The sequence below is a fragment of the Pseudophryne corroboree genome, chromosome 4 (assembly GCF_028390025.1).
Source record: "Pseudophryne corroboree isolate aPseCor3 chromosome 4, aPseCor3.hap2, whole genome shotgun sequence".
In the NCBI taxonomy this organism is placed as follows: Eukaryota; Metazoa; Chordata; class Amphibia; order Anura; family Myobatrachidae; genus Pseudophryne; species Pseudophryne corroboree.
In genome coordinates, this window is record NC_086447.1 from 324581288 (window position 1) to 324653376 (window position 72089).

Below are 72089 nucleotides of genomic sequence, written 5' to 3' on the forward strand. Positions count from 1 at the left end.
ATGCAGTGGCAAACGCAGGATTTACTTTGGGGGGTCTCCAAATGTAACACTATATATATATATATATATATATATATATATATATATATATATATTGCAGGGGGATGAGGTTGTTACAAGCGACCAAAGGTGTCAAATAAATAATGTAAAAAAACAGGTACTGATAAAAAAAATTAATTTTAATTTTAAAAAGGACGAGCACTAAAAAAAGGTTGGTAATAACTGAAACAATAAAAATAGACCAATGCAGCCTAGTAAAAAACTGTTGTATAAAAAAGAGCAAGAAGCTAGGCTGATAAAATCAAAGCTACATATGCCTAAAATTCATAAAAGGTACACACAGACATGGGAAAAATACAGTATAAAATACACAGGATAAAACATGAAAAAAGCTTATCTTTTAAGAGGTTGAGGTAAAATCAGAGTACTTATGCCCTTTTTTACTGTTTTTACTGTTTATTGTCTATATATGTAACCTGGATGTATGGCAGGAGTGTGTTTATTAAATTGTTACTGTTTTTAACTAATATAGTTTTCTTACCAAAAATTGGAACCAGCACAGTTCCTAAACTGTTTTTTAAACATCTGTGAAAATTTTAAAACAGTACACACAATGTCGAATTTATCTCTCTTTTACATGTCCGGCTTCTAAGAGTCATCTACCAGAAATATCCGCAGCTAAGTTGCTATACTTTGTCTGTTTTACCATCACGTTTATATTCACGAAGAGTGATTCACCAACACTATTAGGCGCTTTTTCTACTTCATTTTTTAATATTTATCTTTATATTGTTTAAGAGCTGCCACTCACTTACTTGTGAGGAGTGTTAGGTCTGGCTAAAGAGTCATTATTTATCCTCTATCCTAAGGGGTCTTATTGAATTTACCTAGGCACTATCCTCTATTGTTTTTTATTTATATATATATATATATATATATATATATATATATATATATATATATATATAGCGCACACACATTCAGACATACATACAGTGCACAAATACATAGACAATCACATACACATACATAAATAAACAAGCAAGCACACACACACACACACAAACATACATACTGCATACACACACTTACATAAGGTACAGTACTACATTTTTACTGTACATACCAGCCCAGGGACTTGCAGCAGACAGGCACCACTAAGTAGAAGGAGGGAGCTGCTGTGGTTGAGCATGCGCAGCCAGCAGCTCCCTCTGGACAAGCCGTTTTTTACAGAGCTGTATACAGTAGCTCTCTGATGTTGCTGCCCCGTGATCGCGATTGCAATCGCGGTCGTGGCTTATGCTGAGACGGAGACAGAGCTGTCTCTGTCTCTAAAACATTAAACTCCGGTCATCAGGGGGGGTTTCCAGGTACTCGGAAACCCCCCTGCGTGCGCCACTGGGATGGGGAGGCAGGGTTGGACTGGCCCACAGGGGTACAGGGGAAACCCCCGGTGGGCCCAACTACCTGTGGGCCCACCCAGGTTCCAGACTGTGCATGTGAATTATACATATGTTTCATTTTACTGCACTGGATTATGGTGCATTTTCTACAGTGCATTGTAGCACTGTATATACACTATATAGATTTATCATGGGACCCAGCCCATGCACTCTAAAAGTTAGGCAAACAATGTAATGGCAGGCCACACCCCCTCTGGAGACTGTCCACACCCCTAAACATGGGTTCCTACCACTGCATTACCCCGGTGGGCCCTTCATACCCCAGTCCAACACTGGGGGGAGGGAATTTGCTGGTACAGTGTCCTAAAAAGGGTTGGAAGTTACACAGGCCCCTGACATTTAGTACACCTGCTACAATATTAGTAAACATAGTAGGAAGGGCAAGTTCATTTATAGAAAAAAAAATTAGATAAGGTACTTTTATATATTAAAGAAAGTGCACACAAGCACAAAAAGACATTCAGAACAGAAGGACTGAAAGTCCACCGGGCATGTTTGAGCAGAATGTATTTAATATACTCTCTCTGCAAATGTTATATCTGTGTCAAAGTCAGAAAAATATCTCTACACACACTGCCATATTTGCACCTCATACTGGTCCGCGCTGCGCATGCGTACGCTCTCCCGTACGTGCACATACTCACAGTCGCGGGCACCCGCAGGCGCACGGTATGCGTATTTACGGTAGAGTTTATGTAATCGTAGCGTGCGACTCATTCGTTACATATTTTCACTAATAATGTATTTTGTAGATCATGGTCCCTTTGATAGATACTGAAAGTTTAGTTAACATAGCATGTTCCTGAACAGAGAGATCCCTCTTTGTATTGTACGAAGGGTCTAACAGGGGTCATACAGTAGTGTTTGGTACCCATCGGAAGAGTATTTAAATAGCAATATTCCGGTGTTGGTTTGGAGCGGATTAATCGCTCGTGCGAATAGTTATGGACATAAGAAGTTTATGTCCATTTACTATTATTTGTTCTTACTTAGTCATGCGGCGGGAAACCCAGTATCCCACCCACCTGGACAGTTGGAAACAGTCACAGCCCACCTGTATGAATCAACCTATGACCTTTTGTTATAATGCGAAGCCGAATTCCTGTGTCCAATGAACAATGAGATTGTAGGGACCATTGAATTGTATTGTGTGTGGGGCATAAATAGGCAGGCCGACCGTATCCAGTACACTCTCTTCAACGGTTCTCATTGCTGATAATCGGGAGCTGGATATCGAGGCGCATGCGATCGTTTCCCCTTGTGCGTAAGTGTTTCTCCGCAATCATATTGTCTTGATGTTATTGTGAGCCATCTCTCTCTCCCCTCTTTCTCCCTTATTTTCCCTTGATTGTATTGTATTGTATTGCATTGTATTTCCTGTGTAGTTATCTGGTTAGTTAGTCTATGTTATATTGTAGTGTATGATTTGTTCTGTGATTCTTTTGCAAGTATAATAGTCATAATACATATAATAGGTTTTGGACCCTAAGCCCAGGTATCTGTGTATTTCTTATAGTGTTAAGTATTCCCTGAGCGTCGGTGACGCCCAAGCAGCTTTGTAGTTAATCAGGTTACACCAGGTTGCATTTACACTCTAACACCACACTAAGATTTACTGTATATTTAGCTGTTAATGGTATAGATATAAAGGTTTAACGTTGTAAGCGTCTGCACCGCTGGTGATCTCCTCGTGGTCCCGAGCGTCCGCTACGCTATAGCGAATCATTACGTTAGTCGGCAGCCACTAGCGTGCCTGCCTGTGATCTCTGGGCCGCAAGCGAACGTGACGCTTGAGCGTCTCGACTACGGTTGAACGATCGTTACGCAACTTGCGTACCCTTACGGTACTTCTTACGTAGATAGCGTACAGTGTTCTTAGACCTCTTAAAGTGTTTTATATACGATAAATATTTAGCTTTATCAATTGGGGGCCGTCCAGTCCTTCACATATCTGCACTAGGTAATATCAGCAGACATTATCCATCAGCAAAGGGCGGGAGGTTGTATCCCTCGTAGTGCTGACGGGATAAGCGTCTGCTTCGCTTAGGTAAAGGGTGCTGAAGGAATCCGGGAACCGGAGGTAAGAGCAAAACGCTAGTGTCTTTTAAAACTGTTTATTTTTCTGTCTTGCGTACACACGCACGCACACATATATATCTGCATTTCTTTTTCATTTATGTATTTTCGTATATCACTCTCCTGTCTGCCAGTTTTATAGTTGATAAAAGTGCTAAAAGAGATTTGCCGTTATTTCATAGTTTAAGAATAGAGGTAATATAGTTAAAGTATAGACAAACACACAGTTTTTGCCTGGGAGATAAGGCGAAGTCAGTGTGTTGTGTGGTAGATGATCAAGGATCAATCTACATTGATAAAAGTATAAATTGTGTTACGGTGGATCTTTGCTTTGCGTACACGTGTCTCTAACAAAGACTTGCGTACACAATCCAAAGGCCGACGCACGCAGCGTATATTACGCAACGGAGCGTCTGTGTACGCCCACGTAACTCAAACCACAAGTTGATTTTAACAGGCGATAAATAGCGCAACGCGATAAATAGCGCAACGCGGTAAATAGCGCAAGGCGATAAATAGCACAAATTGATTTCAGTTTTCCAAAACTTAGTTTAAATACCTTACTTTACTGTAATACCTCTGGGGAGAGCTATCAGACTACGGGAAATGATTTTTTCTGATCAGAAAACTATAAGAATGATAGTGGGTTGAAAACGGTATGAGTGTATTGAATCCCGCTTTGTGGACTTTGTGGTCTATGTGATAAAACGGTATTAAATCCCGCTTTGTGGACTTTGTGATCTGTGTGATCTATGAGCACGGCCTGAAGTGAAAACGTGCAACAGAGTGTGATAAAGTTTTCGTTGTGTTACGCTCTGGCTGTTTTGGAGCACAGTAGGGAGACTCCAATGATCCTACCATTTATGGGCAACAAGTGTCTATAAGTGGTACGATTGGACCGCACGGTTGTATGTGTGACCAATAACGCAACGTGATATGAGGTCTTGCCCTCATACGTGTTGTAGGGAGCACATGCAAGCGTGATTTGTGTAAAGAAAAAGGAAGGGAATTTTCTCAGGAAAATCTCTAAAGATAGGGCCTGCAACGGCTACACGTGTCTGCTAGAAGGCGGACCGGAGATACCCGGAGCAGAAGAAGTTCAGTGGAAGAGCTTTAAGGATTTCCAACGTAGATTTCTGTGTTTGGTGCATTTTAGGAAGTTTTTCTGTGTTAAAAAGGTCCACAATGGAAACCAAGTGCACGACACAGAGACAGTCGGCAGTCAGGATTCAGACTCCAGAGGCTTGCAGACCCCGAGGGTCTGCTCGGTTAGTAATGTGGGGGAAATATGGTCCCCACACTGAGACCTTTTGTGATGAATGGACACGAATGACTGCGGGGGATAAGGCACCATTTCCCGGGATAGGTAGTTTTGACTCAGAGGTGTTGCATAATTTAAGGAGAAGGATATGTCTCATTAAATCAGCAAAGAGACGAATCAAGCATTATGATTGTTTACAGTTATGGCAACAGGAGGGTGAAATGCAAAGAAATGTAACTCACATACCTAACTTTCATCTTGAGAGGAGAGACATGGCAATGGAGGGGATTGTGGTTGCGGAGAAAAGCACAAGGGTGAACAATAAAAACGCTCTTAGCAACTGTAGTATAGATGATAAGAATAAGTGTAATAAATGTAACAAAGATAATTGTAATACTGTTGAATGTACAACTATTAACCCATGCAAGTCGCACCCCATGTTAAACTTTCCTCAGGAACACCAACAAGAAAGTGTACCCAGAACGATGTCGGCACCTCTTCCAGAAGCCATCACACAAGACATCCAGGTGGACGCGACCCAATCGGTAAAGACTGTAAACAAACCCCCTAATGGAGGGTCAGGTGAGGTCGTGTCCACAGGTACGTATGGTATTATACATTACGCACAAACAAATGTACCTCATATTGTAGAATCAATTCAGAATGACGTTACTGGACTTAATCCTGTCAGGGTAATTGCAGTACCAAATGGGAAAACTGACTCTTCAGGAGTCACCCCCGTCAGGAACATCGCCATGTACTGCCCCTTTTCCCGAACAGAATTAAGAACAATTCTGTCTGAATTTCCTGATCCCAGGAAAGACTTAGTTGCTTGTCAAAGATACATTAGAGTGCTAGGACACACTGCAGAGCCAAATAACAAAGATTGGAGGACAGTTTTGAGGGCATGTTTACCCCCCGATGTTGATTCATTGAAATTTATCGCTGATTGTAAGCTAGATGAGGAAGTGCCACTAACAAACGAGTATAACCAAGATAATGTAAAAAGAATCAATCTACAGTTGAAAGAATATTTTCCTACAGTAGTAAAATGGAATAAAATCTTTACAATAAAACAAAAAGAAGGTGAATCCGCATCAGAGTATTTTCACCGGGCTCTGCAGGATATGGCTAGGTACACTGGTATAGATGACATTGAAACTAATGTACACCACAGAGAGGTAGCTGTGTCCGTATTAATGAACAACTTAAAAGACACACTAAAAATTAGGGTACAAACTTCCATACCACATTGGAGAGGTATCTCGGTGGCGGCATTAAGAGAGTCCGCTATCGAGCATGACCGAAATATCCAAAGAACCAGGGAAGCGCAGGGAGAGCGGTTGATGGCACTGAACATCCAAGCACTAGAGGATGCATCAAGTCGACCGGAATCCCAGGCCCCTAGCACATGGAGAAAGCCAAGGATTTGTTATCATTGTAGAAGAGAAGGGCATTATGCCAGCAACTGTAATAACCCACATAAAGTCAGACCCCCTAGACCAAGAAATGAGCAAAATTATAACACACACGATTATAATCAGGGATCACATAGGAAGAATTTTGGGCCACACCCATGATATGTAGTCAGGAAAAGGTGATCATTAGGACTGACGGTAAGCCTGAGGTAACGGTTAATAAATTGGGAGGTCATTCACTAAAGACACAGGAATGACCGGGTGAAAAGTTGTAAATGTATCTGTGAAATGTTTCTTTTTCTATCCCCATCTCTGACGATTATTGGTAAGAATTCAAACATTGCATATCCGCTTGGTCCTTGCAGAAGTCTACCAAACCCCAGCATGACCTATCCGCCACAATGTATTCTGGCCAGATACAGACAGTGGAGTAATGCAGGTGCTGGTGGGGAGGGACTGCTCAAGGAAACCATTTGACACGTAGATATGACATCCTGATAATCTGACAATGTTTTCTTAATGCTGACAATGTTTTAAAAATGCTTTGTTTCTCTTTTCCTATTGATGGTTATTGTCGAGTTATGTAAAATATATATGCATATGAATTGTTCTCTATCTCTTTTGTTTTTTTTTTCGTTTTCTCTCTCTTCTCACTCATGTTTTCATGGTTTAAAGATGGTATGTCACCCCTCAGTTGGACCAATGGTAATGCCAGATTTTTGCTCCTTACAGAAAGATCGCTGATTAGGAAGGAATATTGCATCACCAGAATGTTCATTTGGAAGACTGAAGAGACAGCACCTTTTTGAGAGGACAGCAGAACAAGAAGAACAACAAGACGAGAGAACTTATTATCGTAACAAGTTCTCTCCCCCACAAACTGTTTTCTTATACCCCCTTTACAAATTTCTTCTTTTCTCCTCCTGTAAGATGGACTTGCCCCAAGAGACTGTGATATGGATTTTCATGTTGACCCTGATGTTGACCAGAGCAGTCTGTTTCGGTGAGAGTACCAGTGAGGTCGAGAAAGGATCCAGAAAGGTTCTGATGACTGAGACGGAGGTGTAAATTTCCAATAGCAACCCAATCACCAAGCAAAGGCGAGTACCGGACACGATCTAACAACCTTGTTATTTGTAAACATTTTGAAGGATTGTTAGTTTAAGAAGAAAACTGTATCTGTAGGCTCTGTAACAATGTAATTGAGGATGGGTGCATTAAGAAATGCCAATCCAGTTTTAATATCCATATGGACCAGCATCCATTGAGTGACTATCACTCCCTAGTGGGTAGTGTGTTAAACAAAACAGATTGTTGGGTATGTTCTCAAGTGCCTCAGGGTCATAGCAAATCAGGGCTAGTACCATTTCCTTTAACGATAGGGGAGGTACTTGAGTTAAATGGTGGGAGACCGGTGGACCGGAGGTTTAATATCTCCAGCCCTCCTAGTTTGAAGCTCCACCAATACCATGTGGATAGGTCCCTATTATGTTTCAACATCTCCAATCCCCGAAAACCGGGAAATTGGGAAGTGTCATGGAGTAACCACACCATGACCTTTTCGCATAGAGCAGATAGAATGCCTACAGATACAGAGCTTGTACGCCACATAGCCAGTAGAGGAAAATCTTTCCGGTATAGGTATACCTTAGGAAATAGGATTACTAAAGTTGGAGAGGTATCACCAGGATACTGTGCACATATCGTACAACCTGATACGTGTACTAAGCAGATGGAAGAATTAGGGTCAGGAGATTTCACATGGAAGGTGTGTAATATGGTTATGTCCTACTCCGTCCCATATGTTCTCCCCGATGATGCATATTTCATATGCGGGAGAAAGGCGTACAAGTGGCTTGCCCCAAACTCTGAAGGATTGTGTTATATTGGAAAAGTATTGCCTGAAGTAATGACTGTGTCACATGACAAAATGAAAGACATACACCGTGGTGCCCAAGCTCCTTATACTCACACCCATTACGAGCACGTTGTTAAAAGGCACCTGATAGAGAAGACAGAGCATCCGGCCTCTGATCTGATAAGTGAATCCACCGGGATTCAATTCTTAATCGCGTTAGATTTTACCCGCACCGCTAGAGGAGTGCTGAATTATAAATACATATCGGCGCTCGCAAATTTGTTAGATAATATCACTGAAATGTATGATGACACGTTTAGATATACTGGAAGGGAACTTCAAGCTTATAAAACAGAACTGGTGCAGCATAGAATGGTTCTTAATTACCTCACAGCAGTGACAGGCGGATATTGTGTTACATTGGCAACACAGTATGGCGTGAAGTGTTGCACGTATATCACGAATAGCACCGAGGATCCGGTCGAGGTCATAGACCAAAAGATGGACGATATTCTCCAATTGAAGTGGGAATTTCGCCGAAAACACAATCTCACTCTTGCTGCTGTAGGTAATGAGCTGACTGGTTGGGTGTCATGGTTGAACCCGCGAAATTGGTTCTCCGGTTTAGGAGACTGGACTCAAGGAGTCATAATGGATGTTGGGAAGTTTCTCCTATGTATCTTAGGTGTTGTCATATCAATTGGCTTGATATTTAGATGCGGTCAGGCTTTAATGAAGTGCAAACAAAGTACAAGAGTAATGAGTTTGAGGAGTGAGGAAACTGTAATTAACCTGGATTTGATTTATGACCCAACAATAGAAACAATGATGTAATGAAAATGCGATTATACGGTCCGTTTCTTTCACCTGTTTTTCCGTTTTTCTCCAAGATAAAAAGACCCACTTGGACGAGGAAGTTGACGAGACGCTATACAGACAACGGATTGACCAAAGAAGAAGTTTTGACCACTGTAGATACGGACATTTGATGAACTTTGCCATGGATCCCCAGTTTCCCTAGAATTCTTAAACTTACGCTAGCCCAACATTTTTTTTTTGTAAATCTAATGGCATTGACAAAGCTTTTTGCCCGCACCTAATGGGCAAAACAGCGCAAAGAAGACGACTTTCAACTGATACCGAACAAAACTTCAACCGACAGATGTACATTAACCTGACATAGAATACCACTGCATTTACCATAAGTGTTCTTTATCTTCATTTCTACAACCCTCAGGTAATAACACACATAGTCGATAGGGAATACAGGCACAGATATCAGCAACCACATACCTCCCCTATTCATGTATCATCAACTAAAATGTGGTCCCCCATTTTGTTACAACCAAAGCCGAAAAGAGCTCGGTAAAGTTTGACAGCCCATCCACAGACCCGTACCACGGGATAAGAAGGAATTCAAATGTATACTTCGCAATACCTCGAAGCTTGATTTACAACACGTACGGCACAATGATACATGACCCCCCAAACATGGACTCATACACACATGCTTCTGCTATCTCATTAGGTCATACCCTCTTCCCACCTACTCCTCTCTCCTCCCTTACCCAACCATGGAAATGAATTAACCCCTGACATATATTTTTCTCCTTTTGAAATGTTTTAGAAGGTGGCAGTTATTATTGACTGCCAAAGGGTGGACTGTCAAAGTCAGAAAAATATCTCTACACACACTGCCATATTTGCACCTCATACTGGTCCGCGCTGCGCATGCGTACGCTCTCCCGTACGTGCACATACTCACAGTCGCGGGCACCCGCAGGCGCACGGTATGCGTATTTACGGTAGAGTTTATGTAATCGTAGCGTGCGACTCATTCGTTACATATTTTCACTAATAATGTATTTTGTAGATCATGGTCCCTTTGATAGATACTGAAAGTTTAGTTAACATAGCATGTTCCTGTCACGATCCGGGTATCTGGACGCCATTTCTTACCCATCAGATGCCTCCTAAGGCTGGCTCAGCGCTCCAGGACCGGATCCCATCTGTTATCCTGATGTGTACATTCCTGTATCCTCTCCTGTCACTCTGGGACGCTGTCACAGTAAACGCCATATTACACCTGGCATGGCGTCTCCCGCGGCCTCCGCCGCCGTCCCTGAACTTCTGCATGCAGAGTGTCTGAGTGGCGATTACGTCAGCCGCGGCCTCCGCTGTGTCCGCGTGGTTGGATGTGCATCTGTCAGCCTGGCGCCTCCTGTCTCCGGTGGCCGGCGCCGCCATTACTGTTTTCATTACCACATGGATTACAAACCAAACTTCCCTCCAAGTGTCTGCATGGGCGCAGCCATCTTGGATTCTGTCAGTTGATCATTTCCACCAATCTGTTCTCAGTATTGATAATCTGCATAATTGCCTAGCCAATCCCTTCCTTGCTGCAGGTATAAATACACTGTGCCTGAGCAAGGAAGGCGTCAGTGCTTTGGTTGTCAAACCTAGTTCCTGTTTGTCTCTCTCCTGTGATTGTCTTCCAGGTTCCAGCTCCTGTCTCAAGACTTCCACCATAGAGACCCGCACCAGCATTCCACCTGCGGTGTAGCCTGACTCTCCAATCCATTGTGGATTCATCTGTTTCCAGCTACAACATTACCTGCTTCCAGCTCAGCTTCCAGCAGAGTACAGCTTCCCTTAAAGGGCCGGTGTCCTTTCTACACTTTACCACTCTCCACCGGTATTATTATTTCTCCGCTCTCAAGTTCTACATTTCAGTTCATATTTCATCGCTCCCAAGTTCATTTATTATTTAACTGGTTCCAGCCAGTATCCACTCCGTGCTAACAACAGTCTGGTTCCAGCCAGTATCCACAGCAGCTGTTTTATCTTCAGCAACCCAGCTTTTCCTGGAACACCAGCTGGCACAATCCTGGGTTATCTCCATTGCTACAGTCGGGCCTGGTAAGGACTTTCCATCTAGAAGATCATAAGAACTATCTCACACTACCAGTGCCCTGTGGCTCCTGCCATCCTGTAGTACCCAGGAACTGTATTTATTCTTTGCTGACTTTTACGTTTTCTTTTACTGCTGCTGTGTTGCGGAGTTGTCATAATAAACATCATTGACTTTTATCCAAGTTGTCGTGGTCACGCCTTCGGGCAGTTATTATTCATGTTACTTACATGTCCAGGGGTCTGATACAACCTCCCAGGTTCCGGTACATCTCAGCCCCTACAACTGAGGCTGCCTCCCGTCAGCTCAGGCCCTCAGTTGTGACAGTTCCTGAACAGAGAGATCCCTCTTTGTATTGTACGAAGGGTCTAACAGGGGTCATACAGTAGTGTTTGGTACCCATCGGAAGAGTATTTAAATAGCAATATTCCGGTGTTGGTTTGGAGCGGATTAATCGCTCGTGCGAATAGTTATGGACATAAGAAGTTTATGTCCATTTACTATTATTTGTTCTTACTTAGTCATGCGGCGGGAAACCCAGTATCCCACCCACCTGGACAGTTGGAAACAGTCACAGCCCACCTGTATGAATCAACCTATGACCTTTTGTTATAATGCGAAGCCGAATTCATGTGTCCAATGAACAATGAGATTGTAGGGACCATTGAATTGTATTGTGTGTGGGGCATAAATAGGCAGGCCGACCGTATCCAGTACACTCTCTTCAACGGTTCTCATTGCTGATAATCGGGAGCTGGATATCGAGGCGCATGCGATCGTTTCCCCTTGTGCGTAAGTGTTTCTCCGCAATCATATTGTCTTGATGTTATTGTGAGCCATCTCTCTCTCCCCTCTTTCTCCCTTATTTTCCCTTGATTGTATTGTATTGTATTGCATTGTATTTCCTTTGTAGTTATCTGGTTAGTTAGTCTATGTTATATTGTAGTGTATGATTTGTTCTGCGATTCTTTTGCAAGTATAATAGTCATAATACATATAATAGGTTTTGGACCCTAAGCCCAGGTATCTGTGTATTTCTTATAGTGTTAAGTATTCCCTGAGCGTCGGTGACGCCCAAGCAGCTTTGTAGTTAATCAGGTTACACCAGGTTGCATTTACACTCTAACACCACACTAAGATTTACTGTATATTTCGCTGTTAATGGTATAGATATAAAGGTTTAACGTTGTAAGCGTCTGCACCGCTGGTGATCTCCTCGTGGTCCCGAGCGTCCGCTACGCTATAGCGAATCATTACGTTAGTCGGCAGCCACTAGCGTGCCTGCCTGTGATCTCTGGGCCGCAAGCGAACGTGACGCTTGAGCGTCTCGACTACGGTTGAACGATCGTTACGCAACTTGCGTACCCTTACGGTACTTCTTACGTAGATAGCGTACAGTGTTCTTAGACCTCTTAAAGTGTTTTATATACGATAAATATTTAGCTTTATCATCTGCCACACCTGCAGTGCAAACGGTTTTGTCCAACTGCTAACAAATTTGCTGCTGCGATCAACTCAGAATTACCCCCTATATCTTTATTTAATATTGATATCAAGATTTATGCAAAAATCTTGGCCTTGCGTTTAAATGCTGTATTGCCTCAACTTGTACATAACAACCAGGTGAGGCAGACAGACACGGGACAATATAAGGTATATCAGTAACCTAATTCACTCTATAAACTCACTAGATACTCCTGCTCTTTTGCTTTCTCTAAACGCAGAGAAAGCATTTGATAGGATTAGTTAGCCCTTTATGTTTGAGGGGTGTGGATCATTAGATCAACAGTGTCTAGGTCGACAATGTTTAGGTCGACCACTATAAGTCGACAGTCACTAGGTCGACAGGGTTGGAAGGTCGACAGGGTTTCTAGGTCAACATGTTCTAGGTCGACAGGTCAAAAGGTCGACATGAGTTTTTGTGTGGGGGGGGGTTGTGTCGTTTTCTTCGTAGAGTGACCGGGAACCCCAATTAGTGCACCGTGTCCCCTCGCATGCTTCGGGCAAGGTGCCTTGCTCTGCTACCGCTTTGCTCGGCACAGATTGCCGTTCCAATCGTAGTCCGCGTGGATCGTTAAATATGAAAAAGTTCAAAAAAAGAAAAAAAAATGTGAAAAACTCATGTCGACCTTTTGACCTGTCCACCTAGCACATGTCGACCTTCCAACCTTGTCGACCTATAGTGGTCGACCTAAACATTGTCGACCTAGAAAGTGTCGATCTTCAGACTGGATACCATGTTTGAGACCCTTAAGCATTTTGGGATTGGAGGTAGCTTTCTCATTGGAGTTCGGGCCTTGTACTCAGACCCATCAGCTAGGGTTTCTGTAAATGGACTAGATTCTCTAACTTTGCTTTCTTGCTGCTGTTTATTTTTCAATGAATAATTAAAAGTTATATTTTAGCTATTTTTTTATTTTATTATTAAGAGGGCCCCCCAAAGGGTTTTTCTTTCTTTTGCCTCTTTCACAAAATACAGACAGTATAAGTGTGCTTGTTCCTCCAATCGATGTAAATTTCTTATAAGATTATCCTGGTGTTTTACCGGCAGCCGGGATCCCGGCGGTCAGGATCCTGACGTCGGGATCCCGGCCGCAGAATGCGGCGAGGGGTGCAAGTGCAAGAAGCCCCACTACGAGTGGGAATAGTCCCTGTTGGTCGGCATGCCGACCGTCAGGATTTTGAAGGGGCAGGATGTAGGGGGAGGTAATGTGACCGCCAGTCACATAAATACATCCCGATTATCCAAGTCTCTGAATAGTACTACAATATTTAAAGTATACTGTTTACTTGATGAATCTCTGGCATGTCTTTTTTACTGTAACTTATGTAATATTAAGCACATTATAGTTGGATGTCAGTGATGACATATTTGGGATCTAAATGTCCTTTAATTATTATTCTATATGTTTTGCACTTGTCACTGTGACATGACCAGGGTCACCATCAGGGGGGACTGCTGGAGCTGAACTGGATTCTCAGGCCTGGAGAGAGGGGGACACCCCTATTCTCCCCTCTGCCAGGCCACCTCATACTGCCTGCCAGATGGGCCAGCTCACCCTGCCTGCCGTGCTGATTCATAGGTCTGCTGGGCCAGCTGCCACGCTTCCAGAATATGCATTCTACTGTAGAACTGAAACCATAAACTGTCAGATGCTTCGGCTAGCGGGCACTTCTGGGTGCCATTAGTTGGGAGTAGCAGCGGACTATTGGCACGCTGCTGCCCCCTTATTTTTAGCAACATGCTGATCCTGCAGCCACTCATATAACTTAATACAGCTACGAACCAAGGGGGTAATTCCAAGTAGATCGCAGCAGGAATTTTTTAGCAGTTGGGCAAAACCATGTGCACTGCAGGGGAGGCAGATATAACATTTGCAGAGAGTTACATTTGGGTGGGTTATTTTATTTCTGTGCAGGGTAAATACTGGCTGCTTTATTTTTACACTGCAAATTAGATTGCAGATTGAACACACCACACCCAAATCTAACTCTCTCTGCACATGTTAAATCTGCCTCCCCTGCAGTGCACATGGTTTTGCCCAACTGCTAACAAAATTCCTGCTGCGATAAACTTGGAATTATCCCCCAATTGCCTATGAGCCCTGAGTAAGCAAGTGTTATCATCGTCGTCGTCATCATCATCAAATAGCTAGTGTGCTAATATGGTTTTTGCATGACAGTGCCTTTTTTCCATTGGAAGTAAACTTGGCCCTGGTCCCAGGAACATACACTCCCCACCATACTCCTGATCCCCTAGACACAGTACCCTCTCCCCCCAACCCAAGAACATACACCAGGCATTCCCAACCGCGGTCCTCAAGGCACACCAACAGTGCAGGTTTTAGTGATATCCAGGCTGCAGCACAGATGGTTAAATCAAAATAACTGAGCTAATAATTAAGTCACCTGTGCTGAAGCCTGGATTTCACTAAAACATGCACTGTTGGTGTGCCTTGAGGACCGTGGTTGGGAATGCCTGACATACACCCTACCACCCCCACCCTCCCCAGGGCCCAGGGACATATACTACTTGTCTTACCCCCCCGAACCCAGAGATATACACTACCCACCCTACTCGCACCCCAGCCCAAGGGACATAAATGGCACTGCCCGTTTTGTCAGTTCTGAACCCACAATTTATAATGGCAGTCCTGTATGTAACTTGTACTGCACAAAAATGCATCATTCAATACAAATAATTTAATAAGTGTTTTCTTTCTTTATTAATAGTGGACAAAAAACATTATTACATTCACATTTTTAATACACTTATATTGACTACAGTTTCTAGAGTGTACAAAAATATTATTTTATCAAGCAGAACTTGAAGCTACTGTATGCCTACTTTGGGATTCGGGTTGGCTCTTGTGGTATTTCTAAAATGGGAAGGTCTTCTATAACTGGAAAATTCTTGGCTAGACCAGGGCACTGGGCAGATGCTGAGGCATTGTCAGGGAAAGGCAGAATAAAGGATTTAGAAGGTTTTCCCTTTTTGTCTGGTTTTGATCCTTTTCTCTTGTTATCTTGTCCTTTAGGAACCGCTGACGGTGCTACATCAGAAACGAGGTAGGTAATAGTTCCAACAGTTTTGGGAATATCTGATGAAGGACCGTGTGCCTTTTGGGGAGGGGAGTGATGATGTTCATAGTTGTGTAAATGCTCATGGTCATGCTCGTGCTCCTGGCTTTCACTGTGATCATGGTCATGTTTTTGGCCTTGTTTGTGATCATGCTTGTGTTCATGTCCATGGCCCTTTTTGTGCCCATGTTTCTTCCCTTTTCCTCGGTCACCTTTCTTTCCATGGTGATCTTTTTTGTCACTATCAGGTTTATCAGCAGCATGGCCATCCTTATGGTTCTGCTCTTCCTTTATAGCAGCCTAAACATACAAAGTGATGTTATCAATATAGTCACTGAAGTCTAATGGAGACCTGGTATTTAAATCATTTTGGGAGATGTGATGCTATGTAAATAATATTTCTATTTACCACTGTCAAACTTTATTATATTCAGTCGAGTCACATTATTATGACCACCAGCTAATAGCCAGAGTAACAGCCGTGTGCAGCACGGACAGCAGCTAGACAGGATGAACTGTTATTTTAGTCACACGTCTGGTAGCCCCCAGGTGCATTTTGATGGTGAGCTGTTCCACTGTAGTGTGTTGGTCGGCCCTCACGTTCCTTCATAGCTGACATTCACCTCTCACATCTATGGCACATGGTGCCAAGCAGCACCTCTCACATCTATGGCACATGGTGCCAAGCAGCACCTCTCACATCTATGGCACATGGTGCCAAGCAGCACCTCTCACATCTATGGCACATGGTGCCAAGCAAAGGTGCCATTTGTTCAGTCACGTTACACCTTCACCACAGCGAACAGTTCACAAACTGAACTGTTACAGAAGTACTGCCCCCCTTGTGATAATCATTCCTTTTTACAACTCAGATAAATCACTAAATTTACCCATTGTGTGTCACCATTCAGCCGCACAAAACTCCACCCCATAGAGACTGGATCTACATTCTGTGCTTTAAGGGGCTTAGCTTGTACATGGGATAAGTCTATTGACCTTTTTATTCTTTATCATGTTTTGTTTGTAATGGTTTTATGTCTAATACACCTCACTGCTCTCTTGTTCTGCAGTTATTGTTTACTCCCATAGACTTTACTGCGGTCATAAGTCATTGATGCAATGCAATCATACATGTACTGTAACACTTTTCTAGCATTATCTATCAATTACTTCTGTCTGGCCAAAACAGATCGAAGCCTTCCTACAATACTATCATAGTCCAAAGACATTTCCATCCCCCTGGAACAGGTAGATCTCTAAACTCATGGCTAGTCCATCCTTGCAGAATTGGTAAAATACATGATATTTATCTGGTATACAGTGCGTTAGTTCTACAGTAATACACTCTCATTTCATACCTCTGGTTCAAATATATCGCAGGAGACACTTTGCACTTTCTTCTCATCAGGTGTGCTCCAGTGTGCTACAGCCTTGGTCTTGCAGTAGCCTGTGTGCTGGGGGAAATACAATTTCATTAACATGCATTTATATGACTAATAATAATAATATTGCCAGCCCTTTATATCAACTTATTTTGCATCCATTTTTGTCTATAAAACAATGCATAGCTTAGTAAGAGTCCTAACTAAAAGCTAAATATCATATGTTCTAATATGGAAATACAAATAGAGACTGGGGAAGTAGAATGGGTGTAAAAGAGTATTTCCAACCACATGCATTGCTGTATGCATCTATACAGCTCTTCATACAGTTAGAGTGTACACGACTGCCTTACTAGAAGTCCTCATCTGTCCTGCTATCCAGTAGATCAGGTGCATGCCACACTGAAATAGTATATTGAGAGAAAGTATCTATTGGTGGTGAACTAAAAGTTGTTGGCAATGGATCTGCTATGTAATACCGGCTGACGGGGTACCAGCTGTCAGTATCCTGATAGCGGCATCCCATCTTCCGGAATACCCGCAGCGAGTCCCCTCGCAGGCTCGCCGAGCTCGCCATGTATCGAACCTGGTTGCGAGCTTTGCTCACCACAGGTTCTATTCCCGCTCGGTTGGTGACGTGGACCCACCAACCAAGTGGGAATTAGGGTCGGATGTCTGTATTCTGGCCGCCAGGATCCTGACAACCGCCATTTTGACTGCATCCCGTTGGCAACAGCCTGTAAAGAATAATATTAACTATTTAGTTAATATTAACCCTGCACCTGCCTTCCAGTGGTGCAGGTTATAGCCCTGGGCTTTCAGCCGAGAGCTGGTTGTCCATCAATTTTTGGGGTCCTGACTTTGAGGGATTCCAGCCCTAGGCTAATCAGATAACATTATGGCAGGAGAAGTCCATACTGTGCATCTTCCTGCTATAAAGTTATCCCCCTGGCTGTTTCAACCTGGTGCTGGTTATTGGAAAAAAAGGAAAGCTTCACAACCATTTTTCCCCTGATTTTCCATTGCCAGCTCAGTCTCAAAGGTTCAGGGCTGGTTTTAGGTTTATGGGGAGCCCCATGCTTTTTATTTAAAAATGTGACAATTTTGCTGCTCCTAGCAGTTTCTAAGCGTGGGGCTTTCACAAACAACTGAGATGCTTTTAACAGCGTCTGAGCCACCCACCAGCTTTTAGCAACTGACAGCTATTAACAGCGATTATGGGGGTCATTCAGACCTCATCGCTCACTAGTGTTTTTTGCAGCGCTGCGATCAGGTCAGAACTGGGCATGCGTATGCACCGCAATGCGCAGGCGCGTCGCACGGGTGCAAAGCGGATCATTGCTGTGCGATGGGTTTTGCGAAGACTCCGTTCGCACAGCCGATCGCAAGGAGATTGACAGGAAGAAGGCATTTGTGGGTGGCAACTGACCGTTATCATGGGAGTGGTTGGAAAAATGCAGGCGTGTCCAAACGTTTGCAGGGCGGGTGCCTGACGTCAATTACGGCCCCGGACAGGCTGAAGTGATCGCAGCGGCTGAGTTAGTCTGACAACTCAGAAACTGCAGAAAGATTTTTTGTACCGCATGCGATCGCACACTTGCACAGCTAAAATACACTCCCCGGTGGGCGGCGACTATCTGATCGCAGGACTGCAAAAAAGAGCTAGCGAGCGATCAGGTCTGAATTACCCCCTATGTTATTTTATTATTATTATTGTAGATGTTTTGACCCTGTTAACATTTTGCTGTTTTTAAATGTCTACATTTTAACTACATTTTAACATTAAGATCCTGTCAACATTTCAAACTGTCTATATATTAATTATCTACATTATGTCACCGTCTATATTATGTCCCTGTCAACATTTTGACTGTCGACATATTGTCCATGTCAACATTTTGTTTATCTAAATATTGTACATGTCGACATTATGGTGTCTATATTTTGAATGTCTACATTTTGCCTGTCTAATGCTAGGTACACATTTAAAAGACAAAGCTGTCAACTGGCCGTTGTGCCAACAGAGAGGGCGATTAGGTAAACTATACACATTTACAAATAAGCAGCTCGATATATCAGGCCAGACATCACAACTTGGCAAGCATTTCAATTTGTCCTCCCTTTTGTGGTGTCACAGGGCGGTTCATGCAAACAGTATACAAGTGGCCATTGGGTCACTTGTACATATATGCAGATGCACTGACTTATCTTTCAGATATATTTGCTGTGCAGCTGGGCTGATCTGCTACTGTATGTCTGTGAATGACGTCCTCACAGAAATATTGGGTGTACACACCTACTGATCCACTGCCAATATCTATTGTTCATCGCTCGAACAATCAATGTATCATGCAAGTGTATACCCAACATAGCTAACATTCCCAACCCGCCTAGGTAGGAGGCTTATAAATATGTACTTACTGCAAATTCACAGTCCAAGAGTGTACACTGGGACTTGTTTTCAGTCTTATTACAGGTAGATTCATGAATTGTGAACTCCACATGGTAGGCTTGTCCTGCAACCACCTTTGAAACAATTTCCACAAAAACAGAAAAAAAGTTATACTGAATAAGTAGTGCTGCTATAATGGAAGTACTGTACTCTGCATTATTTGACATTCTGGGGCACTTTAATAAGCCTGTTCCAATAACAAGGGCATGTGTGTCAGGGGTGGGTAACAAAGACATCTATCAACAGGTTTATATCTAAACATTTGAGATGGCAAAATTTTGTGTCAGCTCTATATGACAACCAATGTGAAAAAACAACATTTAAATAAATAGTGCTTTAAAAGGACAGGTTACATAGAAACACGGAATTTGATTGCAAATAAGAACCACTTGGCCCATCTAGTCTGCCACTTTTTTCTCCTTTACGTAAACTCAACCCTTTTTGAACCTTAGTTGTATGTAAGGATATTCATATGCCTATCCCAAGCACGTGTACATTGCTCTACTGTCTAACCCACAGCTTTGATGCAGCTTCACAACCTTGTACTAAATAGCACTGGGGCACATCCCAGACTCCCGAGGCTGTGGGTTCTGGCATCGGGATGCGTCAAGATCCCGCCGGATGGAATCCCGGCGGTCGGAATTCCGACATATTCTCCCTCTGCAGGTGTCCACGACACCCATAGAGGGAGAATAAATGTGTGCCGAGCGTAGCTAGGCACCGTGCCCGCAGCGTGGCGGGCGCAGCGAGCCTGCAAAGGGCTGCGTTGCGCTCGCCCCCTGTCGGGATTGTGTGGTGTCGGGATTCCGACTGCCGGGATTTCATACTGATCCCCTGGCATCATGTGTTAAAGTTTGAAAACATTAAATAGTTTTGTGGAACGAAGAATCACAGCGAGCTGTAACAGCAGTTACCTACCTGAGCATGCTGGCACCATTGTGTATTGTCTTGTCTACTGTCTTGTAGTAATGCACAGATAATTCAAAAGTAATCCAGTAGAGGAAAACATTTATAGGACTCTGAGGGGTATATTTACTAAGATGTGAGGGTTTTTTTTAGAAGTGGAGATGTTACCCACTGTCCCATAGCAACCAATCAGATTCCACTTAACATTTATCTAGCTGCTTCTAGAAGATAATAGCTAGAAACTGATTGGTTGTTATGAACAAGATCTCCACTTCTAAAAAAGTTCATGCCTTAGTAAATATGCCCCTCAGTGAGAACCTTCTCCTAGCAGATCTGAGACATGTATGATTTAAAAGGGTCCGATATATGAATAACTAATCAGAACAGATTGTCTCTTTTAGGCTGGAGAATGAAACATTACATAATTTTATTTCTTTTCATTTTATACATAATTCAATATATGACACCTTTATTAAAAGAAATAAATGATTTATCTAATGTACTTTTTTCTTTCACAAGACAAATGTATCATTTATTCGGCATCCAGTCTCTGGGTCGACAAGACATAGGTCGACAGTGTCTAGGTCGACCACTATTGGTCGAAAGTATTAGGTTGACAGGATTTCTAGGACGACAGGGTCTCTAGGTTGACAGGTCAAAAGGTCGACATTACTGTTTCATTTTTTTTTTAACTTTTTCATACTTTACGATCCAAGAGGACTACAATTAGGAATGGTAACCTTGCCCGAAGCATGGCGAGCGAAAGGAGCCATGTGAGGGGACATGGTGCACTAATTGGGGTTCCCGGTCACTGTACGGCGAAAATGACACCAAAGAAGATTAAAAAACTCATGTCGACCATTTGACCTGTTGACCTAGACCATGTCGACCTAGAGACCCTGTCGACATAGTTACTGTCGAACAATCGTGGTCGACCTAGACACTGTCGACCTAAGTGTGGTCGACTTTCAATACCACAGCCCTTTTATTCAACCATTTCTTTTTTTACCTTTGTTAAATATCTCAATAATTTAAAGATTGCCAATTAAATATTGTATTAAAAAGGATATCATAACAGTTTTCAGTTCATCTCTACCTGTGTAGATCCTTTTGTGATGTTTCCAATTACAAAATATTTGTCATAGTTACTCTCTGTGTTAAACTTCTCCAAACTCTTCTTTGCAACCTCCTGAAAGTTAGAATCATTCAGTGGTTTGGAAAAAAGGCAACCAGGACAGCCAAAATCTCCTCGATCAGCTGGAGTGATTGATAAATAAATACAATTATCATTGTACACTGGACATTTATAAAATGCAGTACTCTTACGGTAACTTGGTACTAAGGATAAACAGTGATCAGATATCCAGTCATAACAAAAAAAAAATTGCGATCATATATGGTTGTTTCATTGAAACTAAGAAAAGTTTTTAGGGAATGTTAAATTAGTGGAGTTTAGAGGAGTCTGGTGGAAAGTAGGATAGGTGCATCACAGGAAGTCTTCCCAGTGAGGGAACTAATAAGAAGCAGGGCAAGGTCTCTGCACCCTAGGCAAAGCTTCAGCCTAGCGCCCCATAACCTGCAATCCCCTGCAACATTTTGTTACTTTGTCACAATATACTTTCACTTTAAAAGTCCTTGAGTGCCATCTATTCTTTATATACTGTATAATACCGTATATAGGGTTTGATGGGGATAATTGAGGTTGAGTACTGGATGCCACCAGTAAGAATACCTAATTTTGACAAGAAAGAAAGACCCTGTGTTGGCGCACTCATTAGTTGAAAAGACAGTATTATAAAACTTAGCTTTTAATTAAACCATTAAAATGTATTTATTTTGTCAAAAAAACTTATCCACTCTACCAACATATACCTTATAAGTGAATATATATATATAAAAAAAAAACTTTTTTTTATGTATATAAAGATATTTTAATTTCTAAGGCAAGAGAAAGCCTATAATATGATAATTCCTAAAGAAAAGATTTTTTTCTGGCAGAACAGAGCCTGAAATTATAGTAATTTCTAAGACCAAAATGACCTAATATGCAGCAGGATACCGAATTACCCTATCCTGCTGCATATTAGGCCATTTTGGCCTTAGAAATTTTATAATAGTGTCTTTTCAACTAATGAGTGCGCCAACACAGGGTCTTTCTTTCTTGTTCTCAAAATTGTGAATACCAGTAAGTTTCTACTGTACCCTGGTGCACCGCCAACCCATTATAATTGTCAACTAGCATTTTGAATATTCAGAGTTGGTTTTATTAAAATTTACATATATACATCTTTCTGGGTAACTATTGGTGCGGAAACATACTAGTATGTCAAGACCAGTAAGAATACCACCAGCAGCATCTGACCAACATAATACCGACATTTTGAATGAAATAAATTAATCTTACCCCTACCCTAACCCTCCGTCCCCGCAGCCTAAATCTCCCGAGAATACTAACATTCAGGATGCCGGCTGTCGGGAATCCAGTGTCAGCATTCTGAACACTGGGATGCCAACTACATCCCTTCAATTGTACACACACAGACATACATATATTTGTATGCTCCTTATTGTGTTCTATCCCCCATCTAGGGTTACCACCTCATCCCTTTAATTCAGGACACATATTGATTACACAGGTTCTGTGGCTGGCTGACTTCATGACTCCATTTCACCTGGTTTTAATCAGCCACAGAACCTGTGTAATTAATATGTGCCCAGAATTAAAGGGATGAGGTGGTAACCCTACCCCCATCTGTAAGTTCATTACTGACTCGCATACAGAGACATCCTTCAGTTTTTTTCTGGATGAATTCAGTGGTGCCCTCCAGTGGTCGGCATCCCTAGGCAGCCGCCTAAAGCTGCCTAATAATAAAGCCGGCCCTGATAAGAAGAAATGTATACAGCCATTTAGCAGAGAAGGATTTGGTTCCAGGACCGTATTAACCCATGGCCCGGCCTTTAGGCTTTCAGGTATTTTTTCCCCCTCCGGCACTTCCATGTTTCACCCCACTACAGCTGAGGTTTGGGAAGCAGAGCTTTTGCCATCATTTACACTATCAATATTCGCACGGACACTGATACACGGTTGAAATAAAGTCTGCTGACCTCTTTTGTCTTTTGAAACAGCACTTGCCTAGTGCGCTATTAGTCCGCTGTCTCTACCATCTGCCCCCATAGTCTCAACACATACCTCAACTAACTGAATGCGTATTGCTACGGTGCACAATGCAAAGTGCCTTTAACCACTGAAGCCCTAGGGCGCAGGTAACAGTGCCTCGGCAAAAAAAATTGATGGGCCCCTAGGCTTCAGCCTAGTCAGCCTTATGGATAATCTGACCTGTTTGGTTCCCACTGTTAAATGTATGTAGTTGTGGATAGAGACAGATACTGTATCATTTGTATTTCCTACTCCATGACTCACCACCTACAAAACATTGTTAGCGGCCAGTCATAAACAGAGGGATAATTAATATTCCCTGGTAGTAATACATTTTCACATATATAAAATAATCTTCTGTGATGATAACTACAGTCTATATAATAAATGTAAATTAAGTTTTCTCTATATATACAGAAAAGAGATAAGTGATACCACTAAATATTTCAGTGAAATACATTTTATCATGGACAACAAATAGGTGAGCATGACATATCATTACCTGGTCTCAAATCGCAGTCATAATTGTGGAGATGAGCAATTCGCTTGGGTTTATTCAATTGGAATGTCAGCTTGCACTGTCCAATAACCTTTAACAACAGAACATGAATTATAATGAAAAATGTAGACTCATAAATCCAAGCCAACTCAACTTATTACTATAAAATGTTTATTTTAATTGAAAGCAAAAACAGGATTGAGGAGAACATATTGTCCCAAATATTTAATATTTGGCATACAAAAGTTAATTTTATAGACTAGAAATAAAACACCTATTTGTTGAAGAAAACATAAAAAAAGAAAAATATAGAAGACTGAGGTGTAGTTACAGGGCAAAATTACAGTATGGCAAAATGGAAACAGTTATAAGACAAAGGGATCTATTCATGAAGCAGTGAAAAGAGTGGAGAAGTGAGACAGTGGAGAAGTTGCCCATGACAACCAGTCAGCTGCTCTGTATAATTTTATAGTATGCATATTATAAATGTTACTTCGATGCTGATTGGTTCTTCCCCACTGGCTCAATTCTCCACAGTTTTCACTGCTTCATGAATAGACCCCAAAGTGCTAGATGCATCATCGCTTGGAAAGTGATAAATTGGAGAAAACAAAAGCGCCAGCCAATCAGGTCCTAAATACCATGTCATAAACTGTGTTTGAAAAATGGCAGTTAGGAGCTGATTGGCTGGTACTTTTTCACTCTCCATTTTATCACTTTTCAAGCAATGATGCATCTGGCCCAAACAGTGACAGGGCCTTAAGGCCGATTCCAACCAGGGAACTAAAGCTAGGTACACACTGTCAGATTTTTTTTGGATGATTTTTCGTGAAATTGTAGGCACCAATATCTGAGCTACACACTAAAAGATTTTTTTTAAAGTTAGCAATTTTCTACCACATCAACACTGCATTTACGTATGTCTGCCCACAAGGAGGATGACATAGTGACAGGAAAACATAGGAAATATGGGCAGATTATTGAGAATGAGACACACTGCTCGATATTGGGATATTGTGGCCAAGATTTGTGGTGTGGGACAATAGATCGCAAAATCGATCGCTCGTGTGTGTGAGCAAGATTTTTCAGAATTATCTATGAAACGCCGTAACGATCGCTTGTATACAAGATGTGATAAATCAGGCCGATGTCTCAATTATTGGCAAATCGGCCCAATAATTGTATAGTGTGTACTTAGCTTTACCCCGTGTTGTGCATTTCCTCTGTGCTTACATGGGTTCCAGCCAGGTGCACTGGTTTATCCCCATAGATTGATTAACTTCTTACAAAATTAACCATAGTGTGTATACAGATGGGAAAATGTAGCTTCAATTGGGGTAGAGATCATTAGTAAAGATTCTCTATAAATGACACTTAATATGTAAGTTCCATAGAAATATAGAAATATAAGATAAGAAATAAATGGGACATTGTGTTAAATGTAAGTGAAGAAAAACTTTTAATGAATTTTACACTACATTTACACCAATGTTTAAGCAGCACCATTTTATCAGAGGAGAGGTACCGTGTGTGGGCCTGCCACCTCACACTGCAGCTCCCCCCCTGAAATCCACCACTGCAGTAAGCTAGTTGCAGTCCGTGACTGCACTGGCTACACTGACTGCCAGTGACTTCCTATTGGGAGGTGTTTCCTCCCTCTGGGACTGCCAGACCGGACTGCAATTAGCAGAGAGCATGCTTCCAATAGGAAGCCCCTTCCTGCCTGATCGTCAGCCCTAGCCGGCTTTTATGGACTACAGCTGATGCAGTCCGTAGAAACTGGGGGTTTGAGCATGCATATTCAAGCCGCTGCTTGTGCACATGCACCAGTCCTGACATCTGTCTGCTCCACTGTGCAGGTGTTGGGACCTGGTCGGGTGCAGGAGCTCTCGCTCCTCTACTCCTCCTCCGGACCAGGCAGCATGGCCAGCAGCAGCCCCTCTCCTCCACAGGTAAGAGCCACCGCTGGTCACATGCACTGAGAAGGCTCTGGCACTGTATGATGCATCTCGTCATATCACTGGGAAAATTGTGACAGTGCCATTTTGAGGTGATTTCTTCAGTGTTGGACAAAAGTCTAAGTTTAGTCATTGGGTGTGAGGTACGGGTCGCATACTCTGCACCCATTATAGATAAGCCACTGTGTTTTAGGAATATTAGTATACAGTTATATCAACTTGATTAATGTTTATGGTTGCTAGCTGAACTAACTGATTAGGGCCTCTCTCCTATAACTAAAAGACTGAGCAAAATGTATGTAGATTAACACCGCCAACTTACACAGCACTTGACAAAGAACATATGTCATTCTTATTAGTCCCTGTCCCAATGGATCTTAATGTCTAAGGGGGTTGTTCAGGCAGGACCGGCTCTACCATTAGGCAGTTTTAGGTGGCTGCCTCAGGGCGCCGGCCACTGGAGGGCGCCACTGAATTCATCTAGCAAAAAACTGAAGTGTGTATGCGGGTTAGTAATGAATTTACAGATGGAGGCATGGAACACAATAAGGAGCATACAAATATATAACGCCGGCATCCTGACAGTTGACATCCTGAATTTTAGCATGCCGGGGAGGGTTAGGCTGCTGAGAGGGAGGGTTATGGTAAAGGGTAAGGTTAATTAATTGAATTCAAGATGTTGGCATTATAATGGTCGGCATGCTGCTGTTTGTATTCTGACCAGCGGCATCGCGTACCCAACCCCAATTAAATATCCCCACCAGACCGCATATACAGTATTATACAGTATATAAAGAATAGATGGTACTATAGCAATATTAAAGTGAACAAAAAACAAAAATGGGAAACCTTGTGCTTCAATACAATGATCACTAGGGTGGTCACCAACACCCTCAAAGAGTCCAAGAAATTCAACATAAATTTAGAAACTGTGCGCACCACTGGGGTCAGGCATCAATATTCATATATGCAATCTCAATCCTTGATGATGGATTTAGAAAGACTTGAGTCCAACCAATATCGTCATACAGTTCTTTCTTATTCTATACCTGGGTTCAGATAGCTGAGGGGTACCAGATTTTTTTAAATCGGCCCTGGGCAACCGGAGATATCCCACTTCAAAGCAGTGGTCCCCATCCGAGCCTGCCAATTGCTCTTCCCAGACATATATCTTGGGTTCTGTCTGACTTAGAGTATTTCTAAGGGTATAGTCTAAGAACTGGGACTATCCCCTTTCAGTGGGCACTGGCAGCTTGTTTATACTATGCCCAGAACCAGAGATATCAGCCTTCCAGCAGCTGGTCCCTGCTCCAGCTCCAAATGCCTGGTATGTAGTTTTATATATTTGTTGGTGGATCGCTAGGACTCCTGAACTCTGATCCATAAGTCCCCAGTACCCCCTGAAAGGTGGGATTCTCTAGTTTTTTTTTTATCCCATTCAAAGCTAATAAATCTATTTTCAGGAACTGGAGAAATCTGCAGTCAAGCAAGCTGCGCTCCCACCAGAAAATGATTAATATTAAGCCCACTCCACTATCCACCCCTCCCCTGCATATTAAACACCCCATACCACCCTGGAAGTCATGTACCCCTTTCATTCAGCCCAATGCCCCCTTCTACAGTTTAATGTTCTCCCTCCCACCCCATCTCCCACCATCTATGCTGTAAAGGAGTAATTAGCAGAAATTACTGCTCCAGGTCCTACACTCTGAGTGGAAGATAGAACACCCGCTACCACCCGTGGGGCATCAAAGCTGCTGCTGATACTACCCCCACCCCTACCGCTGGAGGATGGGTAAGGGCCCAGTGCATTGCTTTTCCCACGGTCCTACACTGTTATTAAGACAGCTTTCCCTCCAGTAGTGCCAACTACACATTATATGCCCCCAGCAGTGCCAGATACACATATGCCCCCAGCAGTGCAGTGCCAGATACACATTATATGCCCCCACAGTGCCAGATACACATTATATGCCCCCACAGTGCCAGATACACATTATATGTTCCCAGTAGTGCAGTGCCAGATAGACATATGCCCCCAGTAGTGCAGTGCCAGATACATATTATATGCCTCACAGTGCCAGATACACATGATATGCCCCGAGCAGTGCCAGATACACATGATATGCCCACAGCAGTGTCAGATACACATGATATGCCCCCACAGTGCCAGATACACATTATATGTCACCACAGTGCCAGATACACATTATATGCCACCACAGTGCCAGATACACATGATATGCCCCCACAGTGTCAGATGCACACTATATGCCCCCACAGTGCCAGATGCACATTATATGCCCCACAGTGCCAGATACACATTATATGCCCCCACAGTGCCAGATACACATTATATGCCCCCACAGTGCCAGATACACATTATCCGCTAGAAGAGTGCACCATATGAGAAAAATAAACGACCCTTCAGGCAGGGCTTACTTCGAGTGCGTGCTCAGGAGGATCCAATTGCTTCTAGATGCACCGCACCCTCGCAGTAGCCAGCAGAGGAAGAACTGGTCTGCTCTGGTGTGTGCGGGAAGGGACAGCAGCAGCGTCCATCCTGCGACCCGCCTCCTAGCAGTGGCTGAGTGTCAACAAGAGGGAGTGCTGTGGGCGGACCAAGGATAAACTATGTGCGCGCTGTGCGGTGCCAGTGTCTGACATCAGATGCCCGTTTCGCACAGGGCGCACATAGTTTAGCTTTGGCCTGCCCACAGTACTCCCCCTCGTCGTCAAACAGCCACTGCTATGAGACCAGGAGGCGGGCCGTGGGATGGATGCTGCTTCTGTAGGGACCTGGCTCCAATATAGCGGTAAGAGCTAGCGGAACCCATAAAGTGTGGTACCCTGTTTTGGCCGCTCTATTGGAACGTGCCTGGAGGCGGTCCTGAGCCAGCATCCCATCTGCCGGTAAAACATATCCATCCCAGCAAAATGATCTATTCTATTATGTTCTTGTACACTTACAGCTTCATGATGGGGTTTGGCTTCACAATCTTTCCACAGTTTTCGGCTCAGAACATGGCACTGGGTTTCTACCACATCCAGTGTTATGTAAAACACAGATCCATTTTCCTCCTACAAAATAAAATCATAGTCACTTTAACATCACCGTGCTTCCTGCTACATACAATACGCTCAGTACTACAGAAAGAATTCCTGTTTGATTGAGTTTCATTTTGAACACACTAAAATGTTAGGTGCTTTGCATTCCCATAACTGGTCTGCACTAGGAAAGCCACAGGCACATAGAAATGCTGGCATCAATAAGCCATTCTTGCCTGTGTCATCATAACCTCCCACTGGCCCTCATTCAGATGTGGTTGGAGTAGCTATCACTTCTGCTTACTGTACATGGAAGCAGCAGCGACAGCTCTAATATGGTAATGCAGCAGGGTAGCTGGACAATAGGTCGACAATGTCTAGATAGACAGTCAATAGTCAACACCATATGGTCGACATATATTAGGTCGACAGGTGCAAATGTTTGACATAGTCAAAAGGTCAGCAGGTAAAAGGTAGACAGTGCTTAAGGTCAACAGGTTCAAATGGTTGTCATGACAACGGGCGACATGTTTTTTGGGGCGTTTCATGTTTTTTTCAACTTTTGTTTCATTGACTATCCGTGTCACAAATCATAACCTTTAGTAACCTTGTGGTAAGCAAAGCAGACACCATGCCCAAAGCATGGCGAACACAGCGAGGCCACAGGGGATGCGTTTCTAAAATGGTGGTCACAGATAAGAACAGAGTCACAATGTACCACCCCAAAAATAGGGTGTCAATCATTTGTGTGTCAAACATTGTCATGTCTACCTTTTACATGACAACATTTGTTACTGTTGACCATGTGCATGTTGACCAATTGGTGTCGGCCTAATGACTATCAAACATTTTACTGTAGATCCATTGATCCATAACCATGCAGCATTAGGCACCATGCATTAATGATCTGGACTGCGTCCTAGGATACAGTATCGAAATCATATCCATCACCTTTGACTGGTTATGTGACCCATGGTGTTGTGCAAGCTGGTCACCGCAGCTGCTACCTAGAGGCCAGGAATTCTCAGCTCTCTGATGAAGATCCTGTCTTCTTCTCTTTCCTGCAACAGCCGTGACACACTTACGTTTTGGAGAAACTAACACTGGTCGCAGTCCCCTCCACACCCCCAAGCAGCATCAGACTGTCAATCACTGACAGTCTGATGCCGCCTTCCTTCCATCAACACAGGACCCATTCGTGCATGCACAGAATTGATCCTGCAAATGCTCAAAGTACTAATAATCAGTACTTTGCTGTATTCAATTCTACTCCAACTACACCTGAATCAGTGTCCCTGATCTGAATTACCCCACTGTCTGATGCAGATTGCACAACCATGGCGTTAAACTTGCCACTTGGACTTTACCTTCATGATCTCCCAGGGAAAAGGTTCCAAAAATAGGCAATTACCCCAAAAAATTAAACAATGGATAAAGCCTAATCTCATCCCCACATCCCCATGCAAGGTTCTCAACTGGCAATTCGCCCCATTCATTTGCACTTCCTTGAAAAAATATATTTGGGAGATGCACTTTGGGGCTTATTCAGATGTGGTTGGAGTGGCTAACACTGCAGCAGCGACAGCTCTGTATGCAAACGCAGCAGGAAGCACCTATTACAAGAAGGTCCCTCCTGCTGCAGTAGTGATCTGATCTGTGTCCACTTTGGATAACTGCAAAACCACTGGGCGGCTTGTGACATACATGGTGATGCACAAGCTGCATGTCGCAGAGGCCAGGATATCTCCAGGCAACGATGGAGATCCCTGGCCTCTTCCCTCCCTCTAAATGGTGGCAACACGCACAGACAGAATGGGTCCTGCACATGTGCAAAGTGCGAAACATCTGTACTTTAAGCATCAAGACGCAGATCCTTTGGGATCTGAATTAGCCCTGTTGCCGTTTTATAACATTATTATAAATAAGTTCAAACACAAGAGTACCAAAAGTATCACATGTTGGAGGCAGTCTTAATTATTCCTTACCAGTGCCATAAGGAGAGCTGTGTGGGCAGTGCAGCCACACTGGGCGGGTCAGTCTAAGGGCGGGTTTAGCTGTACCTGGCCACGGCTGCATGCCACCCCCTTCTCTGGCTCACTGCTCCGACACTGTGTGGGGAGAGAAGCTGTGTCTTTTCCCTTAGTGTTGTGGGAGTAGTACTGCTGCTTGGAACGTCTGTAAGATGCTCTGAGCAGCAGCTAGTTAGTCGAGCTTATAGATCTACCTGCCCACCCCCTGGGTCAATTAGTAATGATGGAGTCAGTGCAGTCCAGGGGGCAGGTAAAGCACAGGGAGGGTGCGTTGGCGCCCTGTTACAGTACTGCTCCTTTGTGTCTAGACAAACCATGTTGCAATGCAGATGCATTTATTAGTTTTGCATGCAGGTGATTACTGGCTGCTTCTGCATATAGCCCACATATGCAGGACAGCTTTATTTTTACACTGCAGTTTAGATTATAGTTTGGACACACCCCACCCAAATCTAAAACTCTCTGGGGCTAATTCAGACCTGATTGCTAGGCTGCGTTTTCGTACAGCGGGCAATCAGGTGTAAACTGCACATGCGTATGCACTGCAATGCACAGGCACATCACACAGGTACAAAGCGGATCGTCACTCAGTAATGGCTTTGTGCGAAGGATCTATTTGCATGGGCGTTCGCAAGGAGATTGACAGGAAGAAGGTGTTTGTGGGTGGTAATTGACTTTTTTCTGGGAGTGTTTGGAAAAACGCAGGCGTGTCCAAGTGTTTGCAGGGTGGGTTCCTGATGTCAGTTTCAGGCTGAAGTGATCGCAGCGGCTGAGTAAGTCCTGGGCTGCTCAGAGACTGCACAAGATCTGTTTGTACAGCTCTGCTACACATGCGTTCGCACACTTGCAAAGCGAACATACACTCCCCTATGGGCGGCAGCTGTGCGAACACAGGACTGCAAAAATTCCTAGCGAGCGAACAGGTCTGAATTAGGCCCTCTGCTCACTACATCTGCCCCACCTGCAGTGCAACATGGGGGTAAATTTACTAAGGTGGGAGATTTTTAGAACTGGTGATGTTGCCCATAGCAACCAATCAGATTATATCTATTATCTGCTAGAAGCAGCTACATAAATGGTAAGTGGAATCTGATTGGTTGCCATGAGCAACATCACCAGTTCTAAAAATCTCCCACCTTAGTAAATTTACCCCATGGTTTTACCAAAGTGCAAAGTTACTCGCTCTTTCTTTATTTCCAAAGCAGAATCAGCCTCACTGGGTGAGATTAATTATGACTCAAACCAGCAAATTGGAAGGCGGCACCAATTTGCCAGAATAAGTTATACATGTGCATACCTCCCAACATCACCCTCTCCAGGAGGGGCACAATGCTCTGCTCCTGGACTTCCCTCTTAATTTATGATTGCCATCACCTGTGCTGAAACACCTTTCTTATCTATTAACCTGTTCAAAACAGGTGCCGGCAATCATAAATTAAGAGGAAAATCCAGGAGCAGAGCATTTTGTCCCTCCTGGAAAGGATCATGGTGGGATATATGCAAGTGTACCCGCCAGTACCATAGCAGCTGCTACACCCACTTATTCATGGTTACACCCATGATACAAGACAGTAAGTGTAAGTAAAATACTTAATTTGCCGTAAATCACCTAATATGTTACAGCTAACCTAAGCTCAGTAGACTGACCTATCCAGACAAAGTATGATGGACGCATAAGATAGTTGGAAGACCACAACATAATCACAATAAGTATACAGTAGGAGCACCTGAGCTTACAGTACATTCATGTTGCTTATGTCATACTTACATCAAATTGTTCTTGCACATTGGTAATCCTCCTGAGCCCAAGCACAAACCCCTCTTTACGGTTGGCACTAAGCTGGCGTAGAGACAAATCTGCAGCACCTTCTACTCCAGGGTCACTGCAAGAAACTGTAGTTAATGTTGGTTCTTTTGCACCCTTTACTCGCCCTGCTTTAGCACAGAACAGCTGGGCACATAACATGAGTACTATAACGCCCTTCATTCTTCTCAGAATGAGAACGAATGAGACTCAGTTGGTTACAGATCAATTGTCACAGCTCACAGCATAGAAGTCATATTTACAACTTGCTTATATACATTGTAAGCATTTGAAGTGGTACGCATATCACCTGTTACCCTTTGTAACGGTCAGCAAACAAGAGAGTCAATGATTAGGCAAATGTCCAACACTATGTTGCATAGTCAGGCTGAAACCTAAAGTGCAGAAATCTCTTATTTGATTTTGGGTTAGTCCAGTAACCTTGACACGATGCACCAAGTTTTGTAACTTCTTTATGATGAACAGGAAAATACAAATGTTACAATTTAAAGTATACTATTTTTTTTTTAAAAACAGGGAGGAAACGTGCTTGCTTAGATTTTACGGTTTTCCATTTCAAAAATTACAAATATCCAGTTTGGAGCTGTTAGGTAATTCAGCCAATTGCATCTACGTTGGTGTGCTGTGAAAGTAGCACTATAAACTCCAAATCGTTTTTCCTATTCTGAAACTGGTTTATGTATTGCTGTAATCCAGAGAAGTAACTAGAGTTTTGGTGCCCTGTGCCAGAGAGAGAACTGGCGCACACCCCTCCCCATTTTTTCAATAGGAAAATAAGGTGCATGCCTCATAGGGAAGGGGCATGACAAGATTGATCCCAGAGAAAGTCCATGCTATGATGCCCCTTCCAACATACACACACATATATATATATATATATATATATATATATATATATATGTAGAAGAAATAAAGGTGGCACTCACGCAGATTTTTGCAAAGGTAAAACGGTCAGTTTTAATTTACCGACATGTTTCGGGGACTCGCCCCGTCCTCAGGGCCCTGAGGACGGGGCGAGTCCCCGAAACATGTCGGTAAATTAAAACTGACCGTTTTACCTTAGCAAAAATCTGCGTGAGTGCCACCTTTATTTCTTCTACAAGTACATGAGGTAATTCCTCTGGGAGGGCACCGCAGTGACATCATCTCTACAGAAGAGTGCCGGGATTATTTGTCCATATATATATATATTTTTGCTAGTAGTGGTGGTAAATGGCGCTGAGTCCTTCTTATAACGACCTATCCTTTCCGCAGTGATAAATTTCCAGTGTCTAGAGTACACTCCCCCAATATTCTATTTCGTGGGGTGGCAGCCCTTTTCTCCAGTGGTTAGCTGTTCAAGCCAACCAGTTGTAAGTCTGGAAAATAAAAAGTGAGAATAGGTGCCTCCTAGTGTAGTATTAAATATATGATATGACCATCACCCTTAGTCTCACCCTGTAAAGTGGAACTATACCGTATATGGTGGAATTCCAACCACCTTTAAAATAGCATAGGGTCACAATCTGAGCGACGTCATCAGTGATGTTCTGTTAGTGTTCCTCCTTGTTGTTACTCACATGGTCAAAATAAAAGTAGAAAAAAGGACCGATAGTGTAATACTTTTTACACAACAATATACATTTATTTGGAACTAGTCCGACAGTAAAAACATTGCCCGTACCATATAATAAATTAAAAACAGCTTATCTGTATTTTAAGTCGTCCATACGTGTAAACACTGTGTACACGTATGGACGACTTAAAATACAGATAAGCTGTTTTTAATTTATTATATGGTACGGCCAATGTTTTTACTGTCGGACTAGTTCCAAATAAATGTATATTGTTGTGTAAAAAGTATTACACTATCGGTCCTTTTTTCTACTTTTATTTTGACCATGTGAGTAACAACAAGGAGGAACACTAACAGAACATCACTGATGACGTCGCTCAGATTGTGACCCTATGCTATTTTAAAGGTGGTTGGAATTCCACCATATACGGTATAGTTCCACTTTACAGGGTGAGACTAAGGGTGATGGTCATATCATATATTTAATACTACACTAGGAGGCGCCTATTCTCACTTTTTATTATTATATATATATATATATATATATATATATATATATATATATATATATATGGCAAAGGAGAATGGATGGCACTCCAGAAAACAAATGAATACTCAGGAAACCAGGTTGATAGCCAACGTTTCGGAGCTGTGCCCCTTTATCAAGACTTGATAAAGGAGCACAGCTCCGAAACGTTGGCTATCACCCTGGTTTCCTGAGTATTCATTTGTTTTCTGGAGTGCCATCCATTCTCCTTTGCCCTGCATTACTTCAGGAAGGGCACCCAGACAAGTTGACTTTTATGTTTTTGGAGTGCCGGACATTTCCTCTGTGTATATATCATTCCTCAGAATTATATATATATATATATATATATATATATATATATATATATATATATATATATATATATATATATATATATATATATATATATATATATATTATACACACATTTATAGACCACTGCAAGAAAATAGATTTGGATACAAATCCTCTTGATACAACATTCCTGCACTTAACTTGAGCTCGTTGTTATTCAGTTATAATTCCCTTTATTAAATAACACATTTCAAAATATTGCCATACCCAGGATTCAAACCTATAACCAGTTGAATTCTAATCAAACACCCTACTCATTGAGCTTTTTGATCCTGCTTAAAAATGTGAACACTATATGAAACAACTGGTACAGTACCTTGTAAAAATAATAATTAGCATTGCATTTGAGCAGATCTATGTAGTGTGCAGCCACACATCCAATCACTTGCAGCTACACACTACATAGATCTGCTCAGCTGCAATGCTGATCATCTTTTCACAAAGTACAAGGTACTGTAAGCTTCAAATAGTTAGTATTCTCTAGCTTAGAATTATCTACTTTTCTATGCAAGGGCAGATAGCTCAATGAATAGAGTTTCTGACTGCAATGCCACAAGCAATGGGTTCAAATCCCGGGTATGTCAGCATTTTGAAATGTAATAAAGGACAGTGTGACTGAATAACAGCGGATTCTCAAATTGAGTTCATGAATGTTGTTTAGGTATTATCGACAGGAGGGATCAAGGTAGGAGACAGCGGCGGTCAGGAGATGCTGGGCTTCAAAAAGGGAGGAAGCATCAAATGAGAGTAATTAAAACAGATAATTGACAAGTGCCACCAACAGTGCCCCTTACCCTGCAGTGCCATGTGCGGTATCCCCTCCGCACACACCTAGTTATTACACTGCTGTAATCTACAGTCCTATGTATTAATAATCACAGCATTGACGCAATTATTGACATTCCATTTTGCTGTGGATATATTATTTGTTAATTAATATATCCTCGCTGTATACTTAAGGAAACCCTCAGAGACAGTCTTACAGATCCCTGCAAGTTTTATCCCCAGCATATTGGAGGAGTTTATACCGGGGGAATCTGACAATGCAGATGCGCACAGTGTCAGTTTTTCGTAATCAGAGCCAGCTCCGGATGAAGGCTGCAGGTGGGGGATCGAAAAGATCTCTCTCCTGCTACCATGTTTTCATAGACTTAAAGCTGTTTACAGCAGCTGAAGATGGCGTAAACTAATGTTGCCAAACTCTGAAAAGCTTTGCTTTTCAGGGTTTAGTACATAAGGGTCAGATTGTAGTCCCCATTGATAATATTGAGGACTGTGATTTGTTGCCCTAATTATCATTCCTCAAATTTCAGTGAAATCTCCTTAATTATGGTATTAGTACATAGCCACAAACCATAAAATTATACAGAAACTGCAGTTTCTACGCAATTTTATGTAAAAAGAAAAAGTAAAAAGAACTTGATATATATATGCCCCCTAGTCTTAGATGAACACTGTAATCAAGACATGAATCCCTATCCACCATTAATCAACCATCTACCAGCTGTTGGGAACTCTAACGATCTCCATTGTACAGGCTATTTATCTAGCAATCAGATAATAAAGAAAAAGCATACAAAAGTGATCTTATGCACTCTATAAACGGGCCAATGCGGGAGAGATGTGTGCTGAGCGAACCGCTCAGCACACATCTCTCCCGCCGCTCAGCACAGCGCGATCTGTGCTGAGCGTGCGGGGGGAGACGGGGCACCAGCCAATCTAGCACCAGCGATAGCGATGCGCGGGGCTGCGCATCGCTATCGCTGTTAGGGCTACACACGGAGCGATCTTGCTGAAAATCTAAGCAATCTAGTCAGATTGCTTAGATTATCGCTCCGTGTGTACCCCCCTTTACTGCTCTGTGTATCTTTACAATACATTAAAAGGAGCAGATTTATACAATGTACAGTACTGCAGTGTATGCACTTAGGGGCCTATTTATTAACATTATTTTTACAAAAATAATGTGAAAAAGGGTGTTTTCCACCCTTTTCAGTTTATTTTTGTATTACCAGGACTGCCAAGAGAAATCCTGGGCCCCGGTACAACAACTTCCTGGGTCCCCCTTGTAGGGGTTGTGACCACAGCATGCTGGAGCCAAGGCCACACCTTTTTGGTGGCATGTCCAGCACATAAGAAGCACTCATTCACAGGAGCATGGCATGCCTCCCAGGCAGGGCAGTAGAGAGCCTCCCTGTACCCAGGTACTTTGCAGGGGGCATGGTCTTATCACAGGAGGACCTCCCACTGGGCCCCTCCATCAGACCTGGGCCCAGGTAATATATACCCTCTTCTCCCCTCTCTCGGCATCACTGAGTATCACTCCAATGTATTAAAGGGCATTTGGAGTAGTTTTCATGAAAAACTGCTCCAAACCCTTTAATTGTAATTTTTTTAGTAACCCACATCGCATTCCCCAAACTTATAATGGGAATTGCGATGTGGTCAAATTTACTAAAAAAATGTAAAAAAAAACACTGCAGTGTGCCCTGTGATACTTTCCCCAGATCAGACTGGCAAATTCACAGGGCAGCACTGCAATGTACAGCCTTTTGCCCAGTTTTCTCTGCCCCTGGCAGTGTGATCAGCTATGTGTGTCTGATAGACACACAAGCTGATCACAGAGTAAAAAAAAAAAGTAAAAAGAAACCCCAAAACATACTTACTAGTCCAGGGAGCTGGTGATCGGTACTCCGGTGAGCGCTGCCGGGCGCTGGATCCTCTATGTCCTGCTCTGTGACCCCAGTGCAGTAAAGTGATGCTGCAAAATGGCAGCTCACTCACAGCGCAGCAGAAGGACCCAGCAGCCCGGCAGCCTCCTGGAGCAGCTGACAGCAGCTCCTGCGACTGGCAAGTATAAAATCCAGGGGGGGGGGGCTTTTTGTGGCGTGGGGTTATTAGTGATGGGGGGAAACCTGGCGGCGGTAGCGACAGGAGGCAGCACATGCGCAGAGGACATTGGGGTATTTTTTATGAAAAATACCCAGATAATGCTACGGAGAGGCATCGTAGGGAAAGAGCTTACGATAATTGATACATCCATGCGATGTACTCAATTATCACAGTGCGAGTTTGGTCTAGTTTATCACCTGTCATCTGCATCATCAGATGCAGATGGTAATAAATAGAACTCTTAGGGGTCTATTTACTAAGCCTTGTATGGAGATAAAGTCGCTGGAGATAAAGTACCAGCCAATCGTCTCCTAACTGTCATTTTTCAAACCTAGCCTGTGACGTGGGGGGGAACTACTTTTGCTCTGTGAATGCTCTGGAAGGAGGCGTATACAAGTACTGTATGAGGGCTTCCATAGCCTTTCGCTTGTGACTGAGGAGGTGTAAATGGGTTGTACCTATATAACCTCATGTAGGCAAAGTATAGTGAAGTGAAGGCACGTCACCAGAACAGCACAGTTGTGCAAAAGTGTAAATATGCCTGTGTCCACTGTCCAGGTATATAATTTGCAGAAAGTATAGCCTGGTGTAAGTGCGTGATGATGATGATGATGATGATGATGATGATGATGAGTAGAAAACCAATGCAGCATACGGGCAAGATCTGCATTTATTTCCTTACACAGTGTGGGAGGATTTATGGCTGATTTGCGTTCAATTCTTCATATTCAGAGAATACATATTCAAATCTTCCTTTAGGACACGGCTTTGCAAACTGCCATTTACAATCCAGGTTTTAAGCATATTATTGCTTGAGTGCAGGTGACTTAGGGCCTGAATCAGAAATGGGATGCGGTTATCTTATCGGCTGTATAATACCCAGATTGCTGGGTTGTAAAAACAGACCTTGATTTATACAAAAAAATTCACTACAGAGACTGATTATGTCTTTTTATTGTTTATTGGGGGTGACGAGCATTGATTAATGACTTTTCATAAGTCATATTGGGTACACATACTTTTTTTGACCCTACCCCATTTTTCTTAAGTAAAAATATTAAAAGTTATGTTTTAATAACAGTAATCATATCAAATCAATAAGTGAACTGTATGATAAAAAAAGTGCTAAAAAAAAAAAAAAAGCAATCTACTTTTTTCAGCAACTGCCAATAGACAAATATAAGAATGTGAGGTTTGTTGATATTTTTTTTTATAAAAAAAAGTGTATCATTAAAGGTTATATTTTAACTATATTTTGTAAAAATGTGCACCCAATAAGAATCCAATGTTTCCCTCTTTCTCTAAATGTATTTAACATGTCAGAGATGCCTCAGTAGAAGAGATGCCTACTGCATGTAGCTGCGATCCAAGCACTGTGACCGATGTCACACGCTGGGATCCAACATCGTAACCATCAGTTGTGACGTTTCACGCAGACGGCCAGCTGAGTAAATTTCAGCTTGCACAGCTGGCCAATGGAGCTGCGAGGCCAGGAAGTCTGTGTGGTGGCACGCAGACCCTTAGCTCCCAGAAAATGGAGGTGACATGCCCCCGTTTCTGGGAATGCAGGCCTACCCCCACTCCCTCCCCATCCCCATCCCCTCAATGCCGCTGCTGGTCAATCACGCAGCAACAGAGTAAAACTCCACACAAAAACTCAAGCCCGATTAGTGCATGTGCAGAATGGACCTTGCACAGCGACAGTCAGATTCCCGATAATCGGGAATCTGAATGGGACACAATACCTGCGTATTGAGAACCTGTGCCCTAGAGAATAGTTTTCCATACTCTGCCATTACAATCCAGGTTTTAAGGATATCCATGTTTAAGTCCAGATGGTTAAAGCAAATTGACTGAGGTACTAATTAAGGTCCACGACCCCCCTCGAGGGAGAATAAAATGCACGCCACCGTGCCCGTAGCGTGGCGAGCGCAGCGAGCCTGCAAGGGGTTCATTTGCGCTCGCCACGCTGTCGGGAAGCCGGAGGTCGGGCTCCCGGCGCCGGTATGCTGGTCGCCGGGAGCCCGACCGCCGGCATACCATACTGAACCCGCCCAGATTACAGCTACCATAGACTTCTATGGAGACTGTATTTACACTCAAAAATGGGAAATCTACTGCGGTACCCGCTTAATATATTTGGGTGGCACCTAATTAATGATGAAATCCTCAGAAAACGGCAGTTCTGTGGATTTTCTGCAAAAAGTGCTTGATAAATAGGCACCTTATGAGTTCACTACGCAACAGACTTGAATTGCTTCATCTGAATTCATACTGTACATCTTGCATAAATCATAGCTAAAAATAGCTTTGAAGGCAGTGGATATTGTGTCACTCCCCCCATTCATGGCAACAACAGAAACTACAGTGAGTCACATATTATTGGTTTGGCATTGTTATTCACGCTATCTTTGCTTAATCATTGCTATTAAATATATAAATTGAAAGCTGTGAACCAGAAGTGTAAGTTTAAGTACAAGCAGTGGCAACTATAAATAGGATTTTGGTTACCTACCGGTAAATCCTTTTCTCGTAGTCCGTAGAGGATGCTGGGGTCCACATTAGTAGCATAGGGGTATAGACGGGTCCACAAGGAGCCATTGGCACTTTAAGAGTTTGACAGTGTGGGCTGGCTCCTCCCTCTATGCCCCTCCTACCAGACTCAGTCTAGAAACTGTGCACGAGGAGACGGACATCTTCGAGATAAGGATTATACACAGATAGTGGCGAGAGTCATACCAGCTCACACATACAAGGCACATCAAGCTAACCTAGCTTGAACTCTCAGCAACCACTGAAACAGTACTTACCAAGTAACAATGCAGTAATCAACTAAAACAAAGTTTTACTGATCCAAATAACGATTGCAGGAAAACGAAGCGCTGGGTGGGCGCCCAGCATCCTCTACAGCAGCGGTGGCCAACCTGTGGCTCTTGAGCCGCATGTGGCTCTTTCTTTATTCAAATGTGGCTCCCAAAACTCAAAATCATGTGACCACAACAGATACAGAAACCGCTGCACTCCAGCCAGACACGCAGCAGCACTACAGGGACTGAAAACTGAAGGAGCCAGATACTAGAGGTGAGACACCCACAAGCAAACAGAGAACACATTAGGGACTGCTGCAATGGCATGAGTTGATGGGGGGACTCTGTAGTGATACATGAGGGTGTGCTAGAGTGACGCATGGCAGAGCTGGCTGGAGAGACACAGGAGGGTCCTAGCAGGAGTGACGCGGGAGGGTGCTGGAAGTAGTGACACATGGGAGAGCTGGCTGGAGTGACATAGGAGGGTGGTAGCAGGAGTGACACATGGAAGAGCTGGCTGGAGTGACATAGGAGGGTGGTAGCAGGAGTGACACATGGAAGAGCTGGCTGGAGTGACAGGAGGTTGTTGGCAGGAGTGACACATGGGAGAGCTGGCTGGAGTGACACAGCAGGGTGCTAGCAGGAGTGACACATGGGGGAGCTGGCTGGAGTGACACATGCGAGACCTGGCTGGAGTGACACAGCAGGGTCTTAGCAGTAGTGACACATGGGAGAGCTGGCTGGAGTGACACGGGGGAGCTGGCTGGAGAGACACAGGAGGGTCCTAGCAGGAGTGACGCGGGAGGGTGCTGGAAGTAGTGACACATGGGAGAGCTGGCTGGAGTGACATAGGAGGGTGGTAGCAGGAGTGACACATGGGAAAGCTGGCTGGAGTGACATAGGAGGGTGGTAGCAGGAGTGACACATGGAAGAGCTGGCTGGAGTGACAGGAGGTTGTTGGCAGGAGTGACACATGGGAGAGCTGGCTGGAGTGACATAGGAGGGTGGTAGCAGGAGTGACACATGGAAGAGCTGGCTGGAGTGACAGGAGGTTGTTGGCACGAGTGACACATGGGAGAGCTGGCTGGAGTGACACGGGGGAGCTGGCTGGAGTGACATAGGAGGGTGCTAGCAGGAGTGACACATGGGGGAGCTGGCTGGAGTGACATACTGTAGGAGGCTGGTAGCAGGAGTGACACATGGAGCTGACTGGAGTGATGAAGGAGGGTGCTGGAAGTAGTGACACATGGGAAAGCTGGCTGGAGTGACATAGGAGGGTGGTAGCAGGACTGACACATGGGAAAGCTGGCTGGAGTGACATACCGTAGGAGGGTGGTAGCAGGAGTGACACATGGAAGAGCTGGCTTGAGTGACAGAAGGTTGTTGGCAGGAGTGACACATGTGAGCTGGCTGGAGTGACATAGGAGGGTGGTAGCAGGAGTGACACATGGAAGAGCTGGCTGGAGTGACAGGAGGTTATTGGCACGAGTGACACATGGGATAGATGGCTGGAGTGACACGGGGGACCTGACTGGAGTGACATAGGAGGGTGCTGGGACTTGGAACTTATACCCTGTGCTCACTGCTGCCTGGATTAGTGGCTCACATGACGAGGAAGTGTTTCCAGATTGGGCCTTGGACGATCAGCTGACCAGGAACTATCATGGCTCTGTCCATGAAGAACTTTGGCGGGAACACTGGTGTGTTACAGCCAAGGAGGTTTGCTATGGCCGTCGGATCCATCGGCGTTGACAGGGAAGCCACAGTATAGCAGAAGACCCCGTAGGAAACACCAGGAGATTGCACAGATGACGGACCGCACCAGGGTTTGCGGCAGAGGTAAGACAGAGCGTGGCTGAGTAGCGCTGAATGCCCCAGTTTTGTGACAGACAGTATTCTTCAGTGTTCTTCATCCCCGACTCTTCAACATTCATTCTTTGGCAGTATTCTCCAGTGTTCTTCAGCCCCGACTCTTCAGCATTCATTCTTCAAGAGTATTCTTCAGTGTTCTTCAGCCACAACTCTTCAGCATTCATTCTTCAACAGTATTCTCCAGTGCTCTTCAGCCATAATTCTTCAGCATTCATTCTTCAACAGTGTTCTTCAGCCAAGACTCTTCAGCATTTATTCTTTAACAGTATTATTAAGTGTTCTTCAGCCACGACTCTTCAGCAATTATTCTTCAACAGTATTCTTTAGTGTTCTTCAGCCACAACTCTTCAGTATTCATTCTTCAAAAGTATTCTTCAGTGTTCTTCAGCCACAACTCTTCAGCATTCATTCTTCAACAGTATTCTTCAGCCAAGACTCCTCAATATACATTCTTAGCAGTACTCTTCAGTGTCCTTCAGCCAAGACTCTTCAGTATTCATACTCTAGCAGCATTCTTCAGTATTCTTCAATCACGATAACTTTGCAAAAACATTCCTCGGGCTTAATTTTGCAACGACAGCCAGTTCTCATTCCACTAATTAACTATTACACTGGCTCCTACTTGAATCTCAGGTTATTTTAGCAGTTTCTGTAAATTTTTTAACAAAATACAGATCCAAAACATGAGCAAAATCAAAACAAAGTTAATACAGATCCAAAACCAAAATACGGGGGTTGGCACACATCGATTATATAATATATATATATATATATATATATATATATACACATACATACACACACACACACACTTTAACAAACCAATCATTTCAGCGACAGGGTCTGCCACACGACGGTGGCTGAAATGACTGGTTTGTTTGGGCCCCCACCAAAAAAAGAAGCAATCAATCTCTCCTTGCACAAACTGGCTCTAAGAGGCAAGATGTCGACCTCATCCTCCGATTCCTCACCCCTTTCACTGTGTACATCCCCCTCCTCACAGAGTATCAATTCGTCCCCACTGGAATCCACCATCACAGGTCCCTGTGTACTTTCCGGTGACAATTGCTGGTCAAGGTCTTCCTAGAGGAATTTATATTTCATTTTTATGACCATCATCTTCTCCACATTTTGTGGAAGTAACCTCCTACGCTGAGCGCTGACAAGGTTACCGGCTGCACTAAACACTCTTTCGGAGTACACACTGGAGGGGGGGAAACTTAGGTAAAATAGAGCCAGTTTGTGCAAGGGCATCCAAATTGCCTCTTTTTCCTGCCAGTATACGTACGGACTGTCTGACATGCATACTTGGTTGCTGTCACTCATATAATACTCCACCATTCTTTCAATTGTGACAGAATCATTTGCAGTGACAGTAGACATGTCAGTAATTGTTTGCAGGTCCTTCAGTCTGGACCAGATGTCAGCACTCGCACCTGACTGCCCTGCATCAGCGCCAGTGGGTGGGCTAGGAAATCTTATCCTTTTCCTTGCAGCCCCAGATGCAGGAGAAAAAGAAGGAGGAGCTGTTGACGGCTCACGTTCCACTTGAGTTGACTATTTACTAGTGATGTGCACCGGAAATTTTTCGGGTTTTGTGTTTTGGTTTTGGGTTCGGTTCCGCGGCCGTGTTTTGGGTTCGAACGCGTTTTGGCAAAACCTCACCGAATTTTTTTTGTCGGATTCGGGTGTGTTTTGGATTCGGGTGTTTTTTTCAAAAAACCCTAAAAAACAGCTTAAATCATAGAATTTGGGGGTCATTTTGATCCCATAGTATTATTAACCTCAATTACCATAATTTCCACTCATTTCCAGTCTATTCTGAACACCTCACAATATTATTTTTAGTCCTAAAATTTGCACCGAGGTCGCTGGATGGCTAAGCTAAGCGACACAAGTGGCCGACACAAACACCTGGCCCATCTAGGAGTGGCACTGCAGTGTCACGCAGGATGGCCCTTCCAAAAAATACTCCCCAAACAGCACATGACGCAAAGAAAAAAAAGAGGCGCAATGAGGTAGCTGTGTGACGACTAAGCTAAGCGACCCTAGTGGCCGACACAAACACCTGGCCCATCTAGGAGTGGCACTGCAGTGTCACGCAGGATGGCCCTTCCAAAAAATACTCCCCAAACAGCACATGACGCAAAGAAAAATGAAAGAAAAAAAGAGGTGCAAGATGGAATTGTCCTTGGGCCCTCCCACCCACCCTTATGTTGTATAAACAGGACATGCACACTTTAACCAACCCATCATTTCAGCGACAGGGTCTGCCACACGACTGTGACTGAAATGACTGGTTGGTTTGGGCCCCCACCAAAAAAGAAGCAATCAATCTCTCCTTGCATAAACTGGCTCTACGGAGGCAAGATGTCCACCTCATCATCATCGTCCGATTCATCACCCCTTTCACTGTGTACATCCCCCTCCTCACAGATTATTAGTTCGTCCCCACTGGAATCCACCATCTCAGATCCCCGTGTACTTTCTGGAGGCAATTGCTGCTGGTAAATGTCTCCATGGAGGAATTGATTATAATTCATTTTAACGAACATCATCTTCTCCACATTTTCTGGAAGTAACCTCGTACGCCGATTGCTGACAAGGTGAGCGGCGGCACTAAACACTTTCGAAGTACACACTGGAGGGAGGGCAATTTAGGTAGAATAAAGCCAGTTTGTGCAAGGGCCTCCAAATTGCCTCTTTTTCCTGCAAGTATACGTACGGACTGTCTGACGTGCCTACTTGGATGCGGTCACTCATATAATCCTCCACCATTCTTTCAATGGTGAGAGAATCATATGCAGTGACAGTAGACGACATGGCAGTAATCGTTGCCAGGTCCTTCAGTCCGGACCAGATGTCAGCAGCAGCAGTCGCTCCAGACTGCCCTGCATCACCGCCAGCGGGTGGGCTCGGAATTCGTAGCCTTTTCCTCGCACCCCCAGTTGCGGGAGAATGTGAAGGAGGAGCTGTTGACGGGTCGCGTTCCGCTTGACTTGACAATTTTCTCACCAGCAGTTCTTTGAACCCCTACAGACTTGTGTCTGCCGGAAAGAGATCCAACGTAGGTTTTAAATCTAGGATCGAGCACGGTGGCCAAAATGTAGTGCTCTGATTTCAACAGATTGACCACACGTGAATCCTGGTTAAGCGAATGAAGGGCTCCATCCACAAGTCCCACATGCCTAGCGGAATCGCTCTGTTTTAGCTCCTCCTTCAATGCCTCCAGCTTCTTCTGCAAAAGCCTGATGAGTGGAATGACCTGACTCAGGCTGGCAGTGTCTGAACTGACTTCACGTGTGGCAAGTTCAAAGGGTTGCAGAACCTTGCACAACGTTGAAATAATTCTCCACTGCGCTTGAGACAGGTGCATTCCACCTCCTTTGCCTATATCGTGGGCAGATGTATAGGCTTGAATGGCCTTTTGCTGCTCCTCCATCCTCTGAAGCATATAGAGGGTTGAATTCCACCTCGTTACCACCTCTTGCTTCAGATGATGGCAGGGCAAGTTCAGGGTTTTTTGGTGGTGCTCCAGTCTTCTGTACGCGGTGCCTGTACGCCGAAAGTGGCCCGCAATTCTTCTGGCCACCGACAGCATCTCTTGCACGCCCCTGTCGTTTTTTAAATAATTCTGCACCACCAAATTCAAGGTATGTGCAAAACATGGGACGTGCTGGAATTTGCCCAGATGTAATGCACGCACAATGGCCCTCATTCCGAGTTGTTCGCTCGCAAGGCGATTTTAGCAGTATTGCACACGCTAAGCCGCCGCCTACTGGGAGTGAATCTTAGCTTCTTAAAATTGCAAACGAAAGATTCGCAATATTGCGATTACACATCTCGTAGCAGTTTCAGAGTAGCTTCAGACTTACTCGGCATCTGCGATCAGTTCAGTGCTTATCGTTCCTGGTTTGACGTCACAAACACACCCAGCGTTCGCCCAGACACTCCTCCGTTTCTCCAGCCACTCCCGCGTTTTTTCCGGAAACGGTAGCGTTTTTTCCCACACGCCCATAAAACGGCCTGTTTCCGCCCAGTAACACCCATTTCCTGTCAATCACACTACGATCGCCTGAGCGAAGAAAAAGCAGTGAGTAAAAATCCAAACTTCATAGCAAATTTACTTGGCGCAGTCGCAGTGCGGACATTGCGCATGCGCACTAAGCGGAAAAACGCTGCGATGCGAAGAAATTTTCCGAGCGAACGACTCGGAATGACCTCCAATATTGCTGGCGTTGTCCGATGTCACAAATCCCCAGTAGAGTCCAATTGGGGTAAGCCATTCTGCGATGATCTTCCTCAGTTGCCGTAAGAGGTTGTCAGCTGTGTGCCTCTTCTGGAAAGCGGTGATACAAAGCGTAGCCTGCCTAGGAACGAGTTGGCGTTTGCAAGATGCTGCTACTGGTGCCGCCGCTGCTGTTCTTGCAGCGGGAGGCAATACATCTACCCAGTGGGCTGTGACAGTCATGTAGTCCTGAGTCTGCCCTGCTCCACTTGTCCACATGTCCGTGGTTAAGTGGACATTGGGTACAACTGCATTTTTTAGGACACTGGTGAGTCTTTTTCTGACGTCCGTGTACATTCTCGGTATCGCCTGCCTAGAGAAGTGGAACCTAGATGGTATTTGGTAACGGGGGCACACTACCTCAAGAAATTGTCTAGTTCCCTGTGAACTAACGGCGGATACTGGACGCACGTCTAACACCAACATAGTTGTCAAGGCCTCAGTTATCCGCTTTGCAACAGGATGACTGCTGTGATATTTCATCTTCCTCGCAAAGGACTGTTGGACAGTCAATTGCTTACTGGAAGTAGTACAAGTGGTCTTCCGACTTCCCCTCTGGGATGACGATCGACTCCCAGCAGCAACAACAGCCGCGCCAGCAGCAGTAGGCGTTACACTCAAGGATGCATCGGAGGAATCCCAGGCAGGAGAGGACTCGTCAGACTTGCCAGTGACATGGCCTGCAGGACTATTGGTTTTCCTGGGTAAGGAGGAAATTTACACTGAGGGAGTTGGTGGTGTGGTTTGCGCGAGCTTGGTTACAAGAGGAAGGTATTTACTGGTCAGTGGACTGCTTCCGCTGTCGCCCAAAGTTTTTGAACTGGTCACTGACTTATTATGAATGCGCTGCAGGTGACGTATAAGGGAGGATGTTCCGAGGTGGTTAACGTCCTTACCCCTACTTATTACAGCTTGACAAAGACAACACACGGCTTGACACCAGTTGTCCGCATTTCTGTTGAAATACTTCCACACTGAAGAGCTGATTTTTTTGGTATTTTCAACAGGCATGTCAATGGCCATATTCCTCCCACGGACAACAGGTGTCTCCCCGGGTGCCTGACTTAAACAAACCACCTCACCATCAGAATCCTCCTTGTCAATTTCCTCCCCAGCGCCAGCAACACCCATATCCTCATCCTGGTGTACTTCAACACTGACATCTTCAATTTCACTATCAGGAACTGGACTGCGGGTGCTCCTTTCAACACGTGCAGGGGGCGTGCAAATGGTGTAAGGCGCAAGCTCTTCCCGTCCAGTGTTGGGAAGGTCGGGCATCGCAACCGACACAATTGGACTCTCCTTTGGGATTTGGGATTTCGAAAAACGCACAGTTCTTTGCTGTGCTTTTGCCGCAAGTCTTTTCTTTTTTCTAGCGAGAGGATGAGTGCTTCCATCCTCATGTGAAGCTGAACCACTAGCCATGAACATAGGCCAGGGCCTCAGCCGTTCCTTGCCACTCCGTGTCGTAAATGGCATATTGGCAAGTTTACGCTTCTCCTCAGACGCTTTTAATTTTGATTTTTGGGTCATTTTTTTACTGATCTTTTGTGTTTTGGATTTTACATGCTCTGTACTATGACATTGGGCATCGGCCTTGGCAGACGACGTTGATGGCATTTCATCGTCTCGGCCATGACTAGTGGCAGCAGCTTCAGCACGAGGTGGAAGTGGATCTTGATCTTTCCCTATTTTTTTAACCTCCACATTTTTGTTCTCCATATTTTGCGCACAACTAAAATCCACCACAGGTATACAATGTAGATGGGTGGATAGTATACTATTATTACTTATACTTATGGATGACGAGTGACGACACAGAGGTAGGTACAGCCGTGGCCTACCGTACTGCTATATATATATATAATACATACAGAATAATAACGGACCTGGTGGACACTGTCAGCAGACTGCTAAACTAGTATGAAGAAAAAAAGCCACCACAGGTATACAATGTAGATGGATGGATAGTATACTATTATTACTTATACTTATGGACGACGAGTGACGACACAGAGGTAGGTACAGCCGTGGCCTACCGTACTGCATATTATATATATATATATATATATATATATATATATATATATATTATACTGTATATAACGGACCTGGTGGACACTGTCAGCAGACTGCTAAACTAGTATGAAGAAAAAAAAACCACCACAAGTATACAATGTAGATGGATGGATAGTATAGTATTATATTACTTATGGACGACGAGTGCACTGACGACACAGAGGTAGGTACAGCTGGGGCCTACCGTACTGCTTATATATATATAATATACTGTATAACGGACCTGGTGGACACTGTCAGCAGACTGCTAAACTAGTATGAAGAAAAAAAAAAAACAACAACAACAACAACAACAACAACAACAACAACACAGGAGTGTTTTTCAGGCAGACAAACGTATACTGGACTGGTGGTCACTGTCAGCAAAACTGTGCACTGTACTCCTGCTATAACTGCTCCCCAGTCCCCACAATTAGGCAGTGTGAGCAGAGCAGTGCACTCAGCACAGATATATCATGCAGCACACTGAGCACAGATATGGAGGAGCGTTTTTTTCAGGCAGAGAAACAAAGGATTAAACTCACTGGTGGTAAACCCTGCACTGTACTCCCTAGCAGCTGCTCCCTGTCCCCAATCCTCCCCACAATAACTAAGTCACTCAGTTTACTCTTTTCTTTTCTAATATAACGGAGAGGACGCCAGCCACGTCCTCTCCCTATCAATCTCAATGCACGTGTGAAAATGGCGGCGACGCGCGGCTCCTTATATAGAATCCGAATCTCGTGAGAATCCGACAGCGGGATGATGATGTTCGGGCGCGCTCGGGTTAACCGAGCAAGGCGGGAGGATCCGAGTCGCTCGGACCAGTGTAAAAAAATGTGAAGTTCGGGCGGGTTCGGATCCAGAGGATCCGAACCCGCTCATCACTACTATTTACTCACCAGCAGGTCTTTGCACCTCTGCACACTTGTGTCTGCCGGAAAGAGAGATACCACGTAGGCTTTAAACCTAGGATCGAGCACGGTGGCCAAAATGTAGTGCTCTGATTTCAACAGATTGACCAACCTTGAATCCTGGCAAAGCGAATGAAGGGCTCCATCCACAAGTCCCACATACTTAGCGGAATTGCTCCATCTTAGCTCCTATAATTTCTCCAGCTGCTTCTGCAAAAGTCTGATGAGGGGAAGTCAGAGGCATTCAAGCATGTCGGAGGGCATTCAAGGGACAGTGTGCATTCTATTTGACAAATTTAAACTGCAGTGTATACAAGTACTTATTGAATACATTTATAAAGTAACAAATAGTTTGCAGACTGTCCCTCCCAGCATGAGATACTGCAGGGACATGCTTGGATGCCCCTAGACATGCTTGAATGCCCTAGGCAAATGCCTAGCCTGCCTATAGCTAAGGCCTGCTCTGCCAATGGCTGGGATACTGTGTAATGCTCAGCCAATCCCTGGTATCTTCCTCAAAAGGGGAGCTCAGTCTTTAATGTTGCCAGTGCTTTAAGTTACTGCCTAGTGCAGAAGCTCCAGCTCGGAGCTCCCTCAGGAATTTCCTGTGGCTATTTCTCCGTGCTCTATCAGTCTCTTGCTCCACTCTCCCAGTTTCCTGCAGTCTTCCGCAGAACCATAGCCGGTGGACCCTCAGCTCCATGACCCGCAGTTGTCCGCCTGCCGTGCAACTTTCACTGGTGCCTCAAATCCGTAGAGGGGCTTCCTGGTCATCTGCAGTGCTCTTCAGCTCCGACTCTTCAGCATTCATTCCTCAATAGTATTCTTCAGTGTTCTTCAGCCCTGACTCTTCAGCATTGATTCTTTGACAGTGTCACAGCTGTGGGTATTTGTGAAACCGGATTAGGTTGGATTACTGGGCCTGCGCTTGAGAGCTATGGACAGAATTGTGCAGGCTTTAAGTATGATTTCCTCATGCAGATGTGGCAGTTGGCTGAGGAGCGTAGGAGTGGAGGTGACCAACTATACGGGTACTGATACACTGGTGGAGTGGACCACCAGTGCAAAGGGTAGTGGGAATGTCACCAGGAGTGGAAAGACTTAATGTAGACTAGTAGTTGGGATGCTGGGTAGAACCGGCAATGCAGGTTTACAAGGAATACTGGTTGAGGACAGCAATGCAGGTTTTCTGTGAATGCTGAATGGAGTCAGCAATGTAGGTTTTCCGGAGTGCTGGACGGAACCAACAGAGCAGGTTTTCTGAAAATGCTGAATGACGTCAGCAATGCAGGTTTTCCAGAGTGCTGGGCAGAACCAGAAGCACAGGTTTTCTGTGAATGCTGAATGGAGTCAGCAATGCGGGTTTTCCGGAATGCTGGACGGAACCAGCAAGGCATGCAGTGGAATGCCGAACAGTCTCTGGGTGCACTGGGATGGCACACCAGTGCACCTGTATATGCGGCTATGTAATTATCGGTATGGACCTTTAATATCAGCCAGGGAGTCAGGTAGTGCAGTCATGGTTGTAGCACTTTGTCTAATACAGCTAGAGATGCAGGAGCTCACTACAGACTGAGAGACAACAAAGCACTGACAGATTGCCAGTGCTGGGACTTGGAACTTACAGCATACCTTGTGATCACTGCTGACTAGATGAGAGGCTCACATGACAAGGAAGTGATTCCAGGTTGGGCCTTGGATGATCAGCTGACCAGGAATTGTCATGGCGCTGTCCATGGAGAACTTTGGCGGGAACACTGGCGTGGTGCGGCCTAGGAGGTTTGCTATGGCCGTCAGATCCATCGGCGCTGACAGGGAAGTCACAGCATAGTGGAACACTACGCAGTACACCAGGAGATTGCACAGATGATGGACCGTGCCAGGGTTTGCAGCGCAGGTAAGACAGAGTGTGACTGGGTAGCACTGTAAGCCTCCATTTTGTGGCAGTATGCCCCCCTTTGGGAGCGGCCTCTGGACGCTTTCTTGGCTTTTGAGGTAACCTGGAATGGAATCTTCATACCAGAAGAGGAGCGTGAACAGCCTCAGTGAAGATCCAAGATTTCTCCTCAGGACCATAACCTCGCCAATCGATCAAGTACTGTAAGCGTCCATACCGGAAATGGGAGTCGAGAATTTTCTCATTTTCAAATTCCACTCCTCGCTGAGTTCAGACTTTAGGGCCAGAGGGAGGTGATGACTGGAACTGACTGAGAATCAGAGTCTTGAGTAAAGATACATGAAAAGAGTTTGGAATGCGGAGATACGGGGGAAGCTTCAACTGATAGGCGACTGGGTTGATTACCTTCTGGATAATGAATGGCCCAATATACTGAGGGGCAAACTTCATAGTTGGCACTCTGCGATGAAGGTTACGTGTAGACAGCCACACTTTGTCACCAGCTTGAAGAAGAGAAACAGCTTTTCCGGTCCGCAAATATCTTGTAACGCTTAAAAGACTTCTTTAATGCAGAATGTACTTTCTTCCAAATAGAAAGGAAATCTTTGAGCATATTTACAGCGTCAGGAACATCCAACAGTGAAAGGCACCCAAAGATGCTGTCCACAAACTGTATAGAATTGTGGGGTTTCAGAAGAAGAATGATACGTATTATTGTGAGAGAATTTGGCCCAAGGAAGAAGATCCACCCAGTTGTCTTGGGAAGAGAGAAACGTGTAGAACAGTCTCTAAATCTTGGTTGACTTGCTCAGTTTGAGCATTGCTCAGAGGATGATAGGTGGTGGAGAATTTCAGTTGGACTTGAAGAGACGAACAAAGACACAAAATTTTGCCACAAATTGAACACCCCTATCTGTAATTATTTCCTTGGAGACAGAAGACTTCAGAGATAGACAGCTTGGCGAGTTGAGGAGCAGAGGGTAGGCCAGACAATTATAGAAAGTGTGCCATCTTAGACAAGTGGTCCACAATGACCAAAATAGTGTTCTTACCTTGAGATGCAGGTAGATCTGTAATAAAGTCCATTGATAAGTGAGTCCATGGATGAACTGGAATGAAATGAAGGATGGAGTTGACCCACTGGAACCTGACGTGGAGATTTGTGCTGGGTGCACTTAACACAGGAGGCTTTATTGTCCTGTCGCACGGAAGACCACCAATATGATCTGCTCAAAAATTCTAAAGTTTTCTGAACTCACACATGTCCTGAAAAGAGAAGAATGGGTCCATTGTAGAAGTTGCTTATGAAGATTTAAAGCAACAAACGATCTTCTGGTAGGAGGAGTAGGGTTAGTCTTGTCTGAAGCAAACAGCGTAGGATTCAGAATTGGACATTGGTCCTCAGAAGACAGATCCTCCTCTTGAGAAAGGGAGCGGGAAAGAGTGTCCGCTTTCCCATTTTGAGATTCAGGCCGATAGGTGATCTTGAAATTGAACCCGGGAGAGGAACGGATACCATATTGCTTGACGAGGAGAGCAACATTGCCAATTCTTTAGATACAGAAAATTCCGATGAACCATATAGACGGTAATTGGAAATTAAGCGCCTTCTAAAAGATAACGCCATTCTTCGAAGGCTAACTTAATCGCAAGTAACTCTTTCTCCCAATGGGGTAGTTCTTCTCCGCAGGAGAACATTTTTGGGAAAAATAGGCACAAGGATGTCGTTTTCATCAGAAAAGCGTTGAGAGAGAACTGCTCCCACTCCAACTGAAGAGGCATCTAAAAAGAATGTCCGGTTGTTGAAGCACTGGAGCAGAAGTAAACGCTTCCTTCAATAACTGAAAAGCTTGCTTAACTTCAAGAGACCAGGATCTGGGACTGGCACCCTTACAGGTGAGAGCAGAGATGGGAGCAACCAAAGTGGAGAAGCCATGGATAAATTTCCAGTAGTAGTTAGCGAACCCTAGAAAGCGTTGAGTAGACTTGAGAGATGAAGGTTCATTCCAAGTAAAAATAGCCTTAACCTTCTCAGGGTCCATAGGAAGACTGGATCCGGAATTATATATCCCAGGAATGCAATTGTTGGGATCTCAAAGATGCATTTTTCGAGCTTGCAGAAAAGTTGATGACTCCTAAGGTGATGAAGCACTTTCTGGACTTGCTGCCGGTGAGACTGTAGATCCAGAGAGAAAATCAAGATGTCGTCTAGGTACACAACAGACTGATATCGCAAGTCCCGAAATATTTCATTAACAAAATGCTGGAACACAGCAGGTGCATTACTAAGTCCAAAGGGCATCACTAAGTATTCATAATGTCCATCTCGGTTGTTGAAGGTGGTTTTCCATTCGTCGCCTGCTCGAATGTGGATGAGGTTGTATGCACCTCTCAAATCTAATTTAGTGAAAATGGTTGCTCCTTTCACCCAGTCAAAGAGTTCAGTTATGAGCGGTAACGGTTTTTAATCATAATATAATTTAATCCCTTATAATCAATGCAAGATCGAAGGCCCCCATCTTTTTTCTTGACAAAAAAGAAGCCTGCACCAGCAGGTGAAGATGAAGGTCGGATGAAGCCTTTCCCAAGATTTTCTTTAATGTACTCGCACATAGCAGCAGTCTCTGGAATAGAAAGAGGATATTTCTTCCTCTAGGGGGCGATTTGCCTGGTATGAGATCAATTGGTCAGTCCCATTCCCTGTGTGGAGGAAGTTTACCTGTCCCACCTTTACTAAATACATCAGCAAAAGAATGTAATGATTCCTGCAGAGCCTCAGGAATGGATACATCAGATTTCTGAACATAAATTATTTTCTGCAGGCACTGAGAGTGGCAGTCAGTTTCCCAGGAAAGAAGTTGCATGGTGGTCCAGTCCACCTTTTGATTTTGCTGCTGGAGCCAAGGAAGGCCGATGACAATTGGTTGCAAAGATTTGGGTAATATCATGAAAGAAAGGATTTCAGAATGCAAAGCTCCCACTAAGAGAGCCAGAGGTCAAATCTCTTCAGTGATAGTCCCATGAGGAATCACACTCCCGTCTACTGCTGTGAGATTGATTGCTTGAGAAAGTTTTTTAAATGGGTATCTGGTGAACCTACTTGGTTGGAGAGATTTTAAAAGTTCCTAGCTTCGACCCTCCACCCAAACCTAGGACCGTCCATTTCCCAGACGCTTGGGACAAGTTGTCAGCAAGTGGCCATCCTCCCCACAATACATACGTTGTGATGTAATTATCAGTATGGCCCTTTAATATCAACCAGGGAGTCAGGTAGTGCAATCATGGTTATAGCACTGTGTCTAATACAGCTAGAGATGCAGGAGCTCACTACAGACCGAGAGACAACAAAGCACTGACAGATTGCCAGTGCTGCACTTGGAACTTATATCGTGCTCACTGCTGACTGGATAAGTGGCTCACATGACGAGGAAGTGTTTCCAGATTGGGCCTTGGACGATCAGCTGACCAGGAACTATCATGGCTCTGTCCATGAAGAACTTTGGCGGGAACACTGGTGTGTTATGGTCAAGGAGGTTTGCTATGGGTGTCGGATCCATCAGCGCTGACAGGGAAGCCACAGTATAGCGGAAGACCCCGTAGGACACCAGGAGATTGCACAGATGATGGACCGCACCAGGGTTTGCGGCAGAGGTAAGACAGACCGTGACTGAGTAGCGCTGAATGCCCCAGTTTTGTGACAGACACTATTCTTCAGTGTTCTTCATCCCTGGCTCTTCAACATTCATTCTCTGGCAGTATTCTCCAGTGTTCTTTAGCCACGACTCTTCACTGGAGAATACTATTGAAGAATGAATGCTGAAGAGTCATGGCTGAAGAACACTGGAGAATACTATTGAAGAATGAATGCTGTTCTTCAGCCATGACTCTTCAGCATTCATTCTTCAACAGTATTCTTCAGCCACGGCTCTTCAGCATTCATTCTTCAATAGTATTTTTGTCACTGACCTAGATTGAGGGTGTTGTGAACTCTGGGATTCTTCTGATGGTTGGGAAGAGGAACCACAACTGGGCCGGAACAGGGGTGACCTGATATAGGATTTTCTCATACAGGACTCTGACAGTAAGGTTTGGTGAAATATTGAAGAGCTTTATTGCAGGAAAAAGAACAACTCAAAGTCATATAGCATAAAGGGAACTTATGAGGGAATGTCCAGGCCCATTGAAGGGTTTGTGAGCAATGTTAAAGATACTGGTGACTGAAGAAATTGTGAGCGATGTTTAAAAGACACTGATGATTTGAAGAACTTGTAAACGGTGGTTAAAGACACAGATGACTTAAAGAACTTGAGAACGGAGATTAAGACGCTGGTGATTTGAAGAACTTGTGAACGGTGACTGAGACGCTGATGGTTTGTAGAGCTTAAGTGCAGTGGTTTAAGACGCTGATGATTTGTAGAACTTGAGAACGGTGACTGAGACGCTGTTGATTTGAAGAACTTGATTGCAGAGGTATAAGTCGCTGATGATTTGCAGAACTTGAGAACGGTGATTAGGGCCCGCAGCCCACGCTGATTCCTAGGAGCACTAGTGACTGGACCGCAGAGAGACACACCAGCTGCTGGGAACGCTGGAACCTGTTCAGCGAACTGGCACCTGGAAATGCCGGAGACACTGGAGTACAGCTTCAGAGATTCTCGCCGGGAACAAGAGCGCTGGCATCCACTTCAGGGGAAAGACGATACTCAGGCGCCGAGGCTCTGTCTGGCGTCTGACTTTGAATCTCCCGCCACCGCTGGATTGGCGGAACAGTCTGATGACGTTGCCTGCCCCCCGCCCACGTGATGCCGGGCGTCATGGCAGCACCCTTGCCCTGGAGAACCGCCGGGAGCCGAGCCAGCCAGACGCCGAAGCCCGTGGCCCACCGAAGGCGGAGGCCGCAACACAGACCAGCAGACACGCAGGGGTAAGCGCGGCGAACGCCGCCTCTGGCGTGTGACAATTTTTCAGTGTTCTTCAGCCATGACTCTTCAGCATTCATTCGTCAACATTATTCTTTAGTGTTCTTCATCCCTGACTCTTCAACATTCATTCTTTGACAGTATTCTCTAGTGTTCTTCAGCCATGACTCTTCAGCATTCATTCATCAACAGTATTCTTCAGTGTTCTTCAGCCATGACTCTTCAGCGTTCATTCTTCGATGGTATTCTCCAGTGTTCTTCAGCCACGACTCTTCAACATTCATTCTTTAACAGTATTCTCCAGTGTTCTTCAGCCATGACTCTTCAGCATTCATTCTTCAACAGTATTCTTCAGTCACAACTGTCAGGTTGTCAGGATTCAGATTTAGTCTGTTCCCGGAAGGGGCACTAGTGGGTCAGTGTTGGAATGACATATGAGACGTGAAGGTTGCATAAAGAGTCCTGTGCACATGCGCTGAGGTTTATTAAACATAAAAGTCACAGAGAAATGATATAGCAGTGGATGAAAACTTAGAACCGGCAGTAGCAGATGAAATAATAAGCAGTAACTGAATCCAAGGTAATAATCAAAAGTCTCTGGCAACACAAATATAGAAGATAACTTGATGACTGAATGCAAATGGTTTCAAGCAAAGCAAAGTCTCTGGTAACAAACGTAGAATAATTTGGTAACTGGATGCAAATGGTTTAAAGCAAAATAAAGTCTCTGATAACACAAATGAGGAATGAAGATAACCTGATAACTGAATGCAAACGGGTTTGAAAAATATAAGGTCACTGGTAACTGGTTGATGCAAACAGAACTTTGGTATTTGTAAGAAGCACACAGTCTCTGTAACATAAAAGTTATTTTAGTCAAGCAAGGCCCAGGCAGGAGACAGTCCTAACTCAGCATGTTTGTTAAGTGCTGGATGCAATACACAGAATGGAATGCTGGTAACAAGGTGCATAGATTAGGCAAAGAATAACACCTGAGGAGAGTCTCTTACTGCTGTTGAACTGTGGCTGGAGTCTGGAGCAAGCAGGAGAAATGCAGAATGATGTATGGAATTAAATGATGAGAGGAACCACTGGAGGCTGGAACACGGGGAACCACTGGAGACTTGACACACCAAATGTGACTCATTGTCCAAGGCGATGTGAATGAGCAAGGAACTGGAGTTTATACACCTTGCTCTGTGATGATAGGATGAATCTCTGTGAGAACACACCCTCCAGGATTGGGTGCCCAGATCAGCTGAGAGTTAACTGGAGCTGGTGAGTAACCGGGAGAATAATTCTGTAGACAGTTAATGCAATGCACTGCTGGCTGGGATCAGTAGTGCACTGGGAGTTAATGCTGGTTAACTAGAATCCACTGTGTACTCCAGGCTGCTGGCTGAAACCAGTGATTACCAAAAGATAGAACTGGTTAGGTGGAGCACAGTGAGCTGTGGGCTGCAGGAGACTGAAGACTGGAACTGCTGGGACCTGTAGTTCCACAGGTCCAATTCACAACAGAGGACTGAAGCCAGGAGACGCCTGTTCACTGGAAGTGATGCAATGGAGAATGCGGATTCCTGACAACGACTCTTCAGCATTCATTCTTCAACAGTTTTCTTCAGTGTTCTTCAGCCATGACTCTTCAGCATTCATTCTTCAACAGTATTCTTTAGTTTTCTTCAGCCACGACTCTTCAGTATACATTCCTAACAACATCCTTCAGTGTTCTTCAGCCCCAACTCTTCAGCATTCATTCTTCAAGAGTATTCTTCAGTGTTCTTCAGGCACAACTCCTCAGCATACATTCCTAACAGCATTCTTTAGGGTTCTTCAGCCGCCACTCTTCAGCAGTCATTCTTCAAGAGTATTCTTCAGTGTTCTTCAGCCACAACTCTTCAGCATTCATTTTTCAACAGTATTCTCCAGTGTTCCTCAGCCATGATTCTTTAGCATTCATTCTTCAACAGTGTTCTTCAGCCAAGACTCTTCAGCATTTATTCTTTAACAGTATTCTTAAGTGTTCTTCAGCCACGACTCTTCAGCAATTACTCTTTAACAGTATTCTTTAGTGTTCTTCAGCCACAACTCTTCAGTATTCATTCTTCAAAAGTATTCTTCAGTGTTCTTCAGCCACAACTCTTCAGCATTCATTCTTCGACAGTATTCTTCAGTGTTCTTCAGCCAAGACTCCTCAATATACATTCTTAGCAGTACTCTTCAGTGTCCTTCAGCCAAGACTCTTCAGTATTCATACTCTAGCAGCATTCTTCAGTATTCTTCAATCACGATAACTTTGCAAAAACATTCCTCGGGTCTTTATTTTGCAACGACAGCCAGTTCCGTTCACCCTTCTCATTCCACTAGTTAACTATTACACTGGCTCCTACTTGAATCGCAGGGTATATGAGAAGGAATTACATCTGTCCTGCTCAGTTTCTTCCTGCTGTTGCGACCACTCCTTCAACGAAACCCAGTTTTCGGATCCTCATAATCAGCCCGTTGTGACACATGCATTGTTATTGTGTCGCTGCTTTGTTGCTTTGTTTAACCAGCCAGTCTTGGCCAATATTGGCGAAGAATATTATGAGCTGTGAAGTGGTCAAAATTGAGTGGAAATTAGTTGAAATTTATGTTATTGAGGTTAATAATACAATAGGAGCAAAATGTTATATTAGCAGTTTCTGTAAATTTTTTAACAAGATACAGATCCAAAACCAAAACATGAGCAAAATCAAAACATAAAGTTAATACAGATCCAAAACCAAAATACGGGGGTTGGCTCACATCGATATATATATACATGCACATTTTAACAAACCAATCATTTCAGCGACAGGGTCTGCCACACGACTGTGGCTGAAATGACTGGATTGTTTGGGCCCCCACCAAAAAAGAAGCAATCAATCTCCCCTTGCACAAACTGGCTCTAAGAGGCACGATGTCGACCTCATCCTCCGATTCCTCACCCCTTTCACTGTGTACATCCCCCTCCTCACAGAGTATTAATTCGTCCCCACTGGAATCCACCATCACAGGTCCCTGTGTACTTTCTGGAGGCAATTGCTGGTCAAGGTCTTCCTAGAGGAATTTATAATTAATTTTTATGACCATCATCTTAACCACATTTTGTGGAAGTAACCTCCTACGCCGATCGCTGACAAGGTTACCGGCTGCACTAAACACTCTTTCGGAGTACACACTGGAGGGGGAGGGGGGGGGGGGCAACTTAGGTAAAACAAAGCCAGTTTGTGCAAGGGCCTCCAAATTGCCTCTTTTTCCTGCCAGTATACGTACGGACTGTCTGACATGCATTCTTGGTTGCTGTCACTCTCATATAATACTCCACCATTCTTTCAATTGTGACAGAATCATTTGCAGTGACAGTAGACATGTCAGTAATTGTTTGCAGGTCCTTCAGTCCAGACCAGATGTCAGCACTCGCACCTGACTGCCCTGCATCACCGCCAGTGGGTGGGCTAGGAAATCTTGTGCTTTTCCTTGCAGCCCCAGTTGCAGGAGAAAGTGAAGGAGGAGCTGTTGACGGGTCACGTTCCGCTTGAGTACACTATTTATTCACCAGCAGGTCTTTGCACCTCTGCACACTTGTGTCTGCCAGAAAGAGAGATACCAGGTAGGCTTTAAACCTAGGATCGAGCACGATGGCCAAAATGTAGTGCTCTGATTTCAACAGATTGACCACCCTTGAATCCTGGCAAAGCGAATCAAGGGCTCCATCCACAAGTCCCACATACTTAGCGGAATTGCTCCATCTTAGCTCCTTTAATTTCTCCAGTTGCTTCTGCAAAAGTCTGATGAGGGGAATGACCTGACTCAAGCTGGCAGTGTCTGAACTGACTTCACGTGTGGCAAGTGCAATGGGTTGGAGAACCTTGCACAAGATTGAAATCATTCTCCATTGTGCTTAAGTCAGGTGCATTCCCCCTCCTTTGCCTATATCGAAGGTGGATGTATAGGCTTTAATGGCCTTTTTCTGCTCCTCCATCCTCTGAAGCATATAGAGTGTTGAATTCCACCTCGTTACCACCTCTTGCTTCAGTTGATGACAGGGCAGGTTCAGGAGTGTTTGCTGGCGCTCCAGTCTTCGGCACGCAGTGGCAGAATGTCGAAAGTGGCCCGCAATTTTTCGGCCCACCGACAGCATCTCCTGTACCACCCTGTCATTTAAAAAAAAAAAATCTGCACCACCAAATTAATTGTATGTGCAAAACATGGCACATGCTGGAATTTGCCCAGATGTAATGCACGCACAATATTGATGACGTTGTCCAATATCAAAAATCCCCAGGAGAGTCTAAGTGGGGTAAGTCAATGCGCGATGATGTCCCTCAGTTTCCGTAAGAGGTTGTCATCGGTGTCTCCTATGGAAAGCGGTGATACACAGCGCAGCCTGCCTAGAAACAAGTTTGGATTTGCAAGATGCTGCTACTGGTGCCACTGCTGCTGTTGTTGCTGCGGGAGGCAATACATCTACCCAGTGGGCTGTCACAGTCATATAGTCCTTAGTCTGCCCTGTTCCACTTGTCCACATGTCCGTGGTTAAGTGTACACTGGATACAATCGCATTTTTTAGGACACTGGCGACACTGTTTCTGACGTCTCTGTACATTCTCGGTATCGCCTGCCTAGTGAAGTGGAACCTAGATGGGATTTGGTACCGGGGACACAATACCTCCATCAATTGTCTAAATCGAACTGCACTAATGGCGGATACCGGATGCATGTCTAACACTAACATAAGTGTCAAGGCCTCAGTTATCCGCCTTACAACAGGATGACTGCTGTCATATTTCATCTTCCTCACAAAGGACTGTTGGGAAGTCAATTGCTTAGTTGAAGTAGTACAAGTGGTCTTCCAACTTCCCCTCTGGGATGACGATCGACTTCCAGCAGCAACAACAGCAGCGGCGGCAGCAACAGCAGCAGGCGTACTACTCAAGCATCCTCCAGAGGAATCCCGGTTAGGAGAGGACTCGTCAGTCTTGCCAGGGACATGGCCTGCAGGACTACTGATGTTCATGGCTGAGGAGGAAGTTCATGTTGAGGGAGTTGGTGGTGTGGCTTTCAGGAGCTTGGGTACAAGAGGAAGAAAGGATTTAGGTGTCATTGGACTGCTTACGCTCTTACCCAAAGTTTCACAACTTGACACTGACTTCTGATGAATGCACTGCAGGTGACGTATAAGGGAGGATGTTCCTAGGTGGTTAGCATCCTTACCCCTACTTATTACAGGTTGACAGAGGCAACACACTGCTTGACACCTGTTGTCCGGATTTGTGGAGAAATAATTCCACACCGAAGAGGTGGCATTTTTGGTATTTTGCCCAGGCATCACAATGGGCTTCTTCATCCCACGGACAACAGGTGTCTCCCCCAGTGCCTCATGTAAACAAACCACATCACCATCAGAATCCTCATCATCAACTTCCTCCTCCGCGCAAGCAACACCCATATCCTCATCCTGGTGTACTTCAACAGTGACATCTTCAATTTGAATATCAGAAACTGGACTGTGGGTGCTCCTTCCAGCACTTGCAGGGGGCGTGCAAATGGTGGACGGCGCCACCTCTTCCCGTCCAGTGTTGGGTCAGGCATCGCAACTAGCGACACACTTGGACTCTCCTTGGGGATTTGTGATACCATCTCAGAACGTACAGTTCTTTTCTGTGCTTTTTCCAGTTTAACTCTTTTAATTTTTCTAGCAGGAGGATGAGGGCTTCCATCTTCCTGTGAAGCTGAACCACTAGTCATAGGCCTTAGCCGTTCCTTGCCACTCCGTGTCGTAAATGGCATATTGGCAAGTTTACGTTTCTCCTCAGACCATTTCAATTTCTTTTTTGGGGTCTTTTTACTGAACTTTGGCTTTTTGAATTTTACATGCTTTCTACTATCACATTGGGCATCGGCCTTGGCAGATGACGTTGATGGCATTTCATCATTTATTTCATGACTAGTGGCAGCAGCTTCAGCACTAGGCGGAAGTGGTTCTTGATCTTTCCCTATTTTATCTTCCAAATTTTTGTTCTCCGTTATTTTTCTGGAGTTATTTAACACAATATGCGGCACAGGAGCACTGGACATATGGCAGCAGAGGATACCACTGTGACTGGTCACTGGACTGACTGATGGCTGATGCACAGGACGCTACCACTGGTTGGATGCAGGACAACACAGCAACACTGTAAGGGACTTGTTATTATTATACAGCAGCACTGGACATGGCAGCAGAGGATACCACTGTGACTGGTCACTGGAATGACTGATGGCTGATGCACAGGACACTACCATTGGTCTGATGCAGGACAACACAGCAACACTCTAAGGGACTTGTTATTATTATATAGCAGCACTGGACATATGGCAGCAGAGGATACCACTGTGACTGGTCACTGGAATGACTGATGGCTGATGCACAGGACACTACCACTGGTCTGATGCAGGACAACACAGCAACACTCTAAGGGACTTGTTAATATTATACAGCAGCACTGCACATATGGCAGCAGAGGACACCACCACTGTGACTAGACAGATGCAGCACAATGCACCACCACTGGACTGATGCAGCACAACACAGCACCTTATACAGCAGCACTGGACTTATGGCAGCAAGAGGACATAACCACTGTGACTGAACAGATGCAGCACAAGACAAGGACACTGAGGACACTGAGAGAACAGAGACACGTCCTCTCTTTACACTCTCCAATGCTGGAGTGAAAATGGCGGCGACGCGCGGCGGCTTATATGGAATCCAAACCCCGCGAGAATCCGACAGCGGGGTGATGACATTTTGCCTCGCTCATCTCTAATATATATATATATATATATATATACACATACATATACATATATATATATATATATATATACACATACATATACATGGTCGAATCTCAGGATACAAAAATCCTCTCGAAAGGGTCTAAATAAATGGTCCTGAAATGTTGACATAATCCAGAGTGATGGTGTTTTAATTCTTCGAAGAAGTCATAGCTGAGTGCCGCTACTGCGAACTATCTACTATTTATTCCTTGTGGGATTAGATGGCACCGAGACGCAAGTATTTATGTAACAAAGGAGTGCCGGTATTTTAAACTGTACATGTGTGTGTATGTATATATATATATATATATATATATATATATATGTATGTATATATATATATATATATATATATATATATATGAATCCAAGTATCCGGCACTAGTGTCTCTAATCCAAAAACTGGTGCTCTGGTGCCTTCCAAGGGTGCAAGGACCCAATGTATATGTGCAAAGATGGTGGCACTCAGAGTCTTGAAGGAAGGTGCAAAAAGTGCTTTAATTCGACATTTCGGGCATCAGCCCATCATCAGGAGTAACAAACAGTGTGTGACACAGTAACAGATATTTATACACGTACAAACAGACACATAATTACCTGTTCAGACGCAGCTGAGTGTGCGCTCCTGGGCTCCGACCTCCACGAGTCCCGCCGCGTCATCACAGGCTCGTCCCCACAGTGCCGTCATCCGGGAGCGTCCACTCCCCGCGGCCAATCAGGTGTACACAGCGTCACGTTGCCCCGGCGACCAGATGACAACAATAACATAGCGAACTAACATCTAGTGATAAAAACAATGTAAAAAGGAGATCTTACTGGAAATATTTGCAGATCTATTAGCAATAATGTAAAGATAGGTAGTACTGTGCAACAAATACTTAATACTTAGTACGTAGTTTCCTGGCTAATATAGCAAGTACTAAAATGTGTCAAAGACCCACTATCCCAGGCTGGTGGAACTTACAAGAAACATTGTAAACCCAAGGAATCATTAAGGCCCCCTGGGGACAGTGTCCCTAAGATATAGATCCATTTACTCTCAAGCTGTAATAATTGTTTCTGTTACCACCTCTAATACTAAACGGAACATGATCTATTAACTTAGTTCTGATACTGGCAATGTTATGTCTGGCTACAGCACAGTAGCGAGCCACTGGCTGATCGCTAGTGCCAGATTCTAAGGCAGCTCTAATAGCCGACCTATGACCAGCCACTCTTTCTCTGAACTGTCTTTCTATCTTGCCCACGTAGCACAAGCCACATGGGCAAGACAGAACATAAATTACAAATTTGGTGGTACAGGTAAGGGCATGTCTAATCCTATTTCTCTGACGTCCTAGTGGATGCTGGGGACTCCGTAAGGACCATGGGGAATAGCGGCTCCGCAGGAGACTGGGCACATCTAAGAAAGATTTAGGACTACCTGGTGTGCACTGGCTCCTCCCCCTATGACCCTCCTCCAGACCTCAGTTAGAATCCTGTGCCCGGCTCGAGCTGGATGCACACTAGGGGCTCTCCTGAGCTCCTAGAAAGAAAGTATATTTTAGGTTTTTTATTTTACAGTGAGACCTGCTGGCAACAGGCTCACTGCACCGAGGGACTAAGGGGAGAAGAAGCGAACCTACCTAACTGTGGGTAGTTCGGGCTTCTTAGGCTACTGGACACCATTAGCTCCAGAGGGATCGACCGCATGGAACCGTCCATTGATGTTGGTCCCGGAGCCGCGCCGCCGGCCTCCTTACAGAGCCAGAAGCAAGAAGAGTCCGGAAAATCGGCGGCTGAAGACATCAGTCTTCTCCAAGGTAGCGCACAGCACTGCAGCTTTGCGCCATTGCTTCTCATACACACTTCACACTCCGGTCACTGAGGGTGCAGGGCGCTAGGGGGGGGCGCCCTGAGCAGCAATATATACACCTTGGCTGGCAAAAATATCACAATATATAGCCCCAGAGGCTATATATGTGATAATTACCCCTGCCAGAATACACAAAATAGCGGGAGAAAAGTCCGCCGAAAAGGGGGCGGAGCTATCTCCTTCAGCACACTGGCGCCATTTTTCCCTCACAGCTCCGCTGGAAGGATGCTCCCTGGCTCTCCCCTGCAGACTACGCTATAGAAAGGGTAAAAAAGAGAGGGGGGCACAAATTTAGGCGCAATATAAGTATACAGCAGCTATAAGGGGATATCATTTAGTTAATCCCTGTATTATATAGCGCTCTGGTGTGTGCTGGCATACTCTCCCTCTGTCTCCCCAAAGGGCTTTGTGGGGTCCTGTCTTCTATCAGAGCATTCCCTGTGTGTGTGCGGTGTGTCGGTACGGCTGTGTCGACATGTTTGATGAGGAGGCTGATGTGGAGGAGGAGCAGGTGCCTATAAATGTGATGTCACCCCCTGCGGGGCAGACACCAGAGTGGATGGACTTGTGGAAGGAATTACGCGAAAGAGTCGACTCCTTACATAAAAAATTTGACGACATGCCAAATGTGGGACAGCCGGCTTCTCAGCTCGTGCCTGCCCAGGCGTCTCAAAGGCCATCAGGGGCTCTAAAGCGCCCGCTACCTCAGATGGCAGACACAGATGTCGACACGGATACTGATACCAGTGTCGACGACGATGACGCAAATGTAATGTCCACTAGGGCCACTCGTTATATGATTGAGGCAATGAAGAATGTTTTACACATTTCTGATGTAACCCCAGGTACCACAAAAAAGGGTATTATGTTTGGGGAGAAAAAACTACCAGTAGTTTTTCCCCCTTCTGAAGAATTAAATGATGTGTGTGAGGTAGCATGGGCTTCCCCCGATAGAAAATTGGTGATTTCAAAAAGATTACTAATGGCGTACCCTTTCCTGCCAGAGGATAGGTCACGTTGGGAAACACCACCTAGGGTGGATAAAGCGCTCACACGTTTGTCAAAAAAGGTGGCACTACCGTCTCCGGATTCGGCCGCCCTAAAGGAGCCTGCTGATAGAAAGCAGGAGGCTCTCCTGAAGGCTATATATACACACACTGGTGTTATACTGAGACCAGCTATTGCTTCAGCCTGGATGTGCAGTGCTGCAGCGGCGTGGTCGGAATCCCTGTCTGAAAACATTGACACCCTAGACAGGGACACTATATTGCTTAACATAGAGCATATTAAAGACGCGGTCTTTTACATAAGAGATGCACAGAGGGATATTTGCCGGCTGGCATCTCAAATCAGTGCGCTGTCCATTTCTGCCAGAAGAGGGTTATGGACCCGGCAGTGGACAGGAGATGCAGATTCTAAAAGGCACATGGAAGTTTTGCCTTACAAGGGTGAGGAGTTGTTTGGGGATGGTCTTTCGGACCTAGTGTCCACAGCAACGGCTGGGAAGTCAGCTTTCTTACCACATGTCCCCTCACAACCAAAGAAAGCACCATATTATCAGGTGCAGTCCTTTCGTCCCCAAAAGAACAGGCGAGGTAGAGGCGCGTCCTTTCTGCCCAGAGGCAGAGGTAGGGGGAAAAAGCTGCAGCATTCAGCCAGTTCCCAGGAACACAAGTCCTCCCCCGCTTCATCAGCTAAGTCCACCGCATGACGCTGGGGCTCAACAGGCGGTGCCAGGTACGGTGGGGGCCCATCTCAAACATTTCAGCAATCAGTGGGCTCGCTCACAAGTGGACCCCTGGATCCTTCAAGTGGTATCTCAGGGGTACAAGCTGGAATTCGAGACATTACCCCCCCGCCGTTTCCTAAAATCTGCCTTACTAACGACTCCCTCAGACAGGGAGGCTGTATTAGAGGCAATTCACAAGCTGTATTCCCAGCAGGTGATAGTCAAAGTGCCCCTACTTCAACAGGGACGGGGTTACTATTCCACAATGTTTGTGGTACCGAAACCGGACGGTTCGGTGAGACCCATTTTAAATTTAAAATCCTTGAACACATATCTAAAAAAAAAAAAATAATTCAGGTTCAAGATGGAATCGCTCAGGGCGGTTATTGCAAGCCTGGAAGAGGGGGATTACATGGTATCTCTGGACATCAAGGATGCTTACCTGCATGTTCCCATTTACCATCCTCACCAGGAGTACCTCAGATTTGTGGTACAGGATTGTCATTACCAATTCCAGACGTTGCCGTTCGGCCTGTCCACGGCACCGAGGGTATTTACCAAGGTAACGGCCGAAATGATGATACTCCTTCGAAAAAAGGGAGTTTTAATTATCCCATACTTGGACGATCTCCTGATAAAAGCGAGATCCAGAGAGCAGTTGTTAGTGGGCGTAGCACTATCTCAGGAGGTGCTACACCAGCATGGTTGGATTCTGAATATTCCAAAGTCACAGCTGGTTCCTGCGACACGCCTACTGTTCCTGGGACTGATTCTGGACACAGTCCAGAAAAAAGTGTTTCTCCCAGAGGAAAAAGCCAAGGAGCTGTCATCTCTAGTCAGAGGCCTCCTAAAACCGAAACAGGTGTCGGTGCATCACTGCACACGAGTCCTGGGAAAGATGGTAGCTTCCTACGAGGCGATCCCATTCGGCAGGTTCCATGCCAGAATTTTTCAGTGGGACCTCTTGGACCAATGGTCCGGATCGCATCTTCAAATGCATCGGCTGATAACCCTGTCTCCACGGACCAGGGTGTCTCTCTTGTGGTGGCTGCAGAGTGCTCATCTCGTGGAGGGCCGCAGATTCGGCATACAGGACTGGGTCCTGGTGACCACGGATGCCAGCCTTCGAGGCTGGGGGGCAGTCACGTTGGGAAGAAACTTCCAAGGACTTTGGACAAGTCACGAAACTTCCCTACACATAAATGTTCTGGAATTGAGGGCCATTTACAATGCCCTGAGTCAGGCAAAGGCCCTGCTTCAAAATCAACCGATTCTGATCCAGTCAGACAACATCACGGCGGTCGCCCATGTAAACCGACAGGGCGGCACAAGAAGCAGGGCGGCGATGGCAGAAGCCACAAGGATTCTCCGATGGGCGGAAAATCACGCGTTAGCACTGTCAGCAGTGTTCATTCCGGGAGTGGACAACTGGGAAGCGGACTTCCTCAGCAGACACGACCTCCACCCGGGAGAGTGGGGACTTCATCCAGAAGTTTTCCAACAGATAGTAAACCATTGGGAAAAACCACAGGTGGACATGATGGCGTCCCGCCTAAACAAAAAACTAGAAAAATATTGCGCCAGGTCAAGGGACCCTCAGGCGATAGCGGTGGACGCTCTAGTGACACCGTGGGTGTACCGGTCGGTTTATGTGTTTCCTCCTCTGCCTCTCATACCCAAGGTACTGAGGATAATAAGGAAAAGAGGATTAAGAACTATACTCATTGTTCCGGATTGGCCAAGAAGGTCTTGGTACCCGGAACTTCAAGAGTTAATCTCAGAGGACCCATGGCCTCTGCCGCTCAGACAGGACCTGCTGCAGCAGGGGCCCTGTCTGTTCCAAGACTTACCGCGGCTGCGTTTGACGGCATGGCGGTTGAACGCCGGATACTAAAGGAAAAGGGCATTCCAGGGGAAGTCATTCCTACGCTGATTAAAGCCAGGAAAGATGTAACCGTAAAACATTATCACCGCATATGGCGAAAATATGTTGCTTGGTGTGAGGCCAAAAAGGCCCCAACAGAGGAATTTCAACTGGGTCGATTTCTACACTTCCTACAGACAGGAGTGACTATGGGCCTGAAATTAGGCTCCATTAAGGTACAGATCTCGGCTCTGTCGATTTTCTTCCAGAAAGAACTAGCTTCGCTACCTGAAGTTCAGACATTTGTAAAAGGAGTGCTGCATATTCAGCCCCCTTTTGTGCCTCCAGTGGCACCTTGGGATCTCAACGTGGTGTTGAGTTTCCTAAAATCACATTGGTTTGAACCACTAAAAACCGTGGATCTAAAATATCTCACGTGGAAAGTGGTCATGTTATTGGCCTTGGCTTCGGCCAGGCGTGTATCAGAATTGGCGGCTTTGTCATGTAAAAGCCCTTATTTGATTTTTCATATGGATAGGGCAGAATTGAGGGCTCGCCCTCAGTTTCTCCCTAAGGTGGTGTCAGCTTTTCACTTGAACCAACCTATTGTAGTGCCTGCGGCTACTAGGGACTTGGAGGATTCCAAGTTACTGGACGTAGTCAGGGCCCTGAAAATTTATGTTTCCAGGACGGCTGGAGTCAGGAAAACTGACTCGCTGTTTATCCTGTATGCACCCAACAAGCTGGGTGCTCCTGCTTCTAAGCAGACTATTGCTCACTGGATTTGTAGCACAATTCAGCTGGCGCATTCTGCGGCTGGACTGCCGCATCCTAAATCAGTAAAAGCCCATTCCACGAGGAAAGTGGGCTCATCTTGGGCGGCTGCCCGAGGGGTCTCGGCTTTACAACTTTGCCGAGCTGCTACTTGGGCAGGGGCAAATACGTTTGCAAAATTTTACAAATTTGATACCCTGGCTGAGGAGGACCTGGAGTTCTCTCATTCGGTGCTGCAGAGTCATCCGCACTCTCCCGCCCATTTTGGAGCTTTGGTATAATCCCCATGGTCCTTACGGAGTCCCCAGCATCCACTAGGACGTCAGAGAAAATAAGATTTTACTCACCGGTAAATCTATTTCTCGTAGTCCGTAGTGGATGCTGGGCGCCCGTCCCAAGTGCGGTTTGTCTGCATTACTTGTATATAGTTATTGTTAACTAAAAGGGTTATTGTTGAGCCATCTGTTGAGAGGCTCTGTTATGTTCATACTGTTGACTGGGTATAATATCACGAGTTATACGGTGTGATTGGTGTGGCTGGTATGAGTCTTACCCGGGATTCAAAATCCTTTCCTATTGTGTCAGCTCTTCCGGGCACAGTATCCTAACTGAGGTCTGGAGGAGGGTCATAGGGGGAGAAGCCAGTGCACACCAGGTAGTCCTAAATCTTTCTTAGATGTGCCCAGTCTCCTGCGGAGCCGCTATTCCCCATGGTCCTTACGGAGACCCCAGCATCCACTACGGACTACGAGAAATAGATTTACCGGTGAGTAAAATCTTATTATTTTTTCCCTGAATACGGATGTGTGACGGTGTCACCTGGAATTAATGGTCTGCATGTGGTGCACCCCAGGCATTGGTAACATCCTGCCTTTTGACTCAAAAAAAGTGTTGCTGCCGCTTGCTGTTTAAGTTTCATAATATCTCTTTTGATAAGGATTTCACCTAAGTTACGACCCCGGGTGTAACATGGTAGCAATCTAGTGCCGGTTAGTGCAGGTAAGTTCTTATGTTGATGATGGGCCAACATTTCTTGGCTATTTGTTTAGTGTATTTACTCTTAGTGTTAAACCTGTTCACCCAGGTTAATACCTGCATGTTACTGGCAGATATTTTACTGGTGTGAAGTGTGTCATATCTGGAAATACTCAGAACCTTACGTCTAATTTTCTCCAATAATCTATGTGGATAGCCTCTTTCCTGAAATTTGTGAACCATGTCATCCAGGGCCACCTCAGTTTGTATTGGGTCACTAGTTATCCTTCTGACTCTCAGCATCTGAGAGTAAGGGAGCCCTTCACGCAGAGGTTAGGGATGAAAACTGTCATGCATTAGGACAGTATTTCTAACAGTTTTCTTTACATAAATGGTGGTATTAATTCCTGTGGATGTCAAGCTGATATTTACATCTAAAAAGTGTATTGATGCTGGAGAGATGGTGTAAGTTAACTGTACCGCATGACCAGTGGCATTGTGTTGGTCTAACAAATTGCTCAATAATGTCACAATCCTGACTGTAGGTTTATATTTGGTGACTTACCCCTGCCATCTGTCCTGGATCCTGTGTCTTTTCACTCACGGAGTTAAACAGCTTGTCAGCACTATGAGTATTCCTGAGTTCTCTGCCTGAGAGGTAATCAGCTCCACCTGTGGTGATCTCCTGTGTGAGGCTGAATTCAGTAATCTAAAAGCAAGCATCCTGTGTTTTGCAGAAGTCCAGGCTTCAGTGTTCTCTTGGCCTGCTAGGCCTCATTCTACATCACAGCCTTGGCTAGAGTAGTCACATGTCAGTGACATCACCTAATCCTGCCCACCAATCATCAAGGACCAGGAAGTATAAATCAGGAGGCTGAGTTGCAATCTGGGCCAGTTCCTTGTGTCACATACAGCCTTGTGTGAGTCTGAAAAGCTGAGCTCCCTAAAGGTAACCTTTGTACCTAAGTTCCTGTGGAAACTCTGTTCCCTTGTTACCGTATGGTTTACTTTTGTGTTGCCATTGATTTCACCATTTCCCTGAGTCTCAATGTAAAGGCACAGCTGCAGTGTTTTGTCTTAAAGGCACAGTACAGAATTCCGTGTTCTCCACTAAAACCACAGTTGTCGTGTTTCAG

At 44.7% G+C, this 72089-nt stretch overlaps 1 protein-coding gene across 1 annotated transcript; it reads right to left on the minus strand.

Moving 5' to 3' along the window:
• Positions 1-15186: 15186 nt before the first annotated feature.
• On the minus strand, positions 15187-33082 carry LOC134911383 (fetuin-B-like). The gene is made up of 7 exons (XM_063919620.1): positions 32769-33082; positions 28893-29003; positions 23968-24055; positions 21405-21565; positions 19372-19476; positions 16927-17022; positions 15187-15868 (listed from the first exon to the last, which is right to left on the minus strand). The coding sequence occupies exons 1-7, from the start codon at positions 32985-32987 to the stop codon at positions 15332-15334; spliced, it is 1317 nt and encodes a 438-aa protein (XP_063775690.1). The 5' UTR covers positions 32988-33082; the 3' UTR covers positions 15187-15331.
• Positions 33083-72089: the final 39007 nt, after the last annotated feature.

Coding starts and splice junctions, on each gene's coding strand:
- LOC134911383 (XM_063919620.1), bottom strand. CDS start 32,987: ATGAAGGGCGTTATAGTACTCATGTTATGTGCCCAGCTGTTCTGTGCT. Junction 29,004..32,768: donor ATGTGCAAGAACAATTTGAT/GTAAGTATGACA, acceptor TTTATTTTGTAG/GAGGAAAATGGATCTGTGTT. Junction 21,566..23,967: donor TGACTGCGATTTGAGACCAG/GTAATGATATGT, acceptor CAATCACTCCAG/CTGATCGAGGAGATTTTGGC.